At 36.1% G+C, this 72,089-nt stretch overlaps 2 protein-coding genes, 1 long non-coding RNA gene and 3 pseudogenes across 5 annotated transcripts in view; 3 read left to right on the top strand and 3 right to left on the bottom strand.

Annotated features, from left to right (window-relative positions):
• The window catches only part of LOC105180332 (dnaJ homolog subfamily C GRV2-like), a 20,717-nt pseudogene extending 3,289 nt beyond the window's left edge, over positions 1-17,428 (bottom strand). The window contains exons 1-15 of the transcript XR_016065723.1: positions 17,381-17,428; positions 17,163-17,262; positions 15,967-16,161; positions 8,300-8,440; positions 6,859-7,254; positions 6,212-6,704; positions 5,278-5,500; positions 4,831-5,175; positions 3,511-3,804; positions 2,076-2,492; positions 1,650-1,995; positions 1,272-1,578; positions 724-1,161; positions 474-598; positions 1-140 (exon numbers count right to left, since the gene is read on the bottom strand). The exon at positions 1-140 is cut by the window's left edge and continues 372 nt beyond it. The product of XR_016065723.1 is annotated as a dnaJ homolog subfamily C GRV2-like (transcript). The remainder of the gene's footprint in view (positions 141-473; positions 599-723; positions 1,162-1,271; positions 1,579-1,649; positions 1,996-2,075; positions 2,493-3,510; positions 3,805-4,830; positions 5,176-5,277; positions 5,501-6,211; positions 6,705-6,858; positions 7,255-8,299; positions 8,441-15,966; positions 16,162-17,162; positions 17,263-17,380) is intronic.
• Positions 9,589-15,253, bottom strand: LOC148787749 (uncharacterized; annotated as a pseudogene). Its single transcript, XR_016066207.1, has 7 exons — positions 15,241-15,253; positions 14,499-15,139; positions 13,951-14,135; positions 12,741-12,829; positions 10,384-12,662; positions 9,832-9,884; positions 9,589-9,725 (listed from the first exon to the last, which is right to left on the bottom strand). The product of XR_016066207.1 is annotated as an uncharacterized LOC148787749 (transcript).
• Positions 17,429-17,513: 85 nt separating the features above from the next.
• Positions 17,514-19,560, bottom strand: LOC148787748 (uncharacterized). Its single transcript, XR_016065724.1, has 5 exons — positions 19,461-19,560; positions 19,132-19,351; positions 18,953-19,013; positions 18,535-18,602; positions 17,514-17,615 (listed from the first exon to the last, which is right to left on the bottom strand). It is a non-coding gene; the product is annotated as an uncharacterized LOC148787748 (long non-coding RNA).
• A 12,453-nt stretch (positions 19,561-32,013) lies between these two features.
• Positions 32,014-33,353, top strand: LOC148787747 (zinc finger BED domain-containing protein DAYSLEEPER-like). Its single transcript, XM_088881353.1, has 3 exons — positions 32,014-32,546; positions 32,790-33,023; positions 33,095-33,353. Exons 1-3 carry the CDS (start codon positions 32,014-32,016, stop codon positions 33,351-33,353), a joined length of 1,026 nt encoding a protein of 341 aa, XP_088737479.1.
• A 6,189-nt stretch (positions 33,354-39,542) lies between these two features.
• LOC148787746 (vacuolar fusion protein CCZ1 homolog A-like) lies at positions 39,543-44,260 on the top strand (annotated as a pseudogene).
• Positions 44,261-54,779: 10,519 nt separating this feature from the next.
• Positions 54,780-57,392, top strand: LOC148787745 (uncharacterized). Its single transcript, XM_088881352.1, has 4 exons — positions 54,780-55,552; positions 55,651-56,122; positions 56,245-56,584; positions 56,683-57,392. The coding sequence occupies exons 1-4, from the start codon at positions 54,780-54,782 to the stop codon at positions 57,390-57,392; spliced, it is 2,295 nt and encodes a 764-aa protein (XP_088737478.1).
• Positions 57,393-72,089: the final 14,697 nt, after the last annotated feature.

Below are 72,089 nucleotides of genomic sequence, written 5' to 3'. Positions count from 1 at the left end.
ATGATATGGTACAGGCCTCAATTTGAAGAACCCAGCCAATTGCTGCTTCTGACTCATTCCAGTTCATCTGTGAACAAAGCCCATTTCTTCCCCCAGCTCGCCAATCAAGAAGGCCAAGAAGAACTTCCACAAGACCAACCCTACAACAATTATATGCCATGTTACTATTGCATGACACAGAGAACATGCAACAGTAGTTTTATCAGGATGCATATCCCAATAATATTCTAAAATCAGACTCAATCACCAACCAATATCTTAGCCCAGGTGACAGATAATTGCACATTGTGGGCCGAAAATTACTTTGTATCTAATAAATACTAACTGCATGATTTGCATTACTTATGCACCCATCTTAGAAAATTTATCATGAAAACACAGATGAATTTATGCGCATTGCTGTTTTATTAACCACGTCTGCACATTTCATAACAATTCTACAACTTAGAGTCTAAAGAGATATTGATGCTCACTTGAGACCCTGTGCAACAAGTGCATCTCTTGCTCGATTCCCTGCAACTACAACACGCTTTAAGGTTTCAAGAGCTAGGATGCTTCCACCTTGCCAACCAATCGCCTTCATCAGAAGTGGAACTACCTGAAGAAAAAGCTCATCAGAACAATACCAAACTTAGCAACAGATGTTTAATTAGATAAACACATCTTTTGTATAATATTTTCTTGGAGGGGAAAAAAGGGGGGCTGCTTAAAACCACAGCATACCTGGGGTGTCCCAACACTAGTGGCTGCCATAGCTTCTGCACAGGTGGTGCTAGCTGCAAGCTAATGTAGAACACGTAAACAACTAAGGCGAACTCGCTCCTGAGGAGTTTGTGAATTTTGTTGCGACGAACCATCCTCAGATACATAGGTTTCTGAAGCCATTGTTTCTCTGCTTGCTCCATGGGCTACTACAGACACAAGTTTGGGCACATAACCAAGATATCCAACATGATCTGCAAGAGCGGGGTACATCCTGAGTAAAGAGACCGGGGCAGCAGAAAGAAGTAGAGGAAGTTCAGTGTCAACAGCTTGGCCATTATATTGTGAGGCGGCAACAGATGTAAGGTACTGATCCAGCAGCCCTTCAAGAAATCTCTTGGGATTTCTAAGTGGAAATTTGGGATCTTTCAGGAATAACCTAACATAGATCCCTCCAACCTAGACAGCAATACATCATGTAAGTCATTAAACAGAATTAGCGTTCTTTAGAACATCCATGTAATCAATCAAAAACAAAAAAGTACATCTGCAGCACAAAGCAGTTATACCTGAGGTTCATTTCTCATCTCCTGTTGGCCAGATGCCTGCTCAGGCACATCCCAATCAACAACACGTCCTTTCACCTGTTCACGGTACAAATCCGAAGCCATAGTTGCTATTTGTGCAGACAACATGCAGCCATTGCTGGAGTCCAGACAAGTTCAGGAGTTTCTGTTGTTTGTTCAAGAGCAGTCACAACTGCTTCAGGCAGAAATCCTGCCAGAGTTATCGCCACTCTAGGCCCATGCATAGTCTGGCCAACAAGCTTCCCTAATAGCGAAGCTGCTGCGGCTCTTTGCTGCAACAGAATCTCTTCTATACAAAATTTCCATTTTAAAGCACAAGATAGAATTCTTAAGAAACCGCTATCTATGAGATCAGCATACCTTGTATTGGCAAGAGAACTTCAAGAATGAAAACCACCCCTCCATGCTTTGCAGCTGCCCAAGCTAGCTCCGGCGTGCTTGCCAAGGCATAGAGAACATGCAAAGCTCCTTCACGGCAGCTGGGAGATGAGTGAAGCAACTGTAATAAAATAAGCAGACCAGAGCTATCTGCGACCATTGCTTCCACACAAGGTGCATATGTTGTTAACCGTGACAAAACAAGTAGACATAGCTAAGGAATGTTGCTTGATGAAGAAACAGGAAGAGAAAAGCATTCAAAGAGGGGCAATAGCTTCTCCTTTGTGGAGACCACTGAAGCTAAATTCGGATTCTTTGTCAACAAGTGCTGAAATTACAGAAATTACAGAAAAAAAGGTGTCAAGGGTGACTAAACAAGTGTCAGACGAAAAACCACCAGACTTCTACCTGAAGGGATAGCAGACTGTATTGAAGATTTTTAACTAGTTCGAAATCCTCCCTCTCCAAGCTTTTCCCATCAAGTGATGCTGAAGAATCATCAGAAGAATGCTGCTCGGCAGATCCATCAGTGGTTACATCACTATTAACATGAGTATCCATGCTTGCAGCGGGTTCATTATGGACAAGATGTGATACAAAATCAACAAGGTCAAGACAGAAGTCCTCAGGATTAGTAATTTCAAAATCTGGTTGATCATTATAGACTCTCAAGTATACGTTGCCAATATAGAGCTCCTTAGATAATGCTTCATAAACAAAGGAATGCGAATCTTTAAGGTCATATGAACCATGATGACTAAGGCTTGCACGCTGCTCTTCCACAAATTTCAATAGTTCTGCTCGAGTGGAGGAATTCCAGATTATCTGTGCAAATGAAAGATCAAGTGAAACTATGTCATGATATCTGAGAGTCCCACAAGGTCATCAACTATGGATATAGAGCATCTACAAATGGCCATCACTTGGAACTACAGTATATGTGTTTAAAACATTTTCAATCTAGATAGTTATGAAAAGTAACACCCACACCCCAATTATTATCAGAAAGACAACCTATATATAGATTGTTTTCTTAATCATTATGCAAAAAAACTAAACCTTCAGGCTCGTGAAAAGAACTTCTGGTGCTAAAGCTTCTTTTTTTGTTTTTTTGTTTTTTTTTATGGGGTGGGGAGGAGGAAAATGTGCAAATAGGTTTGCATATCAAACATAAGAAATGCATGGAAACTTCACAACTAGTCATAGATAGGAAGGGCATAGATTTTAAGACCCAACACCAAATTTCTTTGATCTGACAAGATAGATATACGGAAGAAGATACTCTATTAGATGCAAACAAATAACCTCTTCCCTTAAATAACCAATAGTTGACCTGCAAGACATTCTTTGAATTAAATACTACGTCCAGTGCAAAAGATAGTTCAAAGGAAAATTAAGTTCTCGAGATTTAAATGCAGAACGTCCAGAAAACATCCATGCCACCACCACACCAGGATTTGCTAGTAAAAAAGTAAATCGGGAAAAGAAAAAAAAATGAAACTTGAATCAGTTATAGAATCTTCATGACAACTACATACCAAGTAGTTAAAGCCAATTTGAAACCTTTTAATAACACAAAGATGTAGAACATATTGCTTTCCTCTCTTTTTTCCCTCAGTTATCTACTTCTAAAAGAACCAACAAAGTACTTATAAAAGAAGAAGAAGCAAGTATTGCCTACATATCAGAAAAGGTATGTTAAGAAACCTGCCCTGTTATAGTGCTCTGAGTTTCACAACATTCAAAGAAAATATGCAGATACTGATGCAAGAAGATGAGGCAATGCTCAAGTAGCACCCAATATGTTTTTTCTTTGTCAAAATGCAAAATCTGCAGCCTTTACCTCAGGGGACTCCAAGTTTGAGTTTAATGTGAATAGGAGGTCTTTTGCAAATTTATTTTTCAGCATGCTTGCAAGTTTAGGGGTTAGTAAAGCTCTAAGGGCATCAACTGCAGCCTGATTGTAGGGTGTCGGGATCTCCTCGTCAACCAAACCACTAAGCCTTGACAAGGCATGAGATGCTTTTACAGCATGTATTTTTTTGCTATTTGAACGCTAGTTCCAACACCATGTGCATCTGTCTTATCTGATTCCTCCGTCGTCGAATCATATTGGAGCAACAATGGTATAAGATACCTGAACAAACAAAAAGTGACCCTATAAAACCACAAGTTTTTGAAATGGACCTGGATTCAAACAAAATAATCCACCTGAGAAAGACCATAACATCACCATAAAGCAGTTTGCAACAGTGGAGTGGTTTTTAAGATACAACAGGCACATAGCAGCTGATGCAGAGGCCTTCAAGTTCACAATGTTCATAAACCATAAACTTCCACAGTGACGTAGAATAAAGAAATTTTGTCTTTCAAAGAATAGTCACCATAAAGTACCTTCAACACAATAGTTCCAAGATTTTGTTCAATTTTAAAATGAAAGTTGGACTCTCTTCGCAAGCAAATTGACTCGACAAAAGGTACCAAACAAATAAACATTAACTCTATGAACCCTCAAGTTTGTAAATGGACCTCGATTCAAGTAACAGACCACAAGAGAAAACTATAACATCAAGGTACGGCAGTTTTTTGAGAAACATCGGAATGGTTTTGTAAGATGTAACACTCATGTACCAGCTGATGCAGTGGCTTCAAAATTCATATTGTTCATAAACCCTAAGTTTTCACACTTCACATAGAAAAAGTACATTCTGGCATTCAAGGAATAGTCACTACAAAGCATCTTCAACACTAGAGTTCCAACATTTTGTTCAATTTAAAAAAATAAATGACCACCTTCACAAGCAAATAAGTTTTCTATACAAGCTCAGAAAGACAGAGAAAATGCCAGCAACAAAGTCATCCACATGAGCACAAAGAGCATTATAAATAGACCAGTATGGGTAATTTCATTATTCAATATCTATATATGAGCTACGAAGAATTATATGCGCAAAAGAGTGAAAAGTAATGAAAGAATAGAAGCTAAGTCACTGAGCAATATGTCACTTGGAGCCAGGTTAAGCGACAAATATAAAAGGATGGTCAAGAAATCCATAACAGAAACAGTAGTGTTCAGCAAAGTTCTGTAAACTTCCAGAAACTAGAATCTCATGCTAGAAAACTGATGAAAGCATAATCATAACAATATAATGATCTATCTTACCACAGTACACCAGCCTTCAGAAGGGCATTTTGAATTTCAGAGGAGATAGAAAGGTGAGCAATGGTCTGCAGGGCAGCATCAATAGCAGCAGGAACAAGCTCAAGTTCAGTGCAATGAACAATGTCATCAACTAATCCTGAAAATTCGAGCATCTCAGTTCTCGCACTTTCAAACTGACTCAAAACTGAAAAGGTTCGCATTATGTTAGCAACAATAGTAGTGGACGGTTCAGTGGCAGGAGTTGTTGGTTGGACCACACACATGCAACGGGAAAGGAGGGTTGCAAGAAGAGGTATTCCACCATCTCTCACAAGCTCTTCACCATTCAATGATGAAGACTCGCACCTGATAGTTAAATATGTGGAAATAGCATAAGCAAAAGTACATGTACAAAGTACTTATCTAAAGAAGAATGATATGGAAATTAAAGGCAGATGATGAATTTACGTCAACCAAACAAGCTCCGAGGATGCAACTAGAAGATGTGCTCGATCAGCGGAAAGAAAATTGTTATCATCCTTGTCCACTGTAATGGCACTTAAGAGCATAGGATATCCAGCATATTTGAATGGCATCAATACAATCCCATATCACCTATATATAATACACTGGCCCTTTAAGAGAAGCAACAACCTCCAAGTCTGGGACCTTGCAATTCTTGCATGGTCACCTAAGGGAGAGGACTAAGGAAGCAGTAGATCACTAAAGAGAAAATATGAAACATAGAACTCAAATATGAAGAAATACAACCAATTAAAGAGGATTCCTCTGCATTCCGGCCAAAGACATGCCTCATAAAAACCCTCATATGTAGGGTCAACTTAGGAATTTTGTCCAACTTTGATGATCACATTCCAAGAAGTTTACTGATTGCAGAATGAAATATTAGATGGAGGCAACAAAACCAAAGGGAAACATATGTAAGTTGTCCAAACCTCATAGGAAAGCCCTATGATTTACATTTTCACTCTTCCGCAAAAGCCACTTAAATTTATATATTTAAATTTATTCTTGGTCCACACCTTAAATTGAGGTAGTATCATATCTAAGAAGTAAATATATATATAGTCCCGTGTCCTTCCTAGTTCCAAGATATATTTAAAACCAATATCGATATCCATTTATATGTGGAAAAAAGCATTTGGCCCATCTTGACAGCATAAATACCTTTAGAGCACTTTCTACCAGTCAATAAACAGCTTAATTGTGAAAACGGCGTCTAAACAAGTCGACTAATTCATTTGAAATAAGATCTGGCAGCTGGCAGCTTATAAGATCCCTTGTCTATATGTTCTTTTTTTTTTCTCAAGCTTAATCATATGGTCTCCGTTTTTTATGAGTAATGACAGATCCTCACACAGGATCAAGGAATTTGGCATACCTGCAAGCACTCATAAGCTTTCTGCACTGCCAGAAACTTCTCCCTCCCTTTAGGATTTTTGTCTGGATGATACTTCATTGCAAGTTTCCTATACTGTCTCTTGAGCTTTTCCTCATCAATATACTCAATCTGCTTTGATATATTAGGTATCTCCTCAACTGACTCAAAACTTGGTTTCTTAGGGGCGTCGTCTCTGGATACTTCATCAATGGAAATCTCTAGTACCTTGCAAGCTTCTTCTTCAGAAAGGTCCATTGGCCTTCGACTTAACTCTTCTCTCCACATTACTACCAATGATTGCAGAAACTCAACATGTTCAACAATAGGCCAATTAGGAATTCTAATTTCATCACATAAGTTTCGAAGATAATAACGATCACCACATTTCATCTTTCAGCTCTGGATATGTCACTGGTGGCATTGGAGCATAGTCATATAAGGAATGACAATGCTGTGACAATTTCTGAGGGAAATCACCAAGATGCTGAAGAACCTAATCAAATAAAACTGAGAGTTAAATGCAGCACTTATTTGCATTGAGGTTGACTCAAGTACCACCATGTTTTAGAATGTAACTACTAAATGTTAAAAAAAGATGCTTGGGGTGAAAGAGAAGTAGCAAACTCCAGTTGGAGATTCAGGGCTACCTGACGGATCAGATTTTCTGCTCGCATCTTGTGTGTCCAAATAATCTCAGGAGTGTCGGAATCAGAAACCATTGCTGCGGCAAAAGCAACTGGGCCACTACGTTCCAGTACATAAAGCAATGACTCAGGTAAGAGGCCGCCCAAAACACTTTGTTTCGCCAAAGGTAGAGAAGAGGAAACTGCAGCTTCCTCACCACCATGAAAAGCTTGATAAACATGAGTCACTGAGAACAGTTGGGCAATTGAAAGAAGATTAGATCCAGGGTAAGCCAGAGCAAAAGAAAATGCGCCTGTACTGTGTAATCGGATCATTGCTTTTGGGTTCCTAGTAACTATAGCTTTCAGCAGAGCAGCAGCAGCAGCATCAACAATAGTTGGTTCACCAGAAAGCATTGCCTGCACATAAGAAATAGAGGAAAGAGTTTGGTTCATTGACCGAAGCTCTGAAATTGAGAAACAATGTGCATATTGATGGAGCCACCATCGAGCCACTGCCTAGTTCAGCTTAAAAACAAAAGAAAAAATAACGAAAACATCTCAAACCTCTGTGGAAGGCAAAAAAAGGAACAAAAGTTACCCCACTTCCAAAGTGAAAGTGTTATAATCTAATTACCATGAAAAGGCACAAGAGAATATGAAAAGTTGCATCTTTAAAACACCAGGAGTTTAAGGATACTAGTACACGTGGATATCCTAAGTGCATATTACACGGAAACTATATCTTAGTATAAGGAGGTGCAACAATTCCAGTGACCCTTCTACAGTTGTTTGCTCAATCAGTCTCCAATGTGCATCTCATGTGACGATAAGCATAAATACCGGACAACTGACTCCAATTTTAAATGGCTTGCAAGGCAACCGGTTTATTGTAGGATAAAGCTCTGATCCTATTTTACTCTACGTGCCACACATCAATCTTTTTTGTAACCAAGCTCATAACCAAAGGAATGCTTTAAGGGGCCCAGTGCTTTATGTACGTGAAAGAATGGCCTGCTCGTTGAAGCGAGTAAAGATTGAGGGAAGGGAAAAACAAAATGAACAGCCCTTCATAATTCTTTTGAACCAACTTGTACCAGATCTACGTACAAGCAAAATTTAGAACTCTTTTAACAGAAGTCGGAAATGCTGTACCCCACCCTCGCATATCCATCAACATAATCCTCGACTTACTATCCCTATGCGAATACAAATCATAGAACTGCCAGATTGAAAATCTAAAATATTTGAGGACAAAGGTTGATGGAAATTATTTGAAACCACATATCAACCTTTACATTTTTTAGGCTCTCCAGGTAAATAAACAAAAGATACAACAATAAGCATAACTTTCTGCGTTTTTAGCAATTCTTTATTCTAATAAGTCTGAGTAGATTTTTCAGTTGGCCAAATTGGGACAAGAGCACACACAACCAATAGAAGGACAGGCACTTAAAAATATTACTTGTGCAATATGTGGAAGACCACGTGAGCTTGACAAGATCCTCTTTACTCTGGGGGTTGGTGTAACAATCTCTCTAGCATCATCTATATCTGAATGAGCGGCTACCATACTGTGCAATATGGACAATGCCACATCTCCTACCTGAAAAAGAACACGCCCGTTTTAGGAACATTGTAAAACAAGCATACCCAACTATAGGTAGGTGTATCAAGTAAAGACTTCCATGCCTTTTGGGCAGGAAAAACAGAAATTTCTCTACCATAGATATCCTATTTAAATAACAAAGTAAATAAGAAAGAACCTCGTTCAGTAACTAATTAATAATATATTTAGTCTAAGAAATGTAGATGATCATAAGAGCAAAAAGTTCTTCGTTATCACAGTAGAAATTACTTTATTTCATATTCTGTGGCGAAAAACTGCAACAGAATGATCATGATCATAGTCTGTAGTCCAGTAATTAGTCTCTATAGAAACTAGATACTAATTCAACTCCATCAGTTCAGCAGTAGTTTGATATATAAACAACACTTCAGTGCCATTGAAGATCCCCAAGATCCGCAAAGAGCTAGAGTAGTTCAATACAAGTCAGCAGACATGATGGAAACAGGAAGCACAGAGTTCATGGTGATCCTGATTGGCATCACGGTACCATTCTGGGGATGATACAGGTATAGACAAAAAGGATACCAATTCAAGGCCTAAACCCAATGAACTCCAATTCTCAAATTGAACAGCCTGCTTAATTATTTCAAAGTTTCAGATCTAGATCTATTAACAAGTTGCATATTTCAGAGACCAAATACAATAGAAGGGTTTTGGGGGTAGCTGATCATAAACCAATCTTGACTAGCATAATCATTCATGATACATGTAAAGGAATATGGGGACAATATGTCTACTGTTGTAGACGATTTTAGTATATTGCCATTATTGCACTCAAAAAATCAAAACCATCAAGCATCCTCTAAAATGCTCTCATACTTTATGACTTAGAGATATCCACCAAATTACCTTCATTTAGCTCCAACTAACATGCATCATTCTACAGCGCGACACAGTAATGAGCATTCCAATTGTGATCAAAAGTCATATATTACATAAATGAAGCAATTATTTGCATATATTTCAATTTTAAATAATAATTATTATCTTACCATAGGTTTCTGCACAGGGGCATAACAAGAAAAGGAATGCCGGTAAAATACTAAATTTCCATGAGACCAATTCTGGGTGATACCAGAAGAGGATCACACATAAGAAAAGAAAACGAACCTAGAACATAACGAGACTGCAAGATCATATGATAACTGGAAGCGAGACACCATTGGACGACACCTAATAGCTGCACTATGTATTGCAGCTTCTCTTGCAACACTCGACGATTCAGTACTAGCCATATCAGCAGCATCTCCACAATAATATTCTAAAACAATAAGATCGAATTTAATTTCAGATGTTGATATTAAATAACTTTTCTAGATAGATCAACATAAATATCGATAGGAATTAAGCCAGTACAAGTGACTTACCAGGACTGAACCCCGAGTGATAAGCTCTTGGGAAGTGACAACAAATTCTCGAGCTTTTTGCACCAGCAGTCAAGAAAAACATTGATTTAAGAGAGTGACTTACAATGCAACCAAAGATTAAATCACTAAAGATGCAGAACAACAAAAAGTGTTCACAGGCCTAATATTAACAAATGATGGTATCTAATTGTATCTGTTGATTTTCAATGGATAAGAAAATCCCTAGCAGAATGCTAAGTCCTCAAAGGTACCTAAAAGATTTTTACAGTACTTATGTTCCATATATTCTTCTCATGATGTAATCTTTTTTTCATTTAAAACACCTTGCTGCGAGCGCATAACTCAATACCACCCAATATCTATTGTCGAGTATGGACTTGAATTTTACTCCTTCAACACTGCAAGAGCATAAAAAGATAAATGCACGAGAGCACTAACACACCTAACCCCTCAAAAGAATAGCTCGCACTACCAATGAACTAATGAATGGGTTCTGCATAAGACTGCAGGGGACAAATGATAAACATGATATGATAGCATATAAATAGTCACCTGCACCACGGAACACCAGCACTAAGAAGCACATCCAGGGACATCATCTGGTGTTCTCACCAAGTGTAGCAAATGTAACTGAAAGATATCTGATGAACTTCATTAAAGAGTTTAACAGAAAGATGGAACACAAAAAAGGAATCTGATACATTGATACATACCTGAATAAACCGCATTCATGGGCCAGTAAAGATTTATAAGTGAAAAATTTATAATACTTGTCTATATGCAGCATGGTAGACTTCTTTAACTCTTACATGCAAGCACATACATTTCCTTTCAAGGGGCAATCATGTAAGATGCACTACTGCTATATACTGAACTTGCACGCTCACCCTGCTGGGATGGCAATCTAAAGGGAATAATTCATAAGAATAAAGAAAACTATAATAATATAGAATTTAAATATTGTTACAATAAATACAAGGCCAGAATCTATCTCCTCCTCCTCCCAACCAAAAATAGTAGTCACATAAGAAAAGGCATGCCTAAAGTAAAAAATTTTACACACAAAAATTTTCAGCACCAAGAAATGTGACAATTTTTTAATAAATCAATAAAGAAAAGAAAGGACTGCCGCAATGTCTTTAAAGTTATTGCCTCCAACAGAATGAAATACTATGTGCACATAATCTCAAAACACAAACGCCACAATACATTATGCAAATGCTAACTTATCATAACGAGGGTAAGAGGCAAATCACATCACAACACTTCGTTTTGCCAAGTATAGAGGAGGACAATCAAGCTTCCACAAAATCTATGGATTTCTAAATGTTATCATCCTCGATGCTAACAAAATACCCTTTTATCTCCTTACATCTACCTAGTCGGGACGGATTTCGCATTTCTTTCTTTTCTTTGGCCACTAATGATTTTTTTTTCTTTTTTCTTCCCCTTTTGCTTTAGTCACGGCTTTTTTTTCTTTTTTTTCTTTTGTTTTTGCCCGTGACTTGTGTTCTTTAGGCCGTTTTCCAGTCTTTTGACGCGAATGACAACACTTGTGGTGAAGGCACCCGGTTACTCAACCAAAAAACGTCGCATTCTGGCCTTTTGACGCGAATGACAACACTTGTGGTGAAGGCACCCGGTTACTCAACCAAAACACGTTTTACCTAAAGTGCTTTGCATACTCATAGCTCCGGCCACCGTTTTACGTGAATAACAACATTTGTGATGAAGTTACCCAGTTACTAAGTGACCTAAACCAGCGGAGTAGATGTAATTTCCTTTCTTTCTTTCTTTTTTTTCGGAAGGGGAAGGGCCTTTGAATTTTTATGCATGTCCCATGTTAGGGATATAAGGATCAATCGGGTAGAGTTTTAGCAAACAAATATAATCTCACAAGAATCCTAAGATTTAGTAGAAGCAAAGATATTCCAACTCTCTTTCAAAGCAATTCAAAATGCATGAAATTATGCCTCAACGACTCCACAGTTAATCAAAGCAACAATCACATAACACTAGTGCACATTCATGTCTCAATCTTATGGCTTCATAAATCACATTTATTTGTCAAATTACTAAAAAAGAATATAAACAGAAGTAGTTTGATAGTAACTGGCAAAAGAAAACAAAACAAAAGTAGTTTGATAGGATAACAAAAGATAAATGAAAACTTAAAAAGAAGTTACCGGAACCATGTGTTAATTAACACTACATATATGTCATGGAATTCTTTACTTTTGAAATGGTTTTATCTCATTTGGAAGGTGAATTGGGCTGTTCAAATCAAAATTAGAATATGAGAAGTTTCATGTAATTTCAATTGAACCGAGAGTCTAAACCTAAAATGCTAAACAATTCCAGACATCCCAACAATAAAATGTCTCACAGAGGTTGATATACCACAAAGAACAATACACATCGTTTACTTGAATGAGATAACATAAAAGCACAACCAAATAAAACAAAACAAGATGAGAAACACCCACACCACAGTACTAAAGTAATTGGAAACCACTAAAAAAGCATCCAACACCATTTATCAAAGGAACAAACTTGCCATAGATAAAAAGAAAATCACAACCCCATAATGTAGATGATAAATATCAAGAACTCAAGATAACAATGCAAACATATAAAGGAGTGCTTGATGGATGAAATGAAGAGTGAAAGCCAAGAAAATGATCAACTTTTTACCACCATTATCACTTTGCAAAGACTTTCTAGTTTCTGTGTCATTGTTTCCAAAGACCGTCTTTGCCACCTCATACACCTTCCATTCGCGTCCAGCGTGCATGAAGACAAACAGATAATTTTGAAATTCCACAACCAAACTGCATGTTCACAAGAGGAATTAGTGTACTGTGCATCATTAGCCATTGTTGGATAAATAAATTACAAATAGAACTTACTTCTAAAGTCTTCATGACTCCTCAAGCTCTACCGCCTTCTTGGACCATTCCTCCGAACCTTCCGTAAACGAGTGTACAAGCTTGGTTACCTATGTGGTCCAGAAACATTGAAACACAAAGACGTTGACAAATGCATTAGATGTGGCAAATGTCTACACATATATATATATGAACAACCAATGCATTGCTTAAAAAGATAAGTAGTTGTTAAGACGAAGCCTTAACCAACCATCAATCATGAACTGAACTTATAAGGGCATCATACAACTAAGAACAACATGAATCATTACAAACGCACAAACACAGCCAAAAATGACACTCTTATAAACAAGACCATCGTGCTTTGTTATGTTGATCGCCAGCATGGTAAGTCCTCAAAGGTACCTAAAAGATTTTGACAATACTTATGTTCCATTTATTCTCCTCCCAGTGTCATTGTGCTACTAGTGCTTAACTTAATACCACCCAATCTCCATGCCCAAATATTATACTCCTTCAACCCTTCAACAACATTAAAAAGATAAACGTAGGACGAGGACCAGCCCACCCATCCACTCAAAAGAATAACTAGCCCTACCAATGAGCTAATGAATTGGTTCGCATAAGTTTCAGATCTATTAACAAGTTGCATATTTTCGAGAACAAATACAATAAAAGTGTATTGGGGGTAGCTGATTATATAAATCCATCTTGAGTAGCATAATCATTCATGATACATGCCACTCACAAAGCTCCACAATTCAGTAAATTACCAAATGAAACAATATTTGAGCAGAAGCTCATCAGCTTCAATATTACCCAAACTGACTAAATACAGGAATATCACGAATAACGTCTACATAAGACCAAACTGTACAGAAAATCCTAATTTGAGGTTCAAACAGCAGAAACACCCTCTCACTCACAATATGGTATTAGATGATGAATGTATTCAACTTGGAAAGGAGACTGAACTGTTTGTGGTAATAACCAACAATGATAAACTGTGAAGGCCCTTAAAACCATAAGAAATTGAAGCTGGTTCTGGGTTTAGAAGATAATGAGGGATGAAAATTGGATTTGGACAGGTCAAGGGGACAAAACATCATAAAAGAAAAAGTGGCTTCCATTAAAACTTCATGTAATAGAATTCATCATTCACAAAAAGAACTAGCATGGTTCTGAAAATTAACTGTTACAAGTCATAAGAAAAGCGGAAATCTCTGCTCACCAGATGCATACGAGATTATTTGCCTTTTCAATGGTGAAATATAATGAGCCCCTTGGAATGCAGCAGCGCGCAGTACATTGAGTTGGTCTGAAATCAACGGAAGCCATCCAGAATTGCCATCATTGTCAAGTTTGTGTCAAGTTTGCAGGTCTCCTGTCTGATTCATATCCTCTTAGCAATGACACCTGAGCAACCATGGAACGCTCATGATTTAGATAAATGTTCATGTCCTACAAATTGTCACATCTTAAGAGCTGGAATAATAAAGGAAGATTACGGGATAAATATACAGACATGTTTTAATGGTTTGGGTATTACGGATTAAACGAAAAAAAGAACAAAAAAAAAAAAGAGGGAAAGGCCTGCGTATTGAAAAATTATGTTTCCACTCTTGCTCATATTTTACATTACATATTCCAAAAAAAACCGGATGCGGTGGGGAATTGGACTGCATTGGGCGTCTTAATTGTTTAAAACCAGATGGTGTTTTTGTAACATGCTCAAACCTTAAGAGATATCTGTCATTATGCCAAGGAATGTTAGCATACCTCCCCAATATCAGATCCAACTGCAATGCCTTCAGCAATAACCTTTCAAAGAGAGAATGCATCTCCAAATCCCATATTAACTCCTTGACCAGCCAAAGGATGAACAGTGTGTGCAGTATCACCGATAAGAACAACACGTTTTAATGCATAGCTAGTAGCATGATTCAGAGACAATGGAAACACCATTCTTTTGGAGGCTACTTTAGTCACTCTGGGAGGAACTTCAAAACACTCATTGGCGGATACTGTTGTGTCTCCAGTGAGCCAAGAGAATGCAGCTCTGCCACCAAACAGTTGAGAATTTGGATGTGGGTCATAGCCATTGTCAAGAGCACGATCTATTTCTCTCACAAAATCAACTTCTGACATGGATTTGCGGTTCAATGACTCGTCAGGGGTCATTGTCCAGATGATATTGCTGAAATTGTCCCCAATTGGCAGAAGTGCAATAGGGCCATTAGGGAGAAAACGTTGCCAAGCACAATGGTTTTCCTCCATATGCTCTACAGTACATATAATTGCATTCTGAGAATATTTCCATCCAGTTGAATTTATTCCCGCTAACTCCTTAACTTGTGATTTGGACCCATCAGCTCCAACCTTGAGTGAGCACCATATAGCAGGAGAGCTTAATTCAACATCTATTAAGCATTAAGAGTAGATTGATGGTTTTTTCTTACAGATATAAGGAGAAATTTGAATAGTTAAGTTCTACATGAAACTTACCGCTAATTTGGTGTACAAGCTATTCCCATCACTAAGTTCCAATTTAGCTAAAGATCCATGAGGACTTGATGCGGATCTTGAATGTATGGTCATTGAGCTTAATCTGGAAGGATATATTTTCTGGTGGAAAGCTGTGTTCTGTAACAAGAATAATGTCACTCAAAAATAGCGAGGATACCCAGTAAAATCTTCAAAACAAAGTACAAACAATTAATGAACCTTGCGAATATTATGAGTAATTGGCAAGGCTTGCGGAAAATTAACAAAAAACTTTCATCAACAAACACTATTCCAGGCCTCAAGAAAGCATCTTACTCTATAATCAGGAAGATGATCTCTCCTTGGTTAGTGACAGACTATACCTCCCTCTTCTGATATTATCAAAGCCTCCGCTCCAAGTTCTCTTCATTGTAAAAAAAAAGGTGCAAAAGGAAAGTTCCAAACTACCTCACTTAAATAAACCAATAAACAAATAAAAATTAAACAATCATGAGGACCTTCCACCCCTTTCAAGTTTACAACATTTCCGTGCCTAATCTCCTTAGTCTGCAGAAATATAAATGTGTATCCGTTTTCAGTCTGGTTATGCTAATATGTTATTGTTATCTTTTCAAAAATATGTATGGGAATGTCATTCTGAAACTACAGGATTGGGCTTTAATAGTTGGTCTCCTGTGTGAAGATGTAACAATGTTTTGCTAGTGTCGGGACATGAACTCAAGAGGAGCATGACAATACATACAGAATCAAATGTCTCTAGTGGAAGACTCTCCAAGTGACGTCGAATGACTGCATTCCCTTCACGATGGACCAGTTTTAAGTTAACCAATCCTGAAATGTCAAGGCCACCATCTGTTAACTTCTTTTCTCGGTCCTTTTCAGGAACCTCGTTGAACATCCATAATTCCGATCCTGGAGCCAAAAACGCCTCTAACACCTAAGAAATGACACAACAGTATAACAAACAAGTTATACAGATAAGAATCAACGAATTCAGAAGCCTAAAGTTAAACTAATATAGCATTTGAACAAAAATTTATATCCAGAAAGTGATATTAGAGATGGTTTGAAAAGAAATTCAATTTTGCATTGAGATCAGGGTGCGCACATTGCATGTCAACATTTCACAATCAGATGTTCAAAAAGCGATTAGCATTACAAAGTGCGTGAAAGAATGCTCCATTTTGTCGATGAGCAATTAAAGGAGAAGCTGACTGAAGAACAAGACTAAGATAACATTCTTAGAATTTTTTGGGAAAGACGAAACTTAAGAAGCATATGCACAATAGATTTGTACTTATCGTATATGGTGTCAGCATCTCGTCATCCTTCACATGGGAGAGGTGCATTCTTTTGTAGTTAATAGTTAACCAAAATGAAACAGATTAACCATTTTTCTCTATAGGCCAGTTGGGTACAGAGTAGATTTAATTGTCAAATAACAAATCATTCCAAGTTTCATCTTATGTTGGACTTTTAACATGCTGCTGAGTATTATAAGTGCCAGACGTTAACTTGTCGAACTGCAAGGGCCAATATTAGACTAGGAATGAACTACTCATTGACCCTACAAGTTAGATCATCCTCGTGATGACAAGCCTAAGTAGGAGCTGAAGGCTGCGGCTCAGGCCACCAATTGAGATTGAGGCATGACAAAATTATCACCTCCCCTTAGAAAATGAATTGATTGGCAATAACGCTTAATTTTTTTTGTCACTTTAGCATTTTTTTTCCTACCTTTTCCACAACCAACACACACACGCTATGCATAAAGCAATTTGTCTTAAGCAGCCAGGAATTGCTCCAACACATTTAAATAACTTTAACCCATCAAACCACACTTAAGACGTTAAACTGAAAGAACTCCAAAAACTGCAATATAAGAGAGATTAATACGAAAATAAATGAAAAGTAAATGTAACAAGTAGAGAAAATCACCATAATCATATCGTCAATGTCACGTCGCCAACCACAAAATAGAATCTTTTTCTGGGAATTTTGGAGGATCAATTATTTTAGGAGATAGACCCTTCCGAATCTGCACGAGATATGGTGTATGAGAACCAAATCGAATGGTACATGTGTATAGGGTTTAACGCATCCTGTAGAAACCATCTAATGTGTCAAATTAGAGAGTATGACTTTTGGTAATGGACCTGGGGCATATGTGTCATCATCCTCAGCTATGACAAGAATCTCATCACCTTCTCGTAAAATATAATTATCATCTGGATTTATTTTGATCTTTCCACCATCTGCAAAAACCTTTACTCCACAAGGAATTGCATCAGGGAAAGAAACGAGTACATCTTCAAAACGAAGGCCATCCAGATCCGGCCATCTTTTGATATAAAACTCTGCATTTTCAAACCCCAAAATGTCTTCCCAAATCTGCAAAGCCAGGACGCTATTTAAGTACACCCAAGAAAAATGAAGGAGCAAGAGCAACTGCTGATGTCATATCCACAGGCTAAAAGAAGTAACTTCAGCATTTCAAGACCTCACTTCTATTAAAAATAAAAACTGAAATTAATGAAACATTTTCAAGCAAAAAGGATGTTATAGAGGATTACCATAACTGTCATGGAATCTCTAGTTCTTTCAATTTGATAAGTTTAGTGTTGATTATCAGAACCAGAGAGATTTTACTTGTTAGTTGAACAACCAGGAAGAGAGGAATAAAGTTCTGTGAGCCAATACTTAAGAAGAATCATATTTTGGATGGCTGTTGTTAATTAATGAACATAGATTTCTAGTTTTGACGTTCACAAAGTTAAATATATAGACCGTCAGAGGATCATTCGTTTCTTACAGACTATCATAAAAAAGCACCTTGATCCACTTAACTGTTAACCAACACAAATAATCATCAAAAACATGGTTTCAGCTGTAATTGATAACTATAATTAGTTACTCAAGGAAAAAGCAATCTTCAACTAACATGCAGCTCTAGTTCTGATGTGTGGCAATTAAGCTACCTTATTTAAATTATTTACCAGAAATATAAGCACTGCATTCTTCATTTTTGTTTTTCTTTTTTGCCTTTTCATTTCTTCTCTTCATTCTCTCAAATATTATTCCTTGCTGTTACCAATAGAGGCATAACCATGCATGACATTGTAATTATTAGCTTTCTTATATATGTAAAAAACAAACATTTTCCAACATTTAAGTACCTGTAAGCATGATAATAAAGATCTATGAAGCACTTTATTCTCCACAATGCACCTAAATGAAAACCACAAACAAGATTATCTGTGAACATTACAGGTTTCATCAAGGAAGGAGACAGCTGCAGAATTGTGCTTACCCTAGTATTTCTTTGTTAATGTCTCTGGCATTGTACCTTGTATATCCAAAACCAGTGTAATCCCAAACCTAGAAGAAGACATTCATCAAATTCAGATGTAAACTGTTCCAACAATCCTTAGCAACATTTTTCTAATTTTAAGTAGAAGAAAATTACTGACCATATGATATTATAATAGAGCAAGTTAAACACATTAGGATTGTCAAAGCAAAAATTAAATGAAAGAAGCACTAGAAAGCAAGATAAAGATGACATGTAAGATGGAGGGAGAAAGTATTTGCAAGCAAGAAAGTAAGAGCAAACTTAGGACATCAACAGAGAGTATTCCAGTATTCCTTCTTTATCTATCAATATGTGAACAATGAGAAAATATTGGACCAAGAAGGATTGTTCAAACAGCAGTAACATTTCGCAATACCATAATTTGAGGCCTCCTTCTCGCTCTGTCTCTCCCCCTGTTTTTCTTGGTTTTCTTTACTCTGTTTTTTGGGTGAGAAATGAACACAAGAAGAAAGAAATGAAGGTGAGAGGGTTTCACCATGTGAGTGTGGGTGGGGTTTGATGATGGGGAGAAAACGGTGGTTTAAGGGTTTTTACCAGCGGGGTTTTCCTTTCTTGGATTTGTACCCACAGAACTGCGGCTCCTCTCCTTCGCCGGCTTTGGCTTTCTTGGCGGGAGAAAATGAGGGGTATCGTTTGAGGTGTGAGAAGAAGAATTGCAAGAGGTGTGACGGCCTTCCTCGTACCTGCAACATCACCCACTTGCCTCATCTGCTTCTCCACATTCAGCAACATCTCAATTTTCGCCTCCATTTTCCTACAAAATTAAACCAAAACATTCGATAAATAACAGCACGGGATACAAAATGGGTAAGCCAACAATAGCGTATAAGCTAATTGGAAATCAGGAACGGACATTTGCTTACCATTTCGATCGAATAGATACGACCAATTGGGGAATTTTTCGTGCAATCGATGAAAAACAAAACCCTAGAGAGAGAGAAAGAGGAGAGAGTTGAAGTCTGTTTTACCATGCGACTATCTTACAGCTAATAAACCTTTTACAAAATTATAAAATTTTTATTATACATTTTGACCCCTAAATTATGTTTATTATAACAAAAGTCCCCCTAAAAAAATAATTTAGTGTTGACAGAACAAAAATACCCTTTCAACTTATTTTTATATTTTTCGTTTCACTTTCTAAGTATATTTAATTAAAAAATCTCTCTCAAAACTACTTTTAGTAATTTTAAAATTCTTACTCAAATTTTTACTTAAACAATAATGTTCAAAATGTATAGCTTTATATAAACTATATAATACATAAAAAAATTTACAAGTTCAATATGAAAATATGTTTTACAAAGAAAATTATTTACAAGCTCAATTTAATTTTATAAAAAAGTATGTTATAAACTTATAATTTTTATATTAACTTACATGCACAAATATTTAAAATATAGCATATCATCACTCATAAAATAATAAAATATTATAGATTAATTATATCAACAGAGTTGCATATTTTATAGTACGTATACATAAATGTTCAAAATAAGTTTTTAGATGATGTTGACAATTCCTCTAGAAAAAAACTTTACTATATATATAATATAAAACAGACATGATTTGACAATAAATAATAATTTTTGTCTTCGAAAAAACAACATTAAAATAAACTATTTATATATAAAAATATATGATTTGACAATGAACATTGATTTTTGTCTCCCAAATCCCAACATCAAACCTACACCACTTTTTTAAAATATTTTAAATTACCCCAAAACATAAATCCAAACATATCATCTATTTTCAACATACACTTACTTATCTCTATTTTTCTCTCTCTATTTTCAAAACACAAAACAAAACAACTAAAGCACAAATCCAAACACAATGAATATTCTTCATCATTTAAAAAAAGAAAAACATGTCTTGCAAATCACCTGATGAATGACTTTTTTCGCGGTTTCTTCATCCAAAGACGTCGCCAATGCCATTATGGCAGCAGTGAGTTGAGAGAGAGAGAGCAGAGAGGAGAAGGAGACATAGCGGTTTAGGGTTTTTGAAAATTGGGAATAAATGAATGAATGATTTTAAAGGATCTTTTCCCTTCTTATTATTGTGAAAAGACTAAACGAACACTACTCTACTCTGCCTTTTACTGCTAGTGGCAAATAAAGAGAAAAGAGGTAATTAAATAAGTTTTTTACAAAATAATATGAAATATATTTTTCTCAATTTTTTTTCTGTTTTTTTTATGAAATAATGTATTTTCCAAACCCTAAACGTAGGGTAGGGGTTGGGGGTTACTATGAAAGCCCATCATCAATGTTCTAACTATTCTAACCATTGTGGGACTGAATTTTGCTTTGTGGGTCTAATTTATATCGTTTGCCTCATAAAGAAAGAAGTATGTGAGAAAAAAGAAATGTGGGTTCAGATAAAAAAGAAAAAAAAATTATGATTGTTGGTTTATCAAAAATATGAAAGTTTGTAAGAAAAATAAATATAGAGAATGTGAGAGAGAAGAAAAATTAATTGTAATACAATTTATTAAAATTATAAAATTTGAGTATTTTCAAAAAACAGTTTAATATTTATTATTGTATGATACAAAATTGCTTATAATTTTTAACTTTGAAAAATTTAATTTAAAAATAAAATTTATAAAATAAAATATTTTTTTAAATTTATTTTCAATAATAAGCTGATAACACATACACACTATTTTCAACATATATTTATTTATTTCTATTTTCTCTTTTTATCTCCACAAAATACAATAAAACACTTTAAAAATGAATCCAAACACCATATTAAATTTTCAACATAACGAATGCATTACTCCACAAGCAAACACCCTCAGATCATAGTCCTCACAATATTGCATGCAAACCACTATAAACTATTGGGGTGACTATCTCGACACTTGCGTAACGCCTAAATCTTTAGTTATATATGTATACACAAAATTAAGTGTGATAACATAATTTTATGGGGATAATTACATCGGTCATTCTTAATGTTTGAAACAAAGTTATGTGTGATAACATATATTTTATGGGATAGTTACACCTCCGATTCTTAAAGTTTGGTATAACTACACGTAAATTTTATGTAATTTGAAAAAATTAAATCTAGTATTCCTAAAGTTTGTTTATGTTACTCAAAGTTCACAGAATTTGCTAAATGAATAAAAAATTGAATGAAAATCCATTATTACCCTCATTTCACTTATTATTGACTTATTGCAGGTCAAACAAATTTTTTTATAGCCAAACTACCCTACATTTTCACATGTTAAAGCATGTAAAGAAGTATATTTTCTACTTTAGTCAGAAAGTATTATTTTACTTGAAATAAGTCAATAATAAGTCAATTGGGCGTAAATATGAACTGTCATCCTTTTTTTAAAAAAATATCAGCAATTTTTATGAATTTTAAGTGACGGATGGGTAAATTTATTAGATGGAAGCAAACCTCATGAGTACTAAATGTAAATTTTCAAACCACAAGAGATCTACGTATAATTATACCAGATCTCAGGGAAAGACAGTGTAATTATTTGGGCCAAATTGCATAAAACCCCCATGTGATTTAAGAACTCAGCTAAAGCCTCCCTTCTAATTGAAAATATGCAAAACTATGTCTAATAAATTACATAGTAATTAACTACATAATAATAAGCAACATTAACTTAAAAATGAAAAATTACACTTTCTTCCAAAAAGTTATAAAATTACACACACCATTCAAACTTTCACACTTAATCCATTAGGAATTGTCCAAAAATATTGATAAAATTTTAATTTTACACTTATAAAAATAAAAATATAGGGTTAAATCCATTTGACCTGTGATATAACAAAATATCAAAAATCTCCCTATGAAATTTTTAATGTAGAAAATCACTCCTATGTTACGAATAAATAAGCACACCGCTCCCTGGTCAATTTGAGTCTAATTTTATAGAAACAATGACTAAAATACCCCTTCTAGTCAATCGGTCAAACTAGGCTTATTAATATATAATTATTTTAATTCATAATATATATAATTTATAATTATTAAAATATGTTTATAATATATATAATTATAATTTATAAAAAAAATCCAAAATAACAATTATAACCCTCCCCCCAACATCTTCTTCCCCCCTACCCCTCTCGCCTCCAAACCCCCCCCCCTCCCTCCCCCTTCCTCCCGGTGACGTTTGCTCCCCCCTCCCCTTCCCTCCCCCCACCGTCCATTTGGGCGTCATCGGCCTCCCAGATCTGGCCGACCGGCGTCGCCCTCGTTGCATTGGGCGATGACTGCTGCTTTTTTTTTAATTATTATATAAAAGAATATTTTATTATTATTAAAAATGTATAATATTTTAATTAAATAATTATTATATAAATAATATTTAATTATTAAATTCATATATATAATATTATATATTACAAGTGAGAGAAGGGTAAAAAAAAAAAAAAGGTACTTTCATAGGAAAATCGCAGTCAAAGCGCATATGACCCAATTTTTGTACCGGAGGGGGGGGGGGGGTTGAACTTTATTTTATATCATAGGGGGAGTATTTGATACTTTAATTTTCATAGGGATTTTTGTTAACATTCCTATTATTATAGGGGGGGTCTCTGGATTTTTTCCTAAAAATAGATAATATAAACCTCATTCTATATATATATGACTAAAAATGTTAATTGAGTGATGTAATTCTAATTTTTAAGATCACTTCTAAGGTCAGCATTTTGTATGTATATATTTTTTTTCCTTGGAACTAGTATGGTGTACGTGCATGATTGTAATATTTATCTTATTTTTTAGAATATAATTATAAAATTACGAGTATGTTACAAACTTTGAATTGTTATAAAAAAATTGTTACATATATTTTATGATAAAACCTCAATAGTTTTGAATTGTCTTTTGAATCTCTCTTAAATCTTGAGACAACTTTGAGGTATTCATCTCGAATTCTTTTCAATTAGTTCATTTTATCATAATATTAAGAACTATAGCATTTCAAAAATTTACTATTATATTTTTCTTACTGGTTTTCTACCCTAGATCTTGGTGGTAGACATCTCACCACATTCATGGTTGAATGAGTCAACTACATGTGAACCATCTATTACGATACGTAGTATGGTGGTCCGTAAAATCTAGGGCTTGGTTTACTAAGTTATAAATGAGTACTTCAAATTAGTAAATGCAACATCATTATAGTTACTAAAAGAGAAACAAACACCCAATATATAAGTGGCAAATAAAAAGACAATAAGTTCGATAGCAAAATGCATAAATATATATATATATATTTACTACAATTAACACAATTAAAAACAATTATTTTTCATAAAATTTTTCGTAACAGAAATCAAGAACTATATTTCTCAATAATTGTATCAACATCAATATGAATTAAACAATCAAGAGAAAGAAATTGAAAAATAGAATCAACAAAATTCACAAATAAAGTAACACAACTATATTCATTAAGGACATTTCCTAAAAAAGAAAAAGAATCTTACAATAGTATGCTACTATAAGCCATATAATAATTATTATATTAGTGCTTAGCATATAATAATTATTATATTAGTACTTAATAAATAATAAGTATAAATTATATTTTTTTAACAATTCAGAATTATAATTTTTTTTTTTGAATTTATAATTATCTTTTACAAAAATGAATTAAAGAATAAGATAAATATTAATTATCCATGCGCAACGCATCGTACACCTTATAATCAGTATAATCAAAAGTATCTAAAAACAATAAACTTATGTGCTCTTATGATTAATTTCTTAATAATAATGATTATAGTCATTTTTATATCAATTTAAGTCCTCTACCCACAATTGTATCATAATGAATAATTAGTCACCTACTCCCAACAATCATCATACAGTTATATCATTTAGCACAAATAAGATTTTATTAGAGATAACAATGAAGAAATAGTACTTTTCGTTATGTAACTTAGGTACTTTACACTTTTGGTCTATTATTTAGGAAATTTTCACTTTCAGCTCGTAACTTTCAAAAAGTGACACTTTTTGTCCCATTACGCTTTCTAATTAAATATTTAATGAAAAAAGGCACGTGATCATTAAGTGGTCAGTCTGAAAACTTAACGGTCACGTGGCATTTTTATGTTAAATATGTAAGAAAAATATGTTATGGGATCAAAAGTGTTATACTTTTAAAGTTAAGGGGCCAAATGTGATAATCACGTAACCAATAAAGCGAGAGCGTGAAGGCCCTAACATATGGGACGAAAAATGCTATTTTCCCAATAACAATAAACAAATAGAAACTTTCTACCAACCTAGAAATGGATAAACAAAATAGCTACACACACCCAACATGATGTTCCTAACAAATCACAAGGCCTTCGTATTGTTCGTTCTAATCAGTTCACATCTGCCATGTCCACCATAGACAATAAGGATAAGACCTATACTGCATTCTGAGCATCGAATTTGACCTTAAAGGACAGCTAGGTGGTGGAGGTGGTAGTTGATGAGAAAACAACACTCGTTGTTGCTGAAAGACGATGCCTGATGGCTATGTGGTCATTTGCACTAGTTGGTGTTATAACAGCCCCAACAGGTTTTCAATGTAAGAAGGAGGAGCACCTGGATTGGTCTAGGCGGCGAAGGAGGATAATTGCCACAATTATGAAAGCTTACAAATCCGCTCAACAGTCGCACATATTGCAAAGGAGCAAAGTTTTGGATTAGCTAATATTGGGTTTGTGCAATGGAAGCTTTGTGAAATGCTGGCTAGGGCACTGTACAGAACTGATAAGGGTTGTTTTGGGGAGGATTAGTGTGTGTCGATGTAAGAAGGCTTTCAAACTTTGTCATTAGTTAGTTAGAGAATAAAGATGTTATAAGGCTAGTACTTTTTTGGTGTATTTGGATTTCGAAAGGATCGATGTCATGATATGTTGTGAAAATCTTGAAGCTACAAGCTTGTTAGCAAACAAAGCTGCCTTTATATAGTCTTGTTTGTTGATCTTGAATTTGCAAATGTTTAGTGCAGTTGATGTTTCTGACTCATCGACTAGACGATCTTCTTTGTAGCTAACACACTCTTGCATATTTGCGACTTCTTCTGTTTGTGCCTCTCCTACCCGAAAATGGTTTAGATGCACAGGCATCAGATTGATGCTAAATTCAAGTTGTTGATATGATGCCAACGCAAAAATATAGGCCCCTAATATCACTAAAGCCTACATTTCAACAATATTGGTTTTCTATTATCTACTAGAGCTAGAATTGTTGTAATGTACTTGAGCTAGAGCTCAAAAATTTTGATGAGCTCAGCCTCGAGCTCAATTGGTTTACACTCGAACTCTGAGCAAAGCTCGAATCATTTATACCCCAACTCATAGTTTCTATCATATTGTGAATCAACGTTATCAGCCCAATTGAATAGATAACAAACAACGTTTTAGCAACCAACTAGATTTTCAAAGTAATATGAAATAGAAGTTAGCAGATCAAATATTAGAAATAGAGGAGACTAAGACCATACCAAGAATCCTATGTAGGAACTGCAATATAATGCATGAAGATTTTGGAAAATGCAACAGGTAATGGACAAAGCACAAACCTATATGTATGTCTGAACATTCTCAAGTTTGGATTCCTAAAATATTAGAAAAAATCATAGGAACATTATATAATCGCAGAAAAAGTCCGAGAATTGAGAAAAAGACAACTTCTAACGTAGAAATGATCACATACCTGCTCACAAAGTGCATCCTGCCGCTGAAACACAACCGCAACTCTATATTCTTCAATGATTCTTAGTTTGTTGGATTTCTTCAAATTCTCTTCTTCCTCCTTCAATCATTTAGTGACATTCCTCTTTATTGAATTCTTAGTTGCGAAAACTTGGAATCACAAATTTAGTTTAGAATTCCACCAACAAAAGATAAATTGTTCTCTCCGGCCATCTTACCTTTCTTCAATGCTTTGTTGACATCTTTCTCATCTTCATCAACACGATAAACTGCCAACTTGCACTCACGCATTTCTCTGTCTTCATCAGCATGTTCATGACCTCCAATGCACAATTTCTAGTTCAAGAAAAATGAATGAATCAAAGTGTAATGACCGAAAATGAGTTGTCTTTCTAAGCTATAGAAGCAAATAAAAATGAAGAAACCATCGAGTCACTGTTCTTTTGGATTGTTCGTCCCTTTTAGTTATCTTGACTGAGCAAGAACGTTTCCTCCCAAGGTCCAAAGGCCGAGGCAATCCTTCTCCAAGCATAATATCTTTAAGGCTACTTACTGGGAGAGCCAAAAACTTTCTTTCGCTCCCATATACAAATCTATGAACAATAAGATATTATCAGTCAAGCAAATTTAAGTCAATCCAAATCAACATTGTGATGAACTTAGATATATAATGAATGAGAATAGTTTTGGAAAAAATATGCTTACCAATCTGAATACGACTTTCTTTTCATCATTCTTACCGTTGTTTACAACTTCTTAGATTGCTGAAGGAAAAATCTTCTGGAATCCAGTAACAAAACCATTTCTTTTAGTTTTGTTGTTGCGGAGGATATCACTAGCAAGGACAGAAGAGGTACTTTCTGAAACTACCTTGGACCCAGAGATGTTTATCCTATGTTGCAATGATCTGGTCTGCATTTTTATGGTGATACATGCACCAACCTGACAAGCCATTGTCATAGTCAAGGTAAATGATATACTATAAGTTATGACAAGCAAAATCGATCAATGAGGTGGAATGAGATTGAAATTTGTACTAAACTCTCAAACATAAGTACCAAGAAAACACAAGTTTTTCGCCATGTAATGAGGAAAAACATAAATTTTTACGATATATACTCAATGAACAAAAGCTTCTCAAATCACTGAATATAATAGATGGACAGTAGGCTTTGAAAATATTACAAATTAACTATAAGAAGCTTTTATTACACGACAAAAACAAACATAACTTGTCCTACATTTACCAAAGGAAATCTCATGTTGTAACGACTGCTATAATGTGTCCCATTAATGGTAGCAAATAAATCCCTTTATGATTTAGACATAAATAAATGCATGAAAATGGTAATGAAACACGGGCAAACTTTTTAATATAAACATCAATCAACAAATGAAATCATATAGCAACATAATAGCCAATTGACACATGTAATAGAGTGATCAGGCTTGTCAGTTTCTTATAAACGTACGAACATACATGGATTGTATGAAAATGTCTACTCAACTGAATTCATGAAATAAGACGAAAAACACGCAGTAGAAATATTCAATAAGGAAAAACCGGTTAATTCCATTAATTTCCTACATCGAATCTAGAAACATAATAACTTCAAAGGTTAGACTTAATTTTCTTGTATTAGTCTTCTCATGATCAATTGAACAAGAACCAAAGCTTTGTTACCACATAATTTAGGAAAAAATATTAAGAGCAAAGATGTCAAAGAAACATCAAGGGCAAAAAGTATAATACCAATTTCTTCAATTTTTCTTAATTGTTTATGACTAAATCAGAGTATCAAAATTCACAACAGTAAGCATATCAATTTTCATAACATGAAAAATCAATTGTTCAATTAAATCATTTCACCAACTAGCAATCATAAATAAACTACAACATGCATATATATATATATATATGTATATTTGCATTGCAATTTTTATACAAGAAATTCACAATATCAACACCATTATGCTAAGTATCCTCTCTCTGACATCATTGACGATGTGGTAGACACACGATGCTAGTAGTGTACGGTAAGCAATGTTTACAATGTGATTGCCTCTCCATTTCCGCGTCGTCCACTCAATATCTGTTGCCCAATCCCTATTGGGCCAATGAAATGAATCCATCTTCGAATCTCAATAAGGCATTGTCGGCTGAATCTGCATTGGAAGAAAAGGTGTAAATTAGTTTTCGTAGCTCCCTCATCGCATAAAGTACAAGCTTCTAGGTGGGGATAGCCATGGTTTCTCCATAGTGGGAAGCTTGCCAAGAATTGCGTGCCACAATATGAACGAGTGATGAGGGATCTTCAAGGACCCCGAAAGTAGTAAAGACCAACTTACTTTCGGCCCTGGGAGATCAAATAACTGATAGAGGGTCTGTGTAGTGGGTTGTCCCTTGTCACATTTCCAAACAACCCGATCCTCTCCTCTATAAATTCGCGGCAAGTTAGTAATCTCCAAGCATTCAAAATCCATAATGGGAGGCCACTGCCACTCCCCTCCTGAAATCACCAAGCTGAGTTTGGCCGATTCTCCAAGTCCAAGATGGCTCAGACCCCTTGGGAACAATTCAATAAGTGGTCCAAGATGATGCCAAGGGTCTTGCCAAATATAGAAACTCCTCCCGTTACCAATTTGGTAATCCAAAAAAGATCGGAGATAAGAGCAGAGACACAACATTTTCCTCCATCCCCAAGAACCCCCATGCTCCCGGATTGTCCAAATCGATGTGTCCTGTAATCGGCCAAAGTAAAGCCACTGTACCCAAATGGAGGTCCTATCACACCGGATAACATCACAAGTTTCTTGCTTATTAGTACGTGATTCAAGGTATTAATATTCTTGAACCCAAGCCCCCCTCCTCATCCACCGTTCGTCACACATCATTCCATACTACCTTGGCGTAGCCACTAGTCAACGTGCCATTCCAAAGAAAATTTCTCAACTTCTTCTCAATTTCCTTGATGATTTTCTTCGGTAGGATAAAAGCAGAAGCCCAATATAAACTCAATGCTGAAAGTACGTATCTGATTATTTGTACTCGCCCAGCATATGATAACAAAATTCCTTCCCAACCAGTAATTCGTGCATCTATAGTTGACAATAATGGTTGACAGTCAGATATAGACAGTTTAGAAGAAATTAAAGAAAGACCTAGATATAAAGCAAGTTTCTGCCTCCTCCAAGTGTTTGTTGCAAGATTGCATTGAATGTATTTTGTCCTGTCTCAGTCATGGTGGTGTAGTCTTTGGAAATGTGGTGAAAACCTTTAATCCATCTTGTACACTCATGCAGACATATGTGTTTATATGTCTACCAGACCCAAAATCTAGATTCTGATTTTTATATAGTACACTTAAAGGACTACCAATGTTATATATTTATTTGAGCACGATATATGATAAGAATTTCAATAGATTATCCTCATATTTAAGTTGTTCTTTGTACTATTGCTTTTTGCAAGAGCATATATAATTCTAGCCCTGGCATGTACCAAAGGAAGAAGCAACATGAAGATAAAGTAGACTATAGATGTGTATGTTCTTATTTTGCACTTTATGGAATAGTAATAATAACAAACAATAATAGTAATAGTAGGAGTTTCGAAGCAAAAAAATAGGTGAGCTGATGAAGATTAACCTTTTATGCCTTAGGTATATCAAGTTGGATGGAGGATAACCTTAATGGTTAGCACTAGCAACATCCATTATTTTGTTATTAGATATTAATTATTACAGAGTTGGTTTTATAGTTTAATAATGTCATTAATGTTTATTGTTGTACTCTTCCGACATAACCCTTGCCCCATCTTTGCCTCCACCTCCACCATCCTCTGTCTGGCATACCTTGACACCATCATAAATTTCAAAACGTGCATTTTCCTTTACCTTTTTCCCTTGTTTCAATAGGTCTCCGTGCATACATTGAGGACAATGTATGTTCTTGGTGTGTGAGAGGTACGTTCTGCTTTGTGCTTGTAATTGATTCTTTGAGAGATGGTTGGATAGTTATTGTAGCATGATTCTTGCTAAACTGGTTGTTGTTGAACATGTGAATGTTGAAATTTGAATTAATGTTTGGAATATGGATATGTGGAGATTGAAAATTTTTATTTGAGGGTTGACAATTTTTATTGAACATCGAAACTTGTGAATCAAATTAGTGTCTTGAGAAAAATAAGTGCATTATCCCATTGTTAGCACTTGAATTTTCAAATTATTGTGTTGTGATATCCCTTATACTAATAGAATTTTCTGTATATGCCAAAATAAATAGGAGAAACTACCATCAGTGGCATATAAAAATATAAAAAAAACTAAAATTGTGTGAACGTTCCATTGACTTCATCAAATGAAAAATGTTCAAGAATCAACACAAAAGCCTTTTGTGTGAGCTTTTGCACCAAAGCACTTCCATATAAATAGTGCCTCTACATTTCTTCTAATTAAGGCCATCAAACTTAGTATGTCCATTCTAGAGCTTACTTAGGGGTGGGCAAACGGGTTGGGTACATCGGGTCCCGACCCGACCCGACCCAATCGGGTTCGTGTAAAACAGGGCGGGTTGGTCGGGTTTTTATGGCGGGTTTAGATAAACCAAAACCCACCTATTTTTAGAAGGATCGGGTTCAGGTTCTAAAAACCAACCCGATGAACCCGATCGGGTACCCGAATTAAAAGAGGCAAAAATTGAGAGGGTTTACATAAAACCCGTTCTCCCTCTCTCTCAGACTAGTTCCCTTCTCTCTTCGTCTGATTTCTTAGTGAGTCACCGTCGCTCGCGAGTCGCTGTAGCTATACCTTTCTCAGTCACCAGACTCACCAGTCACCACTCGCGAGTCGCCGCCGCTCTTCACCCTCTCCTCTCTGAAGTATGAACCCGTCTTCTCTCTCTTTCACTGTGCGTTCAGTATTCACATCTCCGCCACTCGCCGCCCATCGCCGTCGCACGCTTCTTCAATCCTGAACTGGGGCTTCCTTGAATCTCATCTAATGGTAAGTTTATTTGTTTATGTTTTTCGCCATGTGGTATAATGTGCAGTGAAGTTTGTACCTTGCTTGACAGGATCTAGAAACTTCACAACTGTCTCAAATTTGGCTGGATTTTAGTATCTTACTTCATTTGTCTTGAGTACTTTTTAGTTGATATATATATATATATATGTATGTGTGTATGTATGGTCTCCATTTATTATGTGTGTTGTGTGTTAAGGTTGTTTTATCCTTGTATGCATATGGAGCAAGGAAAAGTGTTGCTGAGAATGAATGCATTACCTATAAAAGTTGGACTCTTGCTGCATTGGATAAACACTTGTGTGATCTCTGGTTGTCCCATTACCTCAGTACTTTCTATTTTCTGATTTCCCCAGCACAGATTCTTGTTAGTGGTAGCTGTTTTGTCTGTGTGATCTTCTCTCCGTGTGATGTGTCGTCTGTGGATCTTTGCAAGGACTTCCTTTGTTGCAACTTAAAATTGTTAGACATATAGTTAGACAAGTGCACAAATAACGCAGATATATTAGTGGCATTAAGCAAGGACTTCCTTTGTTGCAACTTAAAATTGTTACTTTGTTGCAATTTCTTTTGGTGTGAGATTCCAATTTCTTTTTGTTTTAATCTTGCAGATGTCAAATTCTTAATCTCAATCTTCACCTACTGTAGACTTATCAGAGGCTCAAGATCAAGGCATAAATATGAACATGGTTCATAATCAGGTCAGTGGTGATCATGTTGACTTTGATGTTGATAAGGGTATGGATATGTCAGAGGATAAGGACGATATTCCACTTGATTCTAAGAAAAGAAAAAAGAGGGTAGTGACTTCTAGATCACCTTGGTGGGATCATTTTCATAAATTTTACTGTGAAAAGGATAAAGTCCAAAAAGCTAAATGCAAATATTGTAGTAGGGAAATCAAACCCGAACCAAAAGTACATGGAACTAGGCCTCTAAAGAACCACTTTGAATCTTGCAAGAATAAACCTTATGATGTTTCCATCAATCAGAAGAGATTGTCTTTTCAATCAATTCGCTTAGGCGAAAAAGAGGCCCCTCTTGTCAATTGGAGATTTGATCAAGAGAAAATTAGAGAGGCTTTGTCTTATATGTTGGTCGTAGATGAGCTCCCATTTAAAACTGTTGAGAATTCTGGATTTAGACATTTCATGTCGGTGACTTGTCCAATGTTTGCTATTCCATCAAGAAGGACAATAACAAAAGACATTTTCCATATGTATGTCAATGAAAGAGCAAAATTGAAGTCATTTATTAAAAATCATGCTCAAAGGGTTTGCATTACAACAGACACTTAGACATCTATTCAGAAAGTCAATTACATGTGTCTCACTGCTCATTTTATTGATGATGATTGGAAGTTACATAAGAGAATTTTGAATTTTTTTCCAATTATCGGACACAAAAATGAAGAAGTTAGTAAAGGTGTTGAGAAATGTTTTCTTGAATGGGGTATTGATAGAATTTTTACGATTACTGTTGATAATGCATCTTCTAATGATGGAGCTATGGTTTACTTGAAAAAGAAACTTGAAAACTGGGGTCAAAATATTTTAGGTGGAAAATATGTGCACATGAGGTGTATAGCACATATAATCAACCTTGTGGTTCAGGATGGTTTGAAAGGGAAGGATGAGCATGAGGCAATATCTCGTATTAGAGGGGCAATTAAGTATGTGAGAAATTCTCCGGCTAGGTACAAAAAATTTCAAGAATGTGCTGAATTTATGGAAACAAAGAAGTTTTGTCTCTTGATGTACCTACCAGATGGAACTCCACCTACTTGATGTTAGAAGCTGCGACATGTCTTAAAAGGGCATTTGATGCTTATGAAGATATAGATCTTGCTTATAAGACTGATCTTTCAAAGAAACCATTTGAATCTGACTGGGATAGGGCAAAGATGCTATTGAAGTTTTTGAAGCATTTTTACAATCTCACATTGTGCATTTCCTGTTCTTCATATGTCACATCTAATATTGTGTTTCATGAAATATGTGAAGTTGATTTGCTTCTTCGAAGATAGTTTCGGAGTGATGATGTTGAATTAAGTGATATGACAAGAAAATGAAAGAAAATTTTTATTGGGGATCAATTGAAAAGATGAATATGGTTTTGTATTATGTGTGATACTTGATCCACATCACAAATTGGGGTTTGTAGAATTTTCCTTTGATAAATTATATGATGGTATTGGACAAAGTGATATAATGAAAGAGAGAGTACGAGATGGTCTTCATGAGTTACAAGTTAAGATATGGACACGCTCTTCAAGGAATTTTAGAAAGCCCGGGTTCATCGTCTAGTCGTGTTTCTTCATCTTCTTCCTCATTAAAGGAAATGTTTATGCATGATGAAGAGAGCGAGACTCGCAAGTTTTCTTTACAACAAAAGTGCATGGTGTACATGACAGAGGGAAAAGATCACGTGAAATCAGAGTTAGAGAAGTATCTCAGTGAGGATGTTGAAGAGTATAGGGAAAAGTTTGATATATTAAAATGGTGGAAAGTGAACACTCAGAGGTTTCCGATTCTCTCAAAGATGGCTCGAGATATATTGGCAGTTCCTGTCTCAACTGTTGCTTCAGATGCCACATTTAGCACTGGTGGTCATGTTCTTGATGCATTTAGGAGCTCACTATCTCCTAAAATTGTTCAAGCTATTATTTATGCTCAAGATTGGATCTGTAAAGATTCTAAGCCAATAAGCATAGAAGAAGATTTAAGTGAAATTGAAATGTATGAGTAAGGTACTTTTTATTTTCTCTTTTGCTTTGTTTTATATTAAATTCTATATATTTTTATTTATATTAATCTCAATTCTTTTTTTTTTTGTTTTCTTGTAGAGCTGACAAAATTGGGAGTCGATTCAACCATAATTGATATTTGACTGGACTACTTTGGAGTTTGGACTTTCGAATATTTTGGATGTAGTACTTCACAATTCACATGTAATTATAAATTAATTATTATAATGTAATGACTTGATGGATTATTTTGTTCATGTTATCTGCTAATGATATTTCCAAAACTTGAATGTCTCTTGTGACTTTTTGCCATTGCAATTTATTTTATGAATAAAATTTCATTGCTTCATAATAAAAAAAAAATTAAACTTGGGCAAAATTACCCGAACTCGCCTGGGTTCGGGTACCCGACTAGCCGGGTACCCGCCCTACTCGGGTTCGGGGTCGTGGTCGGGTACCCGACCCGAGGAACCTGAACCCAAGGAACCCGACCCGACGCCCACCCCGAACTGCTTACTTGTGCAATACATTTTGATAATACCACGAAACTTGACACAAACATAGGTCTAGACCCATGCATTTATGTGGTAAATTTGCCAAACGTAATAATAGCTACAAGTTAGTATGAAAGAGAAACAAACTTTCTTTAATAAAACCGTGCAAAATAGCTAAATTACTAACATTCTCAGAATTTCACGAAACTTGACCCAAACGTAGGTCTAGGCTCATGAATTTGTATGGTAAATTTGCTAACTGTAATAATAACTACAAGTTGATATGAAAGAAAAACAAACATTCTTTAATAAAACCGTGCAAAAGAGCTAAATTTTGAACGTTCCCAAAATTTAATGAAACTTGACCCAAACGTTGGTCTAGACCCATGCATTTGTGTGGTAAATTTTTTAAGCATAACAATAACTACAAGTTAGTATGAAAACAAAATAAACTTTCTTTAATAAAACCGTGCAAAACAACTAAATTTTGAACGTTCTCACAATTCCACGAAACTTGATCCAAACGTAGGTTTAAACCCATGCATTTTATGTGGTAAATTAGCTAAGCATAATAATAACTACAAGTTAGTATGAAAGAGAAATAAACTTACTTTAATAAAACAGTACAAAACAGCTAAATTTTGAACGTTCTCAGAATTTCTCGAAACTTGACCCAAACGTAGGTCTAGGCCCCATGCATTTGTGTGGTAAATTTTCCAAGCGTAATAATAACTACAAATTACTATGAATAAACAAACTTTCTTTAACAAAACCGTGCAAAACAACTAAATTTGGAACATTCTCAGAATTCCATGAAACTTGACCCAAACGTAGGTCTAGACCCATGTATTTGTGTGGTAAACTTGCTAAGCGTAATAATAACTACAAGTTATTATGAAAGAGAAACAAACTTTCTTTATTAAAATCGTACAAAATAGCAAAATTTTGAACGTTCTCAAAATTCCACGAAACTTGACCCAAATGTAGGTATAAACCCATGCATTTGTGTGGTAAATTTGCTAAGCGTAATAATAACTATAAGTTAGTATGAAAAGGGAAGAAAACTTTCTTTAATAAAACTGTGCAAAACAGCTAAATTTTGAACATTCTCAGAATTCGGCAAAACTTGACTCAAACGTTGGTCTAGACCCATGCATTTTGTGTGGTAAATTTGCTAAGCGTAATAATAACTACAAGTTAGTATGAAAGGAAAACAAACTTTCTTTAATAAAATCGTGTAAAATATCTAAATTTTAAACGTTGTCAAAGCTCCAAGAAACTTTACCCAAACGTAGGTCGTGACCCATGCATTTGTGTGTTAAATTTGGTAAGCGTAATAATAACAACAAGTTAGTATGAAAAGGAAACAAACTTTCTTTAATAAAATCGTGCAAAACATCTAAATTTTGAACGTTGTCAAAGCTCCAAGAAACTTTACCCAAATGTAGGTCGTGACCCATGCATTTGTGTGGTAAATTTGCTAAGCGTAATAATAACTACAAGTTAGTACGAAAGGGAAGAAAACTTTCTTTAATAAAACCGTGCAAAATAGCTAAATTTTGAACGTTCTTAGAACTGCACGAAACTTGACCCAAACGTAGATCTGGACCCATGCATTTGTGTGATAAATTTGCTAAACGTAATAATAACTACAAGTTAGTATGGAAGGGAAACAAACTTTTTTTAATAAAACAGAGCAAAACAACTAAATTTATGTCATTCTCAAAATTCTACGAAACTTTACCCAAACGAAGGTCAAGACTCATGCATTTGTGTGGCACATTTGCTAAGAGTAATAATAAATACAAGTTGGGACAAAAGGGAAGCAAACTTTCTTTAATAAAACCGTGTGCAAAAGAGCTAAACTTCGAACGTTCTCAGAATTTCACGAAACTTGACCCAAACGTTGGTCAGACCCATACATTCGTGTGGTAAATTTTCTAAATGTAATAATAGCTACAAGTTAGTATGAAAGTGAAACAAAAACAGCTAAATCTTGAACGTTCTAAAAATTTCACGAAACTTGACACAAACATAGGTTTAGACCCATGCATTAGTGCGGCAAATTTGCTAAGCGTAATAATAACTACAAGTTAGTATTAAAGGGAAATAAACTTTCTTTAACAAAATAGTGCAAAACACCTAAATTTTGAATATTTTCAAAATACCACGAAACTTGACCCAAGCGTAGGTGAAAACCCATGCATTTGTGTGGTAAATTTTCTAAGCGTAATAATAACTACAAGTTAGTATGAAATGGAAATAAACTTTCTTTAATAAAACCATGCAAAACAACAAAATTTTGAACGTTCTCAAAATTTCACAAAACTTGACACAAACATAGGTCTAGACCCATGCATTAGTGTGGTAAATTTTCTAAGCGTAATAATAACTACAAGTTAGTATGAAATTGAAACAAACTTTGTTTGATAAAACGGTGTAAAACAGCTAAATTTTGAAAGTTCTCATAATTCCACGAAACTTGACCCAAGCGTAGGTCTAGACCCATGCATTTGTGTGGTAAATTTGCTAAGTGTAATAATAACTACAAGTTAGTATGAAAGAAAAACAAAGTTTCTTTAATAAACCGTGCCAAACAACTAAATTTCGAACGTTTTCAGAATTCCACGAAACTTGACCAAAATGTAGGTCTAGACCCATGCATTTGTGTGGTAAATTTGCTGACGTAATAATAACTACAAGTTAGTATGAAAGGGAAACAAACTTTCTTTAACAAAACCGTGTAAAACAACTAAATTTTCAACGATCTCAGAATTCCACGAAGCTTTACCCAAACGTAGGTCTAGACCCACGCATTTGTGTGGTAAATTTTCTAAGCGTAATAATAACTACAAGTTTGTATGAAAGGGAAGCAAACCTTCTTTAATAAAATCGTGCAAAACAACTAAATTTTGAACATTCTCATAATTCCATGAAACTTGACCCAAACGTAGGTCTAGGCTCATGCATTTGTGTGGTAAATTTGATAAGCGTAATGATGACTACAAGTTACTATAAAAGGGAAACAAAAAGAGCTAAATATTAAACGTTCTAAGAATTCCACGAAACTTGACACAAACATAGGTCTAGACCATGCATTAGTGTGGTAAATTTGCTTAGCATAATAATAACTACAAGTTAGTAAGAGAGGGAAACAAACTTTCTTTAACAAAACTGTGCAAAACAGCTCAATTTTGCACGTTCTCAGAATTTCACGAAACTTGATCCAAGCGTAGGTCTAGACTCATGCATTTGTATCGTAAATTTTTCAAGTGTAATAATAACTACAAGTTAGTATGAAAGGGAAATAAACTTTCTATTATAAAATCGTGCAAAACAGCTAAATTTTGAACGTTCTTAGAATTCCACGAACTTGACCCAAACGTAGGTCTAGGCCCTGGCATTTGTGTGATATATTTGTTAAGCGCAATAATAACTACAAGTTAGTATGAAAAGGAAACAAGCTTTCCTTAATAAAATCGTGCAAAACAGCTAAATTTTGAACGTTCTTAGAATTCCACGAACTTGACCCAAACGTAGGTCTAGACCCATGCATTTGTGTGGTAAATTTGCTAAGCGTAATAATAACTACAAGTTAGTATGAAAGGGAAACAAACTTTATTAAAACTGTGCAAAACAACTAAATTTTGAACGTTCTCAAAATTCCACGAAACTTGACCCAAACGCAGGTCTATACCCATGCATTTGTATGGTAAATTTTTTAAGCGTAATAATAACTACAAGTTAGTATGAAAGGCAAACAAACTTTATTTAATAAAACCGTACAAAACAGCTAAATTTTGAATGTTCTCAGAATTCCACGAAACTTGAGCCAAACGCAGGTCTAGACCTATGCATTTGTATGGTAAATTTTCTAAGCGTAATAATAACTACAAGTTAGTATGAAAGGCAAACAAACTTTATTTAATAAAATCGTGCTAAACAGCTAAATTTTGAACGTTATCAGAATTCCACGAAACTTGACCCAAATGTAGGTCTAAACCCATTCATTTTTGTGGTAAATTTGCTAAACGTAATAATAACTACAAGTTAGTATGAAAGGAAAACATACTTCCTTTAATAAATCCGTGCAAAACAGCTAAATTTTGAACGCTCTCAGAACCTCCACGAAAATTGACCCAAACTTAGGTCTTGACCCATGCATTAGTGTTGTAAATTTGCTAAGCGTAATAAAAGCTACAAGTTATTATGAAAGGGAAACAAACTTTCTTTAATAAAATCGTGCAAAACAGCTAAATTTTGAACATTCTCAGAATTTCGCGAAACTTGACCCAAACGTAGATCTAAATCCATACATTTGTGTGGTAAATTTGCTAAGTATAATAATAACTACAAGTTAGTATAAAAGATAAACAAATTTTTTTTTAATAAAACCGTGCAAATCAGCAATATTTTGAACATTCTAAGAATTCCACGAAAGTTGACCAAAACAAAGGTGTAGAGCATTGCATTTCTGTGGTAAATTTACTTAGTGTAATAATAACTACAAGTTAGTATGAAAGATAAACAAACTTCTTTTGATTAAAATTCCACGAAACTTGACCCAAACGTAAGTCTAGACCCACGCACTTGTGTGGTAAATTTGCTAAGCGTAATAATAACTACAAGTTAGTATGGAAGGGCAACAAACTTTCTTTAATAAAACTGTGCAAAACAGCTAAACCTTGAATGTTATCAGAACTCCACGAAACTTGACCCAAACGTGTGTCTAGACCCATGCATTTTCTAAAAGAAAAAAAAAGTGTTTTCCACAATGTAGATGTCCTATTAACTTAATATTGATACACATGCATCTAATACCTCCAAATAAACTACAAAATCCATCTTTTTTCTCGCTGGATATTTTTGTCAAATCTAGTCAAAGATGCACATCATAATTCTGTTGGCATTAGTTTATTTTAAAATGATTAAGATTGCTTATATTCCGGTTTCCTTATCATGAATGATGTACTTAATGAATAAACAGTATACTGTTTTCCTTATTGTTAAGTGTGAGAAGTCACTGGTATTCACAGGTTACTTAGAAATATTTATACACTTATAAAAGAAAACCTTTTGTGGTACGAACTTTTGAATACCCAAATTTACCTTTCTTTTAAAAGAATAGTAATTTCAATTTCTCTATTTATCTCACTTCAATTTTTTTTTGTCTCACCCACTATTCCATTGTTTCTGTCTCATCTAAGTTCTCCATATTTATTTTTCTTACAAATTTCTATATTTTTATTAAATCTACAATTATAATATATTTTTTGTCACTCACCTCACCTTTATTTCCTCTAACATACTTTTTTCTTTCTCATTCTCTTAGCACGATTGTTTTCTTCACAATTTGTTTTCTCTCCATCTCAAATCATAATTCTTTTCTATATGGGGACTGCATGCAACGAAAACTAGTGCATATAAATAGCATTTGAACTATAATAGTAAATTTGTAGTATCAGGTTAATATAGCTACTTGATACAGTGAGAAATCACTATCATGCAGAAGTTACTCAAAGATATGAGTATAAGTAGATTTGGACCACAATAGTAAATTTGTAGTACCAGGTTAATATGGCTACTTGATACTTTGGGTTTATGTTCATTTCATGTAATTAATTTGTCATATGTGTCTCATTTCCTGATCATATTATGAAAATTATTTAAATTCTCTACTTTGTGCTAGTCTCGGTGCATATTACTATATGAATTCTCAGCTTACATGTGGTTTGTATTACTCCTGTTAGAATGCTGTAAGAATTTAAATATGTACATAAATTGTCATCTTATATTCTGCATCTGTCAGTCTCTTGTTCGGGTATTAGAATCATGTGCGGGGAACACTTAATGCAACTCGCTGACCATGTTCCAGGACCTACTGGTCTTATCAAATCTATCTCCTGTACAGTTTGATCTTTGTGCTTTGTCTCTATTTTATCCCAATCCTCTTTATCCCATTCAGGTACTAGGAAAAAGAGAAACAGAGGAAGTTATCACCCTTAAGATGTATCTGTTTTCCTAAATGCATAATATGTCCAAGATTTCTTATCTTTTACATAGAGCGTGTTAACTCTGTTCGTCGATTATCATTATTTCCTTTCTTTTTTCTCAGATCGATGCTGTCAGACTATTTACCTACGCCGTCCTAAGGTTGACCCCTCTTGCTCTCTCCTCTGGAGTAAGTTCGTGGTCCTCTTCACGTAAAGGAAATACTGCTTGCAATACTTCAACTGGAGCTGTACTAGCGAATTCTGGTCTAGGATCAATATTACAATTCTCCTGATGCATCTGCCCTTAGAAGTCGCAGTTATCCTGTTGTGAGGCCTTTGCAGCATGCCAAGTGGTCCAAGGGGAAGGATGGTTTTCTTATTACTCATATTTGGGGTGCAGACGTTAATAATTTAGTGCCTACAAGCCCAACAATTTGGCTTAATCAAATAGAAGAGAAGATGTATCTATTAGCTTATCAGCATCGAGGCCTCAGTATGATGCTTCTGATTCTAGTGTCATCTGTCAATGGGAACAAGGAATTGCTATGGTGAAGCAGCAAATTCTTGAAAATGTGAGTTTTGTTTATTCTTCTGATATTTGAAGAATTTGATTTCACATGAAGTTTCTGTTATTGCTGATTACTTGTCATGGATAATTTACGTTATCCCCAATTAACCAGTTGAGTTGATACTTTATCAATAGATTCATAGACCCCAATCACTTCTCCTTTTTAATTTGGTGCACGATAATTGGTTGTGGAAAATGGGCTGTAAATCCATTTAACAGGGCATTTTCATAATCACTACATATGTGGAACACGTAATTGTACTAGTATATGTGGTAACTAGGGGTCCTAGGTTCCATGTTTACAATCTCCTGAGTACTAGATTCCTATATTGTGTTACTGCTTGTTGATTTGGATTCTTCTTTTTTACCGTCACCTCTCTGCATGATAGTGCATTGCATCCACTCCTACTTGAGATCAACCTTTTGGTTGTCCTAAAAGGACACGTTCTACTCATTTTGCTTTAACAGTAGTCTTGCTTGATTTTCTACTATCTGTGTTTTCAACTTAGATACTTGTTGAAACATACCAGTAGTTTTCAAGTGCAAGGATGGGGGCAATGGCCTAACTACCAAAAACTATTAAGTTGTACAAGCTCTATTCCTTGAATTGTGATATTAAATATGTTTTGTCAGCTTACTAAATGTAAAATAAGAAGCTTTGTCATGCTCTGATGTGATTGTGTGGTTGTGTTGCTGATAAGTGCGCTGTCATATCTGACCCTTTGTTTTCCTTAGTCACAGATCTTTTGGAAAATTGACTTTCTATGTAATTCAGTAATAATTTTTTTTTGTAATATTTTGCTTTCTCTTAGTCAATAAAAAGTTAATGTGTATGTAGTGTTCTTTTGTCTTTCTTAGATGATTTGATTTTCTGGTTATTTCAGGCGTCACTGAAGATGTTCAAAGTTGAAGAGAAGTTATCAAGAGGCTGGGGTGGTGAAAATGCATATCATGTGAGTGGATATTGTTATTTGCTGATGGATGGTGATAGGTACATATCTAGGGCTTCCCCCCGGAAAAGTAACAACTTTGACTAAGGTCAGTCCTGTTCGTTCAATAAGCTTTCTTCACATTGATTCACATTTTTTTTTGCTGCTCTTATTATGTAACTACTTTTATATGGCTCATATGTTGCTTAAGTAACTGCTAATTGCATTCATTTTTCTCACACTTTAGAGTAAATATCTGTCTGGTTAGCTGCACATGTATCTCTTTGTTTGTGGAAATTGCAATTATAATATTATTAATCCTATTAAGACATTTGCATGATTTGAAACTGGATAAATGAGTGATTTGCCATGAAGACTTTGTGTTTAGAGTGTCATGGTCTCTAGAGAAGTCTTGCAAGTTGGAGCTGTGTTGATGGATATTAGTTCCTGAATTTGATGAGGTAGGAGAAGGTAGTGAACTGGAAAGAACCTGGTGAAGTGCTACCGTCACATTGTTGTCGGTAGAGATTGTGATGTGATTTTTAAATAATAGCAACGTTGGTTCCACTGGAACTCCACTCACTTTCATGCTCCTGTGAAGTCCTAATGTAGTAATGGATGAGCAAAAATTATGCGCTGTCCACTTGCTGTTTATTGAAGTTATGGAAAGAACACTTGGTTTCTCTTTTACGATACTCTCCGAATACACAGACATCTCTTTCATTGATGTCTCAAAGACATGCTTGCGCCATCACACAGCTTATTTCTAATGCAAATAGCTGGAGCCAAATTGCTCTTTCCATGTAATTCCGATTAGGCATCCTTGTGAGGAAGAAAGCTAAAGAGAAGAAAAAGTTAAGTGTTTGTTCTGCCTTTGGACAAAAACAAATGCAATATTTTGTGCCTATGTCCACTTCTATTGGGATAATGTGTCTTTTTTTGGCATAATTTAGAACCTTATTCTCATTTTCTTCTGCACTGCAACTTAGTCTGTAGTCCAAATGGTGGTAAAGTTGTTATGAATTTATACTTGTGCAGTTTACTGTGGGATGCTTTTGTGCTCAGTATTTGTCTAGCTTATAGGAGAAAGCCATATTCTATTATCTTCTGGTTCTATGATATTGGCCATGATCTTGGAATTTGGTTATTTCTGTATTATCATTTGCAAGCAGGAATCTTTAATTGCGTTTTGTAAGCTCCGAGAGGAGGTTTGACTCAGAAAAGAGTCGAGCTAAATGAGACAATTCAGGCTGTGAGAAAGATCTAGAACTGTCCATTAGAGCAAAGAACAATGCTTGGCTTATTGCTCGACTTACTAGAGGAAAGAGGCTTTACATGGTTCTTGAGAAAGCTAACAAAACCCTTCTCTATGCCTCTGATGCAGTCGAGAAGTTCAGTGACAGGTAACGATTCTGCTTCTGCATTAAAAAAATTAGTTAACATTGAATGTTCTCTGTCCAACAAAAGCTTTCAAATTGTCTGAATCAAGACAAAGAAATGGAAAACCAATATGAAGTTCGTTTGAAGGTGGATTTAGAGTAATCTACACATAATGTTCTCACAAAATTATTAGAAAAAATATTCATAGGAAGTCTAAATCCAAGTAGAATGTAGAAAAAATATTCACATAATGCTGTCTTTCCTCTCAACTCTACTTATTATTCTTGTGTCTTCTCTTGGTCACCAATGCTTATATGGAATACTTTGCATCAGCAAATACACATGAAAAAGTGGTAAAGTGCTAAATTGTTCTGAATGTAGTCATGCTGGATTCACTTCATAGTCTTTACGGATGAGCTTTTTAACATGTGTGCTGGATTAACATGTATAAGTAAAATTGATTTGATTCCGTAATATAGACTAAATGCAAACTGATATAAAGCTACTCACTAATTGTTGCTACTGACCAAAAAGTTATGTGAAAAAGCTACTTAATTTGTTAATAACGAATTCGTTTATATTTGCATGTAATGATTAAGCCTTTAATGTTAAAGCACAAATGGAAAAGAATTATTACCTTATTAGTGTTTTTCATAAAATGGACCTGTCGTGTATCCTGGTTGTAATTGCAACAATAGGTACTTTGTAAACTCAGTTTCTTAAGCATTCAAGGAAATAAAATTTAAAGTCTGGGCTTTTCCCAATATGCTTTAACTATCATGGATTTTACAGGTATTGCAATGGTGTATTTTCCTTGGATTAGGCAACAGTTTAACTCCACTTCTTGAGGGGAAAGCAGAAACATTACTTGTACGTCAGCTATTTACATATTCCGCTTGTTATAGGGACTGGAAGACTCCATGTTCTGTAGACATTATATGTTGTATCAAGGAAATAGAAAGTAAGCCTAGAGAAACCTTGTGCTTATGTACAAGTGTATGTACATAGAAAATTTAGTCCTGTTACTTACCGCCAGACTTAGCACTTTGTATCAAATTGTTATGATTTGTCTTCCCATGCCATGACAATTTTCTAGGGATCTTCCGACATATGGGATCTGTAACATGGGGCCTTTCTTTAGTAAGAGATGAACATTTGGACGTACAACCAATAAAATTCTCCTTTTTTTTAGGTTTCCTGATTTCGTGTTTCTTTATGGTTGTTTGCCTGTAAGAATTTGCTTCCCGTTTTGTGGCAGAAATAAACACTTTGGTTCCCATACTGTTACTTGTGAGCTGGGGACTATGGCTTATTTTCCTCAGAAGATGGTAAGGATTCTATATTCAGTGCAAGGTATTGCAAGAAGCTCCTTCAATGTTAATTTCCTTTGAGGAGTAGTATGTATAATGTGGTTGATGTTTATGAGGGTTGTGTAATTTTTCAAAAAGTAGGGGTAATTTGTGTAATGTTGTTGACGTTTTTAGGAGGTATATGAGTAATTTTTCAAAAGATAAAAATGGTTTGTAAAAGTCGACATCGGTCCCGGGGTGTAGATGTAATTATCGTTATCTAATATATAGGACGATGTACAGTGTACACGTTCCTTTTCAATTTCATTTGGTTATTAGTAGAAATTTTTTGTTGCTTTCACTTGGAACTGGCCTTTCAACTCCAGCAACATTAAAGGTGGTGATGAGGTTGAGAGTAGGCAAAAATGAGTATTGAAGAAGTGACGGAAAGAAACATCTAGGCTGGATATAGCAAAAGTACATTGGTGAGGCCGGACAAGGAGTACTGCCGTGCAGATATTTCTTGAAAATGGTACTCAAAACAATCTCTTGTTCGGATGTGTTTTCCAAACTTCATTTTCAGGTCTGCACTATTTTGACAACTCCAATATTTGAAAATAGGGTAAATTACAATAATTTTTTTTGAAATTTGATATTATTACAAGTATCTTTTTTATTCAATTTTGATGCTTGGAACCAGTTTTTTTCCCACATTGACAATGGCGCATCAATGATGATAAAACTACTCCAAAAAAAAAGAATCAAATTTCAGTTGGTTGAGTCATTTTAAAAAAAAATTATACTAACGAAAAAAATAAAGTCATTTCTTACTCACAGATGGAGGTTTGCAACACAATACTAAATTTTACAATATTAATCATTTATTTGTTTAAAAAAATTGTCCAAATCATTTCTTAATCGTGAATATTTTTATATTCATCGTTCACTTTAATATGCTTTTAATCATATATTGATTATTGCTTTAAAAATTTATAATGTATTTATTTGATTATATTAGTCTAAGGCCCAAATAATAGTTACATTAAATTGTTGGTATAAGCCCATTAGGCCTGCCTTTTCTAAGTTGAGTATATTGGGCCTCCATATATAAGCCTGAGGGTGGCAATGTTTTTATTACCCGATAATTTTTTTTTTCAATAGAAGCAATCAATTACATTAGGAGAGCCCGAGAGATAATAGTTACAAAATAATTATTATGTAAATAGTTTTTGTGGCATGTCTTGTATATAATAAATAAGTTTTAAAATTATAAATAAAACTAAAATATATGAGCTAACAAATCACATTTCAATTTAATTTAATGTATTATCGAGAAAATTAAAAATTAGTGTTGAAGGGAGTTCTTCGAAGAGACAATGGATTATGGGAGTGTGTGACTTGAACTATTGATTGGTCTGTGTAGATATCTGTCTGCCACATTGGAATTAGTGGTGTTAAAAAAATATAGAATCACTTTTGTTCAAATATAATTACAATTAATTTTTGAAATAAATTAGGGATATAATTGTATATTTAAAAATTGAGTCCGCTTTTCTTTTTTATATTGATACAAATTACAAATATCAATATTTATGAGATTTAGGAGTTGATCCTAAAACATCTATAGTGAATGGTGAATGTTTGGGCCTCAACCTTTCCAAGGATCGAACACTTCTTTGCACGGTGTTAAATGCTTAATAAACGGCTTGTTTGCCAATTTATTTTTAAGATTTGGTTAATTTACATTTTTCACCCACAAAATTACATTCAATAGCATTTTGTGCCCTCAACATGAAAATTTTGGCATTTTGCACCTCAAAAGTGTCATTAGCAAACTAAACATGTAAGGATTTTAAATTCGAATATCATTGTAAGTGTTTAATCTATTTATACAATAAGTAGTTATCTATATATGGTAATTGTGAGTTGATCATTAATAATTGTTGTTGGCTGTTACATAATATTATATGATTTAAACTTAAAAAAAAAAGGAATTGTAACCTTCAAGCTATTTTTAGTTAAAGAAACAAAAGAAGCTAATTTTCACTTCCCTCTAATGCTCAAATCAATGTAGTCTGAGTATGAAGTTAAATGGACATTTGAAAGTCAAGAAAGGTTCTATATGTGATTACAAAAGGTTCACTATTTATATTAATAAGCCATTTGAATCAATCACACTCAAATGGGTTAAATGCAATTTACCAGTTTGTGATATGTAAAATGAGTAAAAGAAATCTTGTAAAAGAGAATTAGTAAATTATTCCCTGTATTTTGAAAAATATAACAAAACATGGGAAGTAATTTTGTTTTTGTTTTAATTTTTTTTTTTCGCATGAAATTTTACTTATTTATCATATAACATGGGAGTAAAATGCATTTTTTCCCATTAAAATGATATGTAAGAACGATCATCAATTTTTTTGCACACAAGCAGTTAGATGGGCAAAGGCCTGTCAATGGACGGGTATCACTCTACCTAGACCCGAAACAGACTCAAGTCCAAAAATATTCATGGCAATGTTTTCATACACTACTCATATCTTATCCTATAAAATACACCTAGGGTCTTACCCAAATTATACCCAAAAGAATTGGATAGATTTTGGGTGGCAAAATTGCATTTTTGGTCCCATTAGATAAGGCCATTATCACTTCTAGTCCCACGCTTTTCATGGTTGACAGTTATGGTCCCCTGGTTTCCATATTTTAACACTGTTGATCCTATAATCACCTTTCTTTTGTAATTTATGTTTACACCTCATCCTTAGGAATAGGCCCAACATGCTTCCGAAATAAATTAAAACCCCATAAATTCATACCTTGTTTTGACCGCTTTGTTTCCGGGTACTCCAAGTCCTCGATTTTACGGACTTTGTCCAACCACACTACCGCAGCAGATGATTCACAGGAAATTGGCTCCTTCAGTAACAAAACAGCACAGCCCTATTTCGTTTCCTACCTTAGGGCGTGAAAGGGATTCCAATACAGGGTCTTAATAGAATTTTGGATAACAAGCTGAACAAAAGCCTATCTTTTATTGAAGAAATATAGGAAATATTACATAGATATTATTCCTCCGTTGGAGGAAACAACTATTTAGCCTCTCATGGTGTAGAGGACTTGACTTGTTGGGGAAACCCCCATAAACTGAAAATATGAAATATTACAGAAAAATGACTCAGAATTCTAATGCTTTGAAGAGTAGGAGAAGTTTTCTGATGATCCCCTTCTGCTTCCTTGCATCTTTATTTATAGGCGTCCGCGGACTTCAAATTCGGACTCCAAACTTGTTTTTATGATGACGTCATTGCGTTCGTCATCGCCTTGTGATTTCCAGCTGTCTGTCATAATGGTTTGTCAGTCACATGATCTCCAGCTGGCTGCTTGGCTGACTGTTGGCTTTTTCTGCCGACAGTCTTATCCTCTTGATTTTTTTACATCGTTTAACTTTTACTTCTCTTGGTAAAATTTTTTCTCTTTCCCTTATCTTGGTCCGGTTCGGGTTTATTTTTCGTGACCCGAATCTTTGTCCCGAACAGGGGCTTTTCTTGTTTCTCGCAGCAAGGGCACAAATGGTTATGCCATTGCCCAACATGCAACATATTGCACGTCTTCATCCTTGTGGCTTCGGTTGCCGGCAGCTTATTTTTCCAAATTAACATCCTCTTCTTTTCGAATAGGCTTTCAGCAAACTCCGTGCTTTTTCCTGTCATGGAATTTAACAGGAATGATCCATTCACTTTGTTTGAGAAAATCTTGAATGGATACTTGACTTTGTCCATCTCTGTGAGACAGACCCATAGTCTCCAAGCTCTCCTGGTAGAGATACTATCTTCGCTAATGGCTGATACCAAGGGAGCTTCTCCTGAGGCAGCTTTGATTTTGTTGAAAGCTACCATATCTGGCCTCTGCAGCTTCATGAAATGGAATGCTGGATGAGACCCTCTTCCTGCAGTTTCTGGAGCTACTGAAACAAATTTTATCTCCAGAACATCGCCTCTTTTCAAGTGGGGGTTGTTTTGCCATGAATCAAAGACCGCCCCACTAATCCACTTCGGAAGTTTTGAGAGTTCCGGAAAACTCGGTAACATAGTATGAACTGAAGCAAGGGCTCCAGAGTCATACCATTCTCTGACATCTTCTGGTTTAGATCTTTCTAACATCCAGACTCTGTTATATTTTCCGGACGTTTCGATAATGCTCTTGCCAGGATTGACTCCTTTGCGGGAAATTAATTTTTCCCACATACACTGATAATCCTGCCAAGCAGAAGAAGATATTACTTCATTAGTATTAGCCTTAGAGGTGCCTGTCATTGGCCTAAGGCTAATCTCTCCCTCTTTAACCCCTGAGGTGCTAGGTTGACTTGAACCTACAGGAGTTTGCACTTCCTGTGATTCAATTGTTGCCGTTTTACTAGAGTCTGGTAATGGCCTTGTGCAATCGGTACTTGAATCCGACGCTACAGGTGTAGAGCCCTGTACTCTAAAGGCATGTTTTGGGTCATGCTCCCTCAACTCGTGAGTCATCCCCGAAGGTGACGCCTTCCGAATTGGTTCTCGTAGGTCGTTCCATAGCAAAGTGGATGCTAGTAGGGAACTTCTTATTGCGACCTGAACTGTGTCTAGATCGGCTCTTTGGATTTGTCCGGCAACTTGGGCATTGACTGCTAGTTGTCCGAACTTTCTGTCAAGCTCCTCGAGGTTTTTCCGGAGGTGCCTGAGTCTCAGCATGATGGAGTTTGCTTCAGATGCCTCCATCTCTTGTCAGGAAATCTGCAAGAACATTTTCATGAGATTTTATGACGACAATATTATAACAATAATATTGGCATTCAGCTTGCCATATGATAATACGAGCTTTCTCTATTTTTTATTCTAATTTATTCTTTAAGAAAGCCTTAACATTAGTATTATCAACTTTTAAAGTAAATTCTTTAGCAAGTAAAAATAAAGGCCATTTTTTGAAAGCCTTCCAAACCGCAAAGAAATTCTTTCTCGTTTATGTGCCAAACTTTGGCTTGTTGTTCTGAGAACAACCCTCCGGTGTATCTACAGGGTTCCTCCCCTGTAGTTGTCTTCTTCATGAGTACTGCCGCCCATTTGTAATCATTGGCATCTGTGTAGACTACCAATTCATCCCCATCTTGCAGTATAGCAAGCTTTGGAAGGTTACTGCAAACTTGTTTTAGCTCACGAACCCTTTTGGTGTGGATTTCTTCCCATTTCCACTTTGAACTCTCCGTTTCTTTCAAGAGTGGTCGGAAATCCTTTCTGTATCTTGCAAGATCCTTAATGAAGATTCCTGCAAAATTAACAACTCCCAAGAAGCTTTGTAATTGCTTCTTGTCCTTGAGTACATCTGGGAAATTGCGGATTTTTTCCACAATATGGTCCTGCAACTCAATCCCTGCTTCGTCAATAAGGATTCCTAAAAATTCAATCTTATTGACTGCAATAGTGGCTTTCTTTTCAGAAAGTACTAAACCTTCTTTGTAGCATGCATCGGAAAATATTTCAAGATGTTTAATATTCTCTTTCATATTTTTGGATGCAATTAGTATGTCGTCAATATAGACAAACATGAACTCAAAATAATCTTTGAAAAGATTATCCATTTTTCTTTGAAATATCTGGGGTGCATTAGCTAAACCCATTGGAAGCACATTCCAGATATACTGTCCCTGTAGTGTGGAGAACGCAGTAAATTTCTTTGATTCACTCTCCATCTTAATCTGATAAAACCCAGATTTGCAATCGAATTTAGAAAACACTTTTGCTCCTTTAATGCAATCAATTAAGTGTTCTCTACTAGGAATGTAATAACCATCAAATTCTAATATCTTATTAATACCTTGATAGTTAATAACCAACCTGGGTTTACCTCTCTTGATCTCGCCATGGTTTCTTACCAAAAATCCAGGGCTACTGTAGGTAGAGATTCCAGGTTCAATGAGTCCAAGACTGATATGCTCTTTGATTATCATCTGCATATCCTTCTTATCCTCCATGTTCATCTGGATAGGCTTGTATCGAACATACTCGTATTTGCATTCGTCTTTGACCTTAAGAGTAGCTTCGATCTTGTTCCTATCCCACCAAGCCAGAGGATTTTCACTGAAATTCCTCTGAATAAGCCTCTTGACATTCTCAAGAGAAAGCCTGCTTTCTTCGCTGATGTCGAGTGCTTTCATTCCTAGTAGTGCTTCTTTAAGGTTTAGGATTTCCTCCTCGGATTCCTTATAGGAGCTATCGCTGTCTATGAGTCCCTGTTGCCTGAAAGACAAAAGGACCTTACCAAATTTCCTCTTATCCTGCATTTTTGGATGAGTTAATTTGGCATCAAAGTCACCACGTTTGCTGCAAAAATTTATTGGCATTATCCTGTTGAATGCCTTTTCTCTTCGCAACACCTGTATCTCACTACCACAGTTAGTAGTAAAGATTAACAGATTCCTTTGATTATCCTGCATATATCTTGCAAATGTTTGAATGAAATTGTTACCTAGCAAGATATCGGCACCTGTATCATGAAAGTAAATAGGAGGTATTTTTACCCTAAACCAGGGTGATCCAAATGCTCCTCCAATCATGATCTTGGCTTCTCGTATTCTCTTATTGAGTATCAGGATTTTTTGTGGAAAATCTCTTCCTGCAATGACGGGTAAAGTTTCCCTTGCTTCCTTAGGGAAAACTCCAGGTTTTGCCGTGCAAATACCTGATCCTGAATCAATATAAGCTGCAAAATACTCCGTCTTATATTGATCATATAACATACCAACAGATATGTATATAGAAAAAGGACTTGTCATTCAATCCTTATGGTGACACCATCAAGACTGAATTCCATTCCGTTGCCTTTTCTTCCCCATGGTTTATGATCTTCGAGGAAACTTAACCCAAAAATCATACTCCCATTTTCTCTTCCTGCAACACCTGCAACTAAAATTCATGACCTGCTATTTCTAACATGCCTTCATATCTTCCAACAACAGGTTGCTGCAAATGATATAAGTCATCACAAGGGAAAAAATTCTCTTTCTTAGTGATGTCAAATATAACTTGTATTTCTTTCCATCCTTCAGGGCATCTAAGTTTTACGTTATCTACCCTAATCTCTTGAGGAGTTAAAGCTTTTAATAATTCTTTCTCCTTTCCTTTATAGCCTGTAATCCTATCTTCCGAAAAGGACATTCGACTACTGAAATCAGTTCTAGAGCTAAGTTGTTTATCTAAAATTGGGTGATCTTTTATGATGATATCAACACCACCTATTCTAGGTATCCTAATAGGATCTGGTGTCATGACCTTAGCGAACTCCTTGAAAATTCTAGGAATCTCAACATACTCTTTCCTAAGAAACAAATCTGAATGATGCGTATTGGAAAGGGCATATGCAATTCTATAAGTTATAGAATACGGTCTATTTCCTTCTCCCATTAGATCTTTTCTTTTAAAATCTTGATGAAGGGTTAAGACTCTACTAAAATCTTGGTTTGCTAGGTTGTATGCAATCCTAGGATGAATGTCAAACATCAGTTTTCCTGCATACAAGTTACCTATCATTGTTCCAAGACAACCATCTCTTAAGTTATTGATTCTTCTATCCATTATTGATAAATGTATTTCTGAATCAATCCCTTCCTTAAAAGTTGCTTTTATTACTACTTCAATAGTTCCTATGTGGATCCATTTCATAGTAACGGCTACTTCTTCTCTAAGCTTACTCAATTCTTCAAGAATTTCTTCTTTAGGAATTAACTGCATTTCCATCACATTACCAGTAAGTTCCATAGGTATAGCAAACTCACCTGAACTTACTTTGTAGATTATGTGATGCTTCCTTTGGTTTAGTCCTATCTGGTTCAGGACTTTCCCAATTCCTCCAATCCTAAATCCATCATATGGGCTGAGGTTGGAATCTTGCCGCATGATTCTTTCCATGGTTTTGTTTGACACCGTCATTTTGGAAAAGAATCCCAAAAAAATTAAAATAAATCAAATAGAAAAATACCAAAAAATGGGACACTTACCTGGTGGTGCGGGCGGGGGAAAGTGTGGAATGGGCGATAGGGGCAGGGGGAGGTGGGGCATGAGAGAAAGAGAGAGAGAGAGAGACTAAAAGAGAGAGAAGAGAGACAGACGAGTTGGCAGGGGGGTAGGGGGAGATGGGGGAGAAAAAGAGAGAGAGAGGAGGAAAAGAGGGAAGAAAGAAATTTTTTTTGCAAGTGTTGCATACATATATTATTTTGGAACGATCAAAGTTGAAAATAGTACCTCAAATAATATTTAAGAAAGTATATTAAAAGTGTAAAAATAAACTTAATTATATTGTAAGATGGATAATTATTCTGGGTGTGCTCCTACTGAACTGGACTACCAATTTAAGTTCTCAAGTAATGAGTTTCTTAAACATGTACAAAATTAAACAGTGACATGATTATGGAACTTGACATTCAACAGTCCAAAACATCTAAATCAAAATGATGTAAAAAATGAGTCAGAGAATTGGTACAATTTTTATTGAAGTAAGTATTTTCTTTAGAGTCTTTTGAAATATAATCTAAACTTATTATAATTAAATATTTAATAACTAGATGGAAAAAATTAATATAAATATTTAAGATGTATGCATTTGTATATTTACTTTATTTTATAATTTTGAGATACTATGAAATCAAACAATACGAATGTTTATTACTTTTTATTTTACATAAAATTAAAAAAAAGAAATTAATAAAAGAAGGGGTTGGAGGGGTGAGGGGCTGAACGGCAATTTAGGGGTTGGAGTTCCAAGAAAGTGATACTGCACATGTTGTCATCATCTTCATACCAAGAAACAGAAAGCATTCTCTCACTCTCTCTCTTCACTTTGGTATGACTTCTCTCTATTTTCCGATTCGTTTTTCTTTATTCTTCAAATAATTTTGGGCGTTAAATTCTTGATTTTCTTGACCTTCTTCTTTTATTTCCCCAATTTTAATACACCCGGACGAAATGGTCTATATTGATTTGTGTTGTTCGGACGAATGTGAATTCTTTTTCTTCTTCTTCTTCTCCTTCTTTTTTCGGGATGGGCATTTTTGATGATATTTTTGAATCTTGATCTCATAGTTCTGGGGAGAAATTGTACTAATGATATGGCGCCTGACAAATCCAAAAAATAAAAAAATCCACCGGTAAAAATCCTGAAAACCACCGTCTTCTTTCCCACCATTTTACCCAAAACCACCGTCCAGCCATAGTCGCACGTTTTCAGCTTCTCACCTTCATTTTACATTTACTCTATTCATGTTAGCTTCTCACCCAAGAAAACAGCCGAAAGAAAAAAGGGGGAAAAGATCAGCAGAGAGGGAGTGAAGGGTCAAGGTTGAGTACCTGCGGCGGAGGGTGATATGAACAAGGGCCTGATGGTGCCCCTGCACAAGGCAGAAACCTCGGGGAAAAACAACAGCGGCTGAGGTACAACGGAGCTAGCCGTTTGCCTCAGTACAGAGAAATCTGTCACGATTTTGAAAGGAAATGCGACTTCTTTAAGCGGCCGTTGGATGAAGAAGGATGATCCGAGCCGTCCAATCGAGGGCACACCTGAATTAAAAGAGGGATTGAGCATTCGAGGCAAGGACGACACCGTTCCCGCAGTGAAATTAGGGCGAGCTGGGGAATTGGGGATTTTGGCAGAAGACGATGCCGTTTTGGGAGCTGCTGAAGGAGAGAAGGAAGGACACGTGGCAGCTTCTGGTGCAGGCGTGGGAGGCAATGTCTGAGCTACGGGAGCTCAGGTTTCTGCAGAAGGAAATAGACAGAGGAAGGTAGCGCGAGCTTGGTCCATACAATTCTAGGCATATTTTTGAGAATTGTAATTTAAATTATTGAAAGTGATGTGTTGGGTGTTTATGTACTGAGCAGGAACCCATTTCCAGTTTCTTAATGAAAATTTTATGAAGTTTCTGTTTCTCTTCTCTCTCTCGTTTTTCTTCTCCATTTTCCCACCCCAATTTTCTGTAAAAACGTGACAATTTGGCACCAGAGCCACTCGATCCTTGGATTGAAAATGGCAGACGGCACTAGATTAAAAAAACTGCAGGAAGCACAAAAGAAAACTGATATCATGCTAGTGGATGAAAGATTAAAAAGACAAGTAGCTGAAGAACATGAAGGATTACACTCCACTGTGATCAACATTGAGAATGCCATTGTCGCTATGCAACAACAACTTCAGAGCTTAGTTGTTCAGTTGCAGAACTACAACAGGAACAAATCAATACTCGGGGAAGGACTGACGACAACCATGGACAAGGGATCCTCCTCAAGGATAGTTCCACAGCAGACTGAAGGTGGAGAAAACACCAGCTTAAATGAGATGAGTTATAACTCTATTCACAGAATGGAGTTTCCAATGTTCAAGGGGGAAGATGCCAGAGCTTGGATCAGAAGATGCACACGTTATTTTCAGATGATACCCATCCCAGAAGGTCACAAAACAGCATTGGCTTCAATCCATATGCAAGGAAGAGCAGAACTGTGGTATCAAGGTTATGTGGAAAAAAGGGGAGTGCCCACTTGGCAAGAACTCATTGTGAATGTGCTAGAACGATTTGAAAATGTGGACTATGAGAGAGTGGTGACGGACTTTAACAGACTTCACCAAGAAACAACTGTGAACGCCTATCTAGAGAGGTTTGAGGAGTTGGAAGCTCAAATGCTGATTTTCAACAAACACTTAAGTGAGGAGTTTTTTATGATGAAATTTATTAGTGGGTTGAATGAAGAACTTAAAGGGCATATAATAACTCTGAAACCCGCAACCCTCAATCAAGCCATCATGTTTGCTAGAAAACAAGAGTCAGTGTACATGCTATCATCAAGAAGTCACAACAGCCCCTGAAGAACAATCTTCTGAAGAATGCTTACAAACCTGTAAGCAAGGCCCCGGCTTACAAACCTTCCTATAAGCCGACCTTCAAGGCAAGAAATGAAAACAGTCAGCCTAGAAGGTTACTTACTGAAGCTGAAATGAGAGCAAGAAGGGAAAAGAATCCGTGTTATAATTGTGATGAGGTCTTTGTACCCGGGCATAAGTGCAAGGTAAGATATTCCTATGTCCTTATGGATGAAGAGGAGGTGAAGGCCTATGAGGAGGACACAGGGCAATTAGAGAGACAGGTAGAAGAAGTAGAAGAGGATGATGCTTCTGTTTCACTACATGTTATATCTGGGAAGCTGAGCCATGGAACAATGAGAGTGAAAGGGAATGTGAATGGGAGAGAGATCCAAATACTGATTGATAGTGGTAGTACCCACAGTTTTATAGATGAAAAGGTAATGAAGGCTTTGGATTTAAAAACTGAGGAGACCATTCCTATGAAGGTAAGAGTAGCTGGTGGTTTTAAGCTGGTGAGTAAGACCCTCTGTCCACAACATCAGTTGGAAATGCAAGGGAATCAGTTTTCTCATATCCCATCAGGACACTCAAGCTGGGGGGATGTGACTTTGTATTGGGCTGTGACTGGTTGGAGGACCATAATCCAGTCAAGTTGGATTTTCACCAACTGACTATCACGGTGACTCATAAAGGGAAGGAGATCACTCTCAAGGCATTGGCTAGGAAGGGGGAATCTCAAGCTACAACTACAAGTCTCTTGAGTGAATTGCTAGGAAGAAAAACCTATTACCTGGTGAGCCAATTATTTGCTACGCACAACACCACTGATCAGAGGGTTGGAGACCCAATGATACAAGGATTGCTGCAGAGTTATGATGATGTTTTCCAAGAACCCCAATCTCTACCACCTGAGAGAGCCATAAAGCACAAAATTGAGCTCATTCCTGATGCCATAAGAAGCAGCCACCTTACAGGTATGCTTATGGACAAAAAACTGAAATTGAGCAAATTGTACAGGATATGTTGAGGAGTGGAATTATGAGAACAAGTCAAAGTTCCTTTGCATCACCAGTTCTACTTGTTAAAAAAAAGGATGGGGGTTGGAGGATGTGTGTAGATTACAGATACCTCAATAGGCTCACAGTAAAACACAAGTTTCCCATACCTGTAATTGATGAACTGTTAGATGAGTTACATGGGGCCAAGTTTTTCACTAAAATAGACTTGAGGTCTGGTTACTTCCAGATTAGAATGAGGCAAGAGGATATATCCAAAACTAGCTTTATAACTCACAGTGGCCATTATGAATTTCTTGTCATGCCATTTGGATTATGCAATGCTCCAGCCACATTTCAAGCTCTAATGAATCAGGTATTTGAACCTTTCCTTAGAAAATTTGTGTTGGTATTCTTTGATGACATCTTAATCTACAGTAAGGGGTGGAATGATCATCTGCTACACTTGAGGAAGGTGCTGGAATTATTGAGGACGCACAAGCTCTATGCCAAAAAGAGCAAGTGCTCATTTGCTCAATCACAGATAGAGTATCTGGGACACATCATCTCTGATAAATGGGTGGCTACTGATCAACAGAAAGTCCAATGTATGAGGGACTGGCCCATTCCTACTACACTCAAGGCACTGAGAGGATTCTTGGGCCTAACAGGTTATTACAGGAAGTTTATAAAAGGGTATGGAATTCTGAGCAAGCCTCTAACATCATTGCTGAAAAAAGATGGATTCTTATGGAATAAGGAAGCGAAGATGCATTTAACCACCTAAAGGGTGTGATGTCAACTGCTCCTGTGTTGGCATTTTCTGATTTCACAAAACCTTTCATTGTGGAAACAGATGCATGTGGGAAGGGAATAGGGGCAGTACTAATGCAAGAAGGTAGGCCTATTGCATACCTGAGTAAGGCCTTGGCTCCTAAGAACCTGGGGCTATCCACTTATGAGAAGGAGTTCCTAGCCCTTCTACTGGCAGTCACCAAATGGAAACACTACCTCCAAGGACACCATTTTATTATCAAAACTGATCAAAAGAGCCTCAAGCATATTTTGGATCAAAGGGTAGAATCAGCGTTGCAGCAGAGATGGGTGACTAAACTCTTGGGGTTGAGTTATGAAGTTCATTACAAAAAGGGGAATGAGAATAGGGCAGCATATGCTCTTTCTAGGAGGGAGCACACTTTAGTTGAAGGAGAAAATCATGCCATTTCCACTCAACTACCACTATGGATGCAAGAGCTTCAATTAAGTTATGATGGAGATCCCTTGTTTCAACCCATAATACAGGCAAAAATTCTTGATAACCAGTCTTACCCTGAGTATAAGTTTGAGTCAGGAATTTTAAGGAAGGGAAACAAGATATGTGTGGGTAGTCAAGGGGATATGAGGAGAAAAATCATACATACAGTGCATGATTCAACTTTGGGAGGACACTCTGGAATAACAGGTACTTTACAGAGACTAAAGTTGTTGTTCTTTTGGCCTAATGCTCAAGAAGAAGTTCACACATGGGTGACAGAGTGCGAGGTCTGTCAAAGATCAAAGAGTGAGAACAAGGCATATCCAGGTCTACTGTAGCCATTACCCATTCCTGAACAAGCATGGGCATGTATTTCAATGGATTTCATAGAAGGTCTACCAAAATCTGATGGAAGGAAGTTATATTGGTGGTGGTGGATAGATTAACTAAGTATTCCCACTTCATTGCCTTAAAACATCCTTATACAGCATCTAGCATTGCAAAAATCTTCTTTGAACACATTTATAAGCTACATGGTCTACCTTTTAGTATTGTGTCTGATAGAGACAAAGTCTTCACCAGCCATTTTTGGAAGGAGCTGTTCAACTTAACAGGAGTGTCCGTAGATATGTCCACTGCCTATCACCCTCAGACAGACGGTCAAACTGAAAGAGTGAACCAGTGTTTGGAGACTTATCTTAGATGTATGTGTCCTCAGCATCCCAAGAAGTGGTCTCAGTGGATCACCCTTGCAGAGTTCTGGTTTAACACTACCTTTCACTCAGGACTAAAGGCTACTCCATTTGAGGCATTATATGGATACCCCTCAAATCAGCTGCCTATTGGTCCCTATCTGCAGAGTCTCCACTCTGATGTGGATGAATTAATGAAGAACAAAAGTAAGGTCACACAATTGCTAAAGGAAAATCTCCAGAATGCACAACAAAGAATGAAGACTTATGCAGACAAGAAGAGAACTGAGAGAGAGTTTGAGGTTGGGGACTATGTCTTCCTCAAGTTGCAGCCTTACAGACAGGCTTCCATAGCTCTGAGGAAGAACTTGAAGCTTTCTGTAAGGTATTTTGGTCCTTACAAGGTAATTGAACGGATTGGGAAGGTGGCTTACAAGCTAGACCTTCCACTTGAGTCAAAAATACATCCCATTTTCCATGTCTCACTTTTGAAGAAAAAAATTGGCTCAAAATAGATACCTTCTATAAACTTACCGGAGCTTGAAGATGAAGTTTACAAGGTTTTTCCACTGGCAATTCTAGCAAGGAGGCTCATTCCCAGGAACAATGTTGGGGTACCACAGGTTCTTATCCACTGGTCTCATTCTTCTCCAGAGCAGGCAACCTGGGAAGATTATCACTCCATGGCAGCTTGTTTCCCAGATTTTGATCCTTGGGGACAAGGAAGAAAAAAAGGAGGAGGGAATGTCACGATTTTGAAAGGAAATGCGACTTCTTTAAGTGGCCGTTGGATGAAGAAGGATGATCCGAGCCGTCCAATCGAGGGCACACCTGAATTAAAATAGGGATTGGGCATTCGAGGCAAGGACGACACCGTTCCCGCAGTGAAATTAGGGCGAGCTGGGGAATTGGGGATTTTGGCAGAAGACGACGCCGTTTTGGGAGCTGCTGAAGGAGAGAAGGAAGGACACGTGGCAGCTCCTGGTGTAGGCGTGGGAGGCAATGTCTGAGCTACGGGAGCTCAGGTTTCTGCAGAAGGAAATAGACAGAGGAAGGTAGCGCGAGCTTGGTCCATACAATTCTAGGCATATTTTTGAGAATTGTAATTTAAATTATTGAAAGTTGTTGGTATATATGTGGCCCATGACCCAAACTATCGGTAGGCCCATTAGCTCGGCCCACTAAAACCTTGGCCCATTCGGATGGCCCTCACCCGACCCAGAACCCGACGCTCTTGACCCGACCCAGGTAACACTACTTATCTAACCCTAAGTCAACTCTCTCTCTCATTTCACCCCTCTGCGCCGCTGCCGATGAGAATTCTCCCTCTCTTTCTTCTTGTTGCCTTCTATGGCGGATTCATGTTACCTTTTCCACCACCGTTAATGGTGGTGGCTTTCCTTAGCCAAACCAATGGCTAAAGGAAAGCCACCCCAAAACCCTCTTGTCCAACGGCTCTATTTCTCCATATAAATAGGGGCCTTTGTACTCGGGTGAGAGTGAGAGAGAAAAACCAAGCACTCCTTTGTGAAATACTCCTACCCTTCCGGTTCTGTGTGAACGGCTGTGAGGCGGGTTTCCTGTTCGTGTTCTGTGTGAACGGCTGTGAGGCGGGTTTCCTGTTCGTGGTCTGTGTGAACCACCCTCGGTGTGAGGTGCAACCGTGGGCCGAGTTTCTGTGAGTTCGGAGCTCTGTGACCCGTGACCCTAGTTTCTGCTGAATCTGGCTTGTTCCTGAGCCGCCATTATAATCACGGTTTCTTATTCACTTATCTCTTTTATTTACTTTGTGTATTGTTCATTATATTTGTAATCTCGGTTTGTAATTTTAAAGGAGTTTCGTACTCCATATCAAGTGTAATAGTTGGTTAGGCTTTGTTGAAAAAGGGATACCACCGTGGGTCTCGTACCCAACAGTGGTATCAGAGCACTGTTCTGATCCTCTCCGCGCCGTGGTGGTGGTAACTCGCTTAACCCCTCCTCTATTTACTGCTTTGTTATTTTTCCAGCACTATATATCTGTTCGATAACCGAGGTGCTTATCCCCCTAACTACCCTCCTGGCCGGACCCCTGAGGTCGTCGGGTATCTGGATTGGGCATTAGGCTGGAAAGGCCTTGGTCCTGTTTACTTCTCTTTATCTTTGTGATCTGTGAAATTTATTGCGATAACTGCTATATCCTGTTCTTGCCACTCTTCTGGTTTAATATCTTGATCTGTGATTTATCATATTAATCTGTGATCGTGATCTGTGTTCATTATCTTGACCTGTGATAATCTGAGAACATTGTTCATACTCTGGCTGTCTGCACTATTACCGAAATTGACTGATTAATTTCTGTCTTTGTTTCGATATTCTGATCCTGTGTGAAATCTTTCTTCCTTGATCACTGTTTTTTCGAAAGATTCTGCTTAAAAACCAAAACCTCTGTTTTTCTTAAAAACCGTGACCTCTGCTTCAAATTACTTTCAAAATGGCCGGATATAGTTTGCAACCCTTTGACGGAAAAACTGATTTTTCTATCTGGCAACAAAAAATGAAAGGCATTTTAATACAACAAAAGGTGTTTAAAGCTATTGACGGAAAATACACTGAAAATGTTTCTGAAGAAAAACAATTGGAAAATGATGAGTTTGCCTACTCTTCCATTATTTTAAATCTTTCCGATAATGTTCTTAGAAAAGTGGGAAAACAAAAAACCTCTAAAGAGCTTTGGAGAAAATTGGAGGATTTATATACTGAAACATCTTTACCCAGTAAGCTTTTTCTCTTAGAAAAATTTTTTCGTTATAAATTGGATCTTTCCAAAAATATTGATGAAAACCTTGATGAGTTTACCAAGTTGATACAAGACATTAAACTTACTGGTGATGAAAAAATATTGATGATTACACTCCTATTGTGCTTTTGAATGCAATTCCTGAATCATATTCTGACGTGAAAGCCGCCATTAAGTATGGTAGAGATAGCATCAACCTTGACACTGTGGTTAATGGTCTTAAGAGCAAAGAAATGGACCTAAAAATTGCTAGACCTAGTCAGAATAATCATGAGGTAAATCTTGCTAGAAGTAGGCCCAACTTCAGGAACAATGGCTTTAAAAACAGAGGTAGAAGTCACAGCAGGGGTAAAAGTAGAAACAGCCATAGTAAATCCAGAACTAGAGATTACACGTATAAGGATGATAAAACAAAGGAAAGACGTTGCTATAACTGTGGCATTAAGGGTCATTACATCAAAGATTGTAGAAAACCCAAACGTGACAATAGGGATAGAAACTTTGATGACCAAGAGAAGGTGAATAATGTCTCTGATGAAAATGGTGAAGTCTTTATGGTTTATGAAGCAAATTCTGTGCATTCTGTGAACAAATTTGAATGGCTTATTGACTCTGGTTGTACTTTCCATATGAGCCCTGTCAAAGAAGTTTTTTCAAACTTTCGCTATGAAAAATCTGGTTTTGTTTCTATGGCTAATGAAAAGAAATGTGAAATTTTGGGTCTTGGTGACATCTCCTTAAATTTCAAAGAAGGTTATAGGTTAACCCTGAAAAATGTGAGATATGTTCCTGATTTGAGTCACAACTTGATATCTTGTGCTGCCTTAGAAGAGGATGGTCTAGAAGGTAGATGGGGCAAAGGCCTCATGAAAATCATGAAAGGCTCTCTTATTGTGTTTAAAGCTGAAAAGAAACGAAATCTCTATCTATGTTCTGTTACCTATGACTCTTTGACTGCCTCTGTGAATGAATGTGATATGACTGAACTATGGCATAAACGACTAGGGCATATGAGTCTGAAAGGTCTCGGTTTTTTGAAAAAGGATGGAATTTTGAATGACAAAATTGAAAACTTGGATTTCTGTGATGATTGTGTTTTAGGAAAACATCATAAAGTACATTTTCCAACTCCATCTCAATCACTTCCTTCCATCTCTTCATGCATCTTAGATTATGTACATGCCGATGTTTGGGGTCCATCTAGTGTGCCTACGCATGGGGGTAACCGTTACTTCTTGTCCATCATTGATAATTACTCTAGGAAGGTGTTTGTCTTTCTTATGAAACACAAGTCCGAAGTTTTTGAAAAATTTACAAAATGGAAATCTCTTGTCGAAAATCAAACTGGTAAGAAAGTGAAAACTCTTCGGACTGATAATGGCCTCGAATTTTGCAATAAAGATTTTTCTAATCTCTGTGACAAATTTGGTATAAAGAGGCATAAAACTAACCCCTATACCCCCCAACAAAACGGTGTGGCTGAACGTATGAATCGAACCCTGCTTGATAAAGTTAGATGCATGCTTATTAGTTCTGGATTGCCTAAGTCTTTTTGGGGTGAAGCCATACTTACTGCTACTCATTTGATAAACTTTTCTCCATCTGTGCCGTTATCTGGTAAAACTCCTGATTTTGTGTGGAATGGTAGAAAACCTGATATCTCTTACCTGCGAATTTTTGGATGCTCTGCGTTTGTTCATCAAAACATAGACAAACTAGAACCTAGATCTGTTAAGTGTGTATTTATTGGTTATCCTGAGGGGACAAAAGGGTATAGACTTTGGGTCCGTAGCCAACCGGGTCTTAAAGTACTTATAAGTAGAGATGTCACTTTTAACGAGAATGAGTTTCCTTGCCTTGATAAAACTCAACTTAGAGAAAAAGAACCTACTCTCAATAAGGTGGAGAATCACTTAGGGGATAACCAAGAGGGGGAAGGGAATAATGAAAACATAGCTGAACAAACTACCGAAAATGAAAATGAGGAAGTAACCACTGAAAATGAGATTGCAGCTATAGAAAACCCCCTAAATGACTACCAACTCACTAGAGATCGAGTTAGAAGAGAAACTAGGATACCTACCAAACTAAGAGATTTCGACACTGCTTTGAACATAGAACTGTCTGAACCTACAAATGTTGAGGAAGCTATGAAATCAGAAAAATGGCTTAGTGCCATGAAAGAAGAGATGAGCTCATTAAAACAGAACAATACATGGACACTAGTTCCTAGGCCCAATAACTCCTCCGTAGTTGATTGCAAATGGCTTTTTAAGATTAAACAAGAAAACCCCATTAAGTATAAAGCTAGATTGGTAGCAAAAGGGTTTACTCAAAAAGAAGGCTTAGATTATAATGAGATTTTTTCTCCCGTTGTGAAGTACACCACTGTTCGTATCATTCTTGCTCTCACTGCACACTACAATTGGAATCTGAAACAAATGGATGTTAAAACTGCATTTTTACACGGTGATTTAGATGAGCATATTTACATGAATCAACCTGTTGGATTTATTGACAAAATCAAATCTGATTATGTGTGCCTTCTCAATAAATCTCTGTATGGCTTGAAGCAATCCCCTAGACAATGGAACAAGAAATTTGATTCCTTCATGCTCTCACTAGATTTTAAAAGGAGCCGTTATGATCATTGTTTATACTTCAAACATGTTGATAGTACTCCTATTTTTCTTGTTCTATATGTGGATGACATGCTCATTGCTAGTCCTAGCCTGCATCTCATTAATAATCTGCAAACTGATTTACACAAAACCTTTGAAATGAAAGACTTAGGTGATGCAAAACGCATCCTTGGCATGAACATTGTGAGACATGAGTCCTTTATCCTGCTAAACCAAAAGTCATATATCCTATCCATTTTAAAAAGGTTTTCAATGGAAAAATCCAAGCCAACTTCTGTGCCTCTTGCTGCCCACTTTCAACTTAGTAAAAATCAGAGTCCTCATAGTGATATTGAAAAAGCTAAAATGGAAAAAGTCCCTTATTCTAATGTGATAGGATCCATCATGTTTCTCATGGTTTGTACGAGACCTGACATTGCATACGCTATTAGCTGCTTAAGTAGATACATGTCAAATCCCGGCCCTCCCCATTGGGAGGCCCTAAAATGGCTTTTGAAATATCTGCATGGCTCTGAAAACATAGGCATACGTTTTTCAAAAAGGAGTGAAAACACTCAACTTGTTGGCTTTGTTGACTCCAATTATGCAAATGATAGGGATAGCCGAAAATCCACCACGTCTTATATCTTTACATTCTGTGGTTCGTGCATAAGTTGGAAATCCCAACTGCAACATATAGTTGCTCTCTCCACCACAGAGGCTGAATACATTGCTACAACGGAAGCATTCAAAGAGGCTATATGGTTAGATGGTCTCATAAAGGAGATTGGCTTCTCCAATAACAAACTCACGGTATACTCTGATAGCCAATCTTCAATACAGTTGTGTAAGAACCCCGTGTTTCATGATCGGACGAAACACATAGATGTGAGGTATCACTTTATTCGAGATATCGTCAGTAAAGAGGTAATAAAATTGGAGAAAATTAAATCCGAGGACAATCCTGCAGATATGGGTACCAAAAGTCTTCCTCTTGAAAAATTTCATACATGTTTAAAAATATTGCATTTATTCCCTGACTAACATGTGCTTCCAAGTTGTCTCAAACTGCAGGTATATCCACGGAGAACTTCCTTAGGCAATGATGAAACAAACAGATTCAGCTAAAGACTCCATGACCATTTCCATCTTCCTGATGGGTCTTGGTCCAAGGTGGAGATTGTTGGTATATATGTGGCCCATGACCCAAACTATCGGTAGGCCCATTAGCTCGGCCCACTAAAACCTTGGCCCATTCGGATGGCCCTCACCCGACCCAGAACCCGACGCTCTTGACCCGACCCAGGTAACACTACTTATCTAACCCTAAGTCAACTCTCTCTCTCATTTCACCCCTCTGCGCCGCTGCCGATGAGAATTCTCCCTCTCTTTCTTCTTGTTGCCTTCTATGGCGGATTCATGTTACCTTTTCCACCACCGTTAATGGTGGTGGCTTTCCTTAGCCAAACCAATGGCTAAAGGAAAGCCACCCCAAAACCCTCTTGTCCAACGGCTCTATTTCTCCATATAAATAGGGGCCTTTGTACTCGGGTGAGAGTGAGAGAGAAAAACCGAGCACTCCTTTGTGAAATACTCCTACACTTCCGGTTCTGTGTGAACGGCTGTGAGGCGGGTTTCCTGTTCGTGTTCTGTGTGAACGGCTGTGAGGCGGGTTTCCTGTTCGTGGTCTGTGTGAACCACCCTCGGTGTGAGGTGCAACCGTGGGCCGAGTTTCTGTGAGTTTGGAGCTCTGTGACCCGTGACCCTAGTTTCTGCTGAATCTGGCTTGTTCCTGAGCCGCCATTATAATCACGGTTTCTTATTCACTTATCTCTTTTATTTACTTTGTGTATTGTTCATTATATTTGTAATCTCGGTTTGTAATTTTAAAGGAGTTTCGTACTCCATATCAAGTGTAATAGTTGGTTAGGCTTTGTTGAAAAAGGGATACCACCGTGGGTCTCGTACCCAACAAAAGTGATGTGTTGGGTGTTTATGTACTGAGGAGGAACCCATTTCCAGTTTCTTAATGAAAATTTTATGAAGTTTCTGTTTCTCTTCTCTCTCTCGTTTTTCTTCTCCATTTTCCCACCCCAATTTTCTGTAAAAACGTGACAAAATCCAAGAAAGGAAAACCCCACTGGCAAAACCTCCTACTCACAATCACATGTTGGTAAAAAGAAATTACAATCTCTCTAGGTTGTGATTTGTGATGATAGCCAGCAGAAAACTCCTTCATAACGAGGTTAAGGATTGCTGGCTTATTATTAATGGAAAGGTAAGATTGTTTTCTTTTTAAAATTATGTTTTCCTTTTTTACTGGAAATAGTATTATACTCTTACTACTATTGAAGCTTTTTTGTTTGCTATCCTATTATTATTATTCTCATTATCATGTCTTTTGAATTCTTAATTGATGATTACTGTCTTTATTAAGTTTTAACTCCTGATTATTTGAAGTAGCATGTGTTTCATTTTCAACTTTTATCAATCGTTGAAGTATGATGAAGTTGCTATCTAGCTTATTACGTTTACCATATATCAGTGAAGATCTCTGTCGCTAAGTTCATTCTTGGTTGTGTTTCTTGACTCGGACTGATATGTGATACTCTGAGTATTGAGTTTATCAGTTGTTTCTGTAATTTTTACGAATTCAGTGAGTCATGCTATTGTAGGAGGAGGATAAATGAGATAATACATACACAAGATTTTGAGGCGTAGTTTCAGTTGGATAATTGGTAATCAGATGCTATTCCTATTTACAGGCAAAAGTAGTTCCATTGGATAAGAATTGACTTTTATTCTTTGCATGCACAACACAATCCTTTCAACCTTCTATTTTCCAACTAACGAGCAGGTAGTGGAATTACTTTTGCAGGACTCGTTGCCACAAAAGCAGTCTCTCTCGCTGCAGTCCACACGATCTAGGAATTGCATTTGAATTCTTAAGTTTCATATATGCTCTTTTGGAACTAATTTGCTCTTTGGACATGAATTCAGTGTGTTCGACAAGTTCTCCAAGAAGATTAAAGGTGAAGTCAACAGGTATTCTTCTTTACATTCAATTCTCGATTTCTGCTTTCTTCTTGGTTCATACTTGAATTAGTTTCTGCATGTAATGCTTAATCTTGGTTGTCTTATACGATGATTCATTTAAAATAAATAAATAATCATAAGCTATGCCACCTTATCGCCATTGTTGAGGTGTGAAGAGCATTCTTTATAGTCAGTTCTTGTAAGTCCTCATTCTTTATATTTCCTCCCCTCCTTTCAAGTTCTAATAGTTAACATTGTTATATACCAGGTTTTATGTAATGCTGGGATTGGTTAGACATTACAATGGCTACCCTGTGAATAGCTCTCTCTTCGTCAAGTATGTTGAAGCTTTTTTCCAGAACTCTGGGAAAGTTTTGATGCTCTGCCAACTAATATGACATAGGATAAGCATTTCAATGTGGTAAACCATAGCTAAAAGGTTGATATTTTATTAATCTTGTGTTCTTCTTGTTGAAGTTGTTCCTCTCTATGATTTGGATTTCTTATGTTCAACTTTCGTTATGTGATAAGCTTTCAATGTTTTTAGCTCATTGGCATGCCTTTTTTTGTTTTCCTTTAATAGCTCAAATTAATATCCTGATCATTTGGTTGTAGAAATCGGGAATTTCAACAATCCGTGAAGGAGATTAAGGAGAAAGCAGAGGACTTGAAAGGGGTGAAAGAGGATCTGAAAGCTAGGTAATGTTACAACAATATTTCATTCTTGTGTTGTTATGGGGCACTTCTTTAACTATTTAGAGGCTGAGACATACTGTTAAGACTGACAGACACTTCCAATGGGAACTCTGAGATGGTGAAATGGCGAAATGCAGAACAAAGCAGATTACTGATCAGGTGTACAAACGTTTAGATGGTGTTTGGACGCAGGATGAAGAAAAAGCAAAAAAGGTATAAATCATCCTCTAGTGGTTCTGCATTGTCTTCCCAAAGGTGAATTGGCAATATGGAGTTTGACTTAATTGAACTACTCCTGGGCATATATTTTGTTTTTTTCCCACTCTTTGCTCCTTGTTTTCCCCAACTATTTGCTACTAAATGAAATAATTAAAATTCCTGGGTACCTTTATCCGGTTAGAGTGCTACTACTTGCATCGATACATTTTTTAATGCATTATTCATATCTTTGGCATCCAACCTAAAAAAGAATTGAATACGTTTTCTATTGGCTATAGTTGGAACACTCATTGCTGAAACATTATTTACATATAGTTTGATATTATGATTCAAAGTGGCTGGTTTTTGTGGTCAGCTGCTTCTAGATGTATTTTACACAATTATGATAATATTTGACTCTAAAGTTGTGTATGAACTACAAGTGTGCAATATTTTTCTTCCGTGGAACACAACATCTCCACTTACAAATATGCAAAAACACACTCGAAAGAGAGAATAGAACAGATTGAGAGTCGTCTTCATTCTTTAGTTTAGGACCTTAACCTTGGACTGGACTGTATTACCTTAGTTTAGTAACTGTATTAGTGATGCAGGAACATTATTTACATATAGTTTGATATTATGATTCAAACTGGCTGGTTTTTGTGGTCAGCTGCTTCTAGATGTATTTTACACAATTATGATAATGTTTGACTCTAAAGTTGTGTATGAACTACAAGTGTGCAATATTTTTCTTCCGTGGAACACAACATCTCCACTTACAAATATGCAAAAACACACTCGAAAGAGAGAATAGAACAAATTGAGAGTCGTCTTCATTCTTTAGTTTAGGACCTTAACCTTGGACTGGAGTGTATTACCTTAGTTTAGTAACTGTATTAGTGATGCAGGAACATTATTTACATATAGTTTGATATTATGATTCAAACTGGCTGGTTTTTGTGGTCAGCTGCTTCTAGATGTATTTTACACAATTATGATAATGTTTGACTCTAAAGTTGTGTATGAACTACAAGTGTGCAATGTTTTTTCTATTACGGTAAAAAAAAAGAATTGGGATATGTTTTCTATTGGCTAACTGGTCATTCATTGCTGAAACATAGTCTATACTCCTATTTTTCTTCCACGGAACACAGCATCTCTACTTACAAAAATTCAAAAACACACTAAAAAAAGAGAACAGAACACACTGAGAGTCCTCTTCATTCTTTAGTTCAGGACCTTAACCTTGAACTGGACTTTGTTACTTTGGTTTACATGTAACTATATTAGTGATGCAGGAGCATTATTTACATGTACTTTGCTATTATGCTTCAAACTTGCTCGTTATCTGTGATCAGCTGCTTCTAGATGTATTTTACACGAGTATGATAATATTTGACTCTAAAGTTGTGTATGAACCACAAGTATGCAATATGTTATGCCTATTCTAATGTTGATAAGCTTGCATTATATGGTTAGAAATTCTTCTATGTATTATTTTTATAATGTTTAAAATTGAATTCTATCACTGTATGTCGAATTAAACTTTTTCATATGTTTTAGGTTCACAATGTGGGGTTAAAATGGAGTTCACACCCTAAATTATCTTGGTTAAATTATATGATTGATAAATTTAAAATTTTTAATTCCATTATCATATTTTTTTAAAGAAAAACATGATGATTTTCATTTTAGTTTTAGAGAATAGCATATGCTTATCTATATTATTAAAAATTAATGATATATATAATTCAATTCAGACTGAGATTTTATTTTAGGCAATCAAAACGACGTACTATACGTATTATTGAAGTCTTTTCATGATTTATTAATAGAGTCCTGATGGGTATAGATGTCGTTTCACACTTGTATCTATGTAGTTTAAAGGAATTTAGGATTATTAAATAGTTTATTGTTCTATTAAAACTTTGTTATTCAACAAATTTTTATTTATTATTATAAAGAGTGTAGTTATCATTCACGATTCTTATACATAATATAGATTTAGATAACTTGATTTTAATTGATCAAAATACTAGTCATTACTTAGTGCTGGATCTAGTATCAATAATCCTTTTATTCTTTTGATGGCTCCTCTATGGATTTTGTTATTAAGACCAGCACGTTTCTTCTTCTCCACAATAGTTAATGGCGCACAATGGTGCCAAGGGCCCCTAGAGCTGCGCCTTGGGCCTTTTCGAAGGACAGAGCAAATGTAAAAAATAATTTATACATTTCTATAATTAGTATTTTTCAAATAGAACAATGTATAAGAAATTAAATAAATAAAAAATACTTATAATTTTTTCCCTTTCAAAAATTAGAGAAGCAATTTCAGAAATTAAAATTTAAAGAATATGTTGTAACTCTATATACTATACTAAACCAAAGCATATAGTTTAATTAGTGAACCATAGCATACTATAATCGATAAACAAATAATCAATATATGAAACTGATAACTTCAATTTACATTAATACATAGTTACATTACATTGTATCAGAATCAAAGACAAGAAAAGAAAAAACAGAGTAAGTCTATGAAGAAAAGAAAAGAAAGAAACAACAAAATAAAACAGAAAACAAGAAACCCAAAAAGAAGAACACAAAGTATCAGCGATAGAACAAAAAAGAAAGAAAACTTACTTGGTTGCGCTAGAGGGAATAAGCAAAAGTGATAACTTCAATTTACTTTAATAATAAAAGAACATAGAGTACATAGATACATTACATAGTATCAGAATCAAAGATAAAAAAGGAAAAAACAGAGTAAGTCTATGAAGAAAACAAAAGAAAGAAACAACAAAATAGAAAAACAAACAAGAAACCCGAGAAGAACAGAAAGTATCGCGACAGAAGAAAAAAGAAAGAAAACTTACTTGGTGGCGGCATAGGGAATAAGCAATTGTGCCTGATGTTCCTTATTTTTAATTTTTTTTTTTAAATTTTGATGGGCCCAGATCTAAAATGGCCTAGGCTGACAAAGGCGCGCCTCACTTGCGCCTGGGCAACAGCCCGAATGGCGCCCAGGCGCTCGCCATGGCAACACCTGGATGAAGGCCAGTGCAACAAGCCTAGAATAGCCAGAGGCTTGCGCCTCTGACCATGGTGCGTGCCGTAGTGCGCCATTAACTGCTGTTCTTCTCTCTACATAGATATCTTGTTTGCATTTTCTATTTTGTTGCTTTTGCTTACATAATTGAACATCTATACAAGTAGGTGAATATATGTGCCTTCCACATATTCATGAGACATGACATTAATTTTTGACGATTTTGCTTCCTGGAGTTAGTGTATAATATATTTTTCACATATACACAGTTGCAGTTCATCCATAGCCCAGCTCTTTATTGTGGTTGGACTAAGGACAACGCCCCCAAATGGGAGGCTTCTTCCGGCACAACTGCACATTGTTGCCTCCGCCTCCACCACCCTTCGTGAGTAGACCTTGACACCAGCCCACATTTCAGGGACGTGTTTTCTTTCTTTTTACTTTTCATTTCCTTATTTATGTGGGTCTGCATGCATAGATTGAGGAAAATATGTACTTAGTGTGGGGGAGGTACAGTGGCTTTGTGCTTGTGATTGATTTTCTGGGAGGTGGTTGGATAGTCATTATAGAACGATTCTTGGGAAATTGGTTCTGTTGTTGACAGTCTAAATGTTGAAAGTTGAATTAATGTGTTGGAATATGGATGTGTGGGGATTGAAAATATTTATTTGGGGGTTTACAATTTTAATTGAACACTGAAACTTGTGGAAAGGAAGTGTATCTTGAGAAAAATACGTGAATTATCCCGCAGTAGCTGTTGAATTTCCTAATTGTTGTCTTGTGATATCCCTTACATTAATAGAATTTTTTGGTTTAAGTCGAGATAAGTAGGAGAAATCAGCACTAGTGGCATATTAAAAAAATTTGTGAAGTGCGTTCATGTGTTCCATTGACTGCATCAAATGAAACAATGTTCAAGAATCAACACAAAAGCCCTTTGTGTGAGCTTTGAGCCAAAGCACTTTGATTTAAATAGTGCTTCTACATTTCTTTTGATTGAGTGAATCAAACTTAGTGTGTTCATTGTAGAACTTGCTTGTGTAATACATTTTGAGACCATAATCTTCTAAGATTGGTGTATGAAAGTGATAAGGGCACTTAGGAATAACCCATTGACCTGAAAAGAGCGTACCCCAAATTCAACCATAGAAA

This window comes from Sesamum indicum, linkage group LG6 (genome assembly GCF_026168435.1).
Source record: "Sesamum indicum cultivar Baizhima isolate 11 linkage group LG6, ASM2616843v1, whole genome shotgun sequence".
Lineage (NCBI taxonomy): Eukaryota > Viridiplantae > Streptophyta > Magnoliopsida > Lamiales > Pedaliaceae > Sesamum > Sesamum indicum.
The sequence above is the reverse complement of the archived record's forward strand: the minus strand, read 5'-3'. Positions and strand labels throughout refer to the sequence as shown.

What these genes read in the sequence shown, in the direction of transcription:
- LOC148787745 (XM_088881352.1), top strand. Translation starts at nt 54,780, where the DNA reads ATGGCAGACGGCACTAGATTAAAAAAACTGCAGGAAGCACAAAAGAAA. An exon ending in ACCCTCAATCAAGCCATCAT is followed by an intron (nt 55,553 to 55,650) that starts GTTTGCTAGAAA and finishes CAAACCTGTAAG; the next exon opens with CAAGGCCCCGGCTTACAAAC. An exon ending in TAGCTGGTGGTTTTAAGCTG is followed by an intron (nt 56,123 to 56,244) that starts GTGAGTAAGACC and finishes GACTGGTTGGAG; the next exon opens with GACCATAATCCAGTCAAGTT.
- LOC148787747 (XM_088881353.1), top strand. Translation starts at nt 32,014, where the DNA reads ATGGTTCATAATCAGGTCAGTGGTGATCATGTTGACTTTGATGTTGAT. An exon ending in ACAAAAGACATTTTCCATAT is followed by an intron (nt 32,547 to 32,789) that starts GTATGTCAATGA and finishes GGGTATTGATAG; the next exon opens with AATTTTTACGATTACTGTTG. An exon ending in GTGAGAAATTCTCCGGCTAG is followed by an intron (nt 33,024 to 33,094) that starts GTACAAAAAATT and finishes TGTACCTACCAG; the next exon opens with ATGGAACTCCACCTACTTGA.